We start from the raw sequence: 70,662 nt of genomic DNA on the forward strand, positions 1-70,662 counted from the left end.
TACTTCTCTTCCAGACAGACCACTATGTTCAAGTCAGAATTCTTCAAGCAGAATCAAGCAAAACCCAAAAGATTGGCAAAATCCTGTGTCAACTGTATATCAGAAATTATGGATGCTGAGAAAGGCTAGCAGAGATATTTTTTGAGCTTTTTGCACCCTCTTGTGAAAGTCTCTGTTCTCACGCAAACTAGCTGAGAAACCGTTTGCTATTTTGTAAATTATTTTTGCAGGTGCAGGTTGTTGGGGAATACTGTGGATATTGTTATGGCTCATTGAGAATAGTATTTTGACAATGGGTGTTGTAGCATTCAGCCAATCATTCTAGGAGGTGGATGGTCAAAGGACCAATGACCTCCAGCCACTCTTTTGGACCAAAGTATATGAGCTGGTCTGTAAACAAATAAAGGAAGCTATTCTTCCCTGGAATTATGTCGTGATTCTTGCCGCCGTCCCTGAGGACAACAGCGACAAGAAATTAGCCTTTGCAGAGACACTTTATCTGTCACTTACAATTCAGTATTTCTTGGCTCCAGGAAAAGGAATCTTGGCAGAGGTTCAGACGAAGTATCTGATGAGATGGAGCCGAGCGAGTACTGCTGGCTCTGTTCCCAGTCCTGCAGTGGGGTGAAAATGGAGACAGATTAGGATCTGCTTGAAGCCACTCCGTCCTGCTTCCCTGTTTCAGATCCCTGACTGGATTTGGGCTAGAACCTTTTCTTTCCCTCGTTAGCCCCAAAAAGGGCAACTTCTGCAGTCATAGCCCTAAACACTTCATGTTGGATGAACAGTTCCTGAGGAACGCAAACCACAACTACAGGAATTTGGGGCAAAGAATTGCAGATAGCTGCTCTATTGGCACCAGGCAAACAGAACTTGGAATATGTGCAGTCTGTCAGTCAATGCTAGAACTACAAGGAACACACAGATCTGCCGGTGCCATCCTGACAAGGGCTTCTCCCTCTAGGGATACCACCAAGAAGGGACGTGGAGGGACGTGCAAGTTGGAGCTTCAGAGCAAGGGCTGAGCTTCCAGCCAGCTGCCCACAGCATCCCAGCTGAGACAACTGAGTTGTGCAGCTCCCCTTCTCTCCCCTCCCCTCCCATGAAGCAGAAATGATAAGAACATCTTATAAGAACATGATCCTCACATCCGTGATGTCATCCTGTGAATTCGGAGGACTCTCAAAACGGTCTGGCCATTCACTGGAGTTTAAAGAACTGAAAGAACATGCAGCCGTCAATTTCACAGTGCACAGAGGGTTACCAAGACATAAAATTGCAGAAATCAGAACATCCCCTTAGTCTCAGTTAGCAACATCCCAGCCCAGAAACACAGCCCGTGCAAGAGCTTTTATGTACTGCAAGCATTTCAGTCTGTCGCTATCCATAATGTAAGAAACATTCAAGAATGACTTCCTGAATGGAGAAGGAAGGTTTCTCCTGGATTTTGCTGGGTTTAGGGCTTTCTTTTCCATTAGTTCCCTTCCAGGCCACTATGTTCCAAATCAGAATCCTTCACACAGAATCAAGCAGAATCCAACAGTTTGGCAAAATCCTGTGTCAACTGTATGTAAGAAATTACACTTTGGAGAGACACTTCATGTGTCACATACCCATCGTTGTCTCTTGGCTCCTCTTCATTGTAACCTGCCCACAGCTCAGCTGAATTCTCTGCCTCCCTGGAACCAAGTGGAGACTGCTGGCTCTGCTCCCTGTCCTGCACCTCTGAGTTGTTGTCCTCCCTCGTCACAGGAATAGCAGGACCTGCTGGCCATGCACTAGAGGGAACAGAACCAGAAAGAACGTGCAGCCATTTATTTCACTGGGCACCAAGGGTTACCAACAAAGAAAACGGTGGTACTTAAAACCTATTGCCCTATTCTGATTAAGCAACATCCCAGCCCAGAAACACAACCACTGCAACAATTTCTATGTACTGCCAGCATTTCAGCATGTCGAGCCTTTCTCTTCTATACAATTATGGCTTCACAAACAGAGAAGAAACGCTTCTGCTGGATTTTGCTGGGTTTATTTTAATTCTCTTCCAGGCAGGCCACTCTATTCCGGGTCTGAAGTATTTGCACAGAAGCCAAAAGCTTGGTAAAAACTTATTCCTACCACATATCTGAAGTTGGAGTTTAGATAGTAGATACTTTCTCTCTCACATACCCATCATTTTCTCTTGGTTCCTCTTCATCATCCCTTGCCAGGGCCTCGGCTGAATTCTCTGATGCTCTGGAAGGATGTGGCTGCTGCTGGCTCTGCTCCCTGTCCTGCAGGGCGATAGAAATGGAGGCACTTAGGAACCACCCTGAACACTGTACTCCCTGCTCCCCTGTTTCAGTCCCTACTTGGACTGGGGCTGGAGCTGTTTCTTTCCCTCGTTCTCCCCCAAACTGGCTAATTCGCCTGAACACTGCTTAGTACATGAAGAGCTGCTGAAGACATAAAACCCCATACCCAAAGCTGCTCTTCAGGAGATAGCTCCCATGCTATGTTTGCTGCATGTTTCTGCTTTGCACAGCAGCAGCGGCACCCCAAATTTGAGCAGACACACTGCCCTGTGGGCTGGATCAAAAATATTCTGAAACATGGATTTTAAAAGAAACATTAAGATTTTAGTTAAGGGATAGCTTTGTTGAAATTAGTTAAAGTAGATGGCCCAGCTGGAATTGATAAAGTGTTAATAAGTAGTTAAAGAGAGCCAGACCTGAAAGAAGTTTTTAGATGTAGGTAGCTAGTTGCCTGTCACTTTTCTATTTGTTTAGCTGTGCTTTTAACGAGAAACAGAAACCCTGATAAATAGATTCAAAGAAATGGAGACAATTTCTAATTTCCACCTCTGAGAGCCTATTCAGAAGTCACAAAAGGAGGAACTGGAAGTCCCCTAAGAGTGATTTGTATTGTCAAAAATCAGAAAGGTAGAAAGGTCAAAGTGAGGGAGAGTAGCTTTACTTCATCTTTTAAGACCACTCCCCAAATAAAGAGACAACCAACGCAATTCAAAGAACAAACTACGCATGCTTCATGACTTTCAAACTAAATACCATACGAAGAGGAGAATGGAAGGTGTCAATGTTATAAATATGCATTTGTATTTTGAATATTCAAGACCTCTTTAATTAAACAGACTCTGTGTTTGGCTAGTAATTTTGCAGTGCACATCAGGGAGCTATCCTGCACAGCTGCCTGGCACTGGAATAAACATACACTTTCTGACTCTACTCTGTTAGAGAGTATATGTCCGTCTTAGTTGGGTGTCGATATTAGATCAATACCCATATTTTGGTAAATCAATTCCTTCCAAATAGAAGGGGAAAATTTAAAAAAGCAAACAAACGTGACTCTGTTAAAGGCTTCTTGGAATAAGGAACAGAACTAGTTTGCACCCCAGTAAGGTGCAGTTGTGTTTTACACCTCAGTGGGAGGGGTACCTTAAACTGATGTTGCAGCTAAAACACTTCTCATTTGAGAAGTCAAAGGCTTCCTGTGCTCTCCTTTAAATCACTGAAGCAACAACCTCTCTTAGGTTGTTCATCCCCTCTCTGCAAGCGATTCTCAGGGATGCTGATGTGTTCATGAGTGTGTTTGGGCTCGACTGGGAACTGTGTCTAATGTGGTAAATCAGAGCCATGTTCCAACCTTTGAGGCCAGGGTACTTAGTAAGATGCCAGAAGACAGGCAAGAAAACTAATTTGACTGCAAGATGCAGGGGAGTGTGCCATTCACTACTTACCACATCAGACTCATCGTCACTGATAACGATGACTTCAGGCTCAGAAGATTCGCCCGTGAGATCTATGACGACTTCTTCATCAGCTGAAAAACAGAACGTTAGAATCAAGATCAGAGATTGCAGAGGAATTAAAAGGGCTGCCAGTGCGGAGCAGGCTGAGGTTGGATTCACTGTGCCCTGGGTTTCTTTTTTTCAGGAGCACGTCCAACATTGCACTCAAGCTTTGCCCCAGCAGTCCACAGGGAGCACTACCAGCCCTGTCCTCTGAAGGGGCAGTGCAAGAGGAAGAGCAGCTGAGCCCCTCCCAAGTTCTGTGGGATGTCAACAGCTATGGGAGCTTCACAGCAAGAAATGATTCATCTCACACAGGGGAATGTTTAGCACACAAAAGGAAAAAAGCAACCAACCAACACTAGAGGGGATCCTTTTTTTTTACAGTTTTACCATACTGTAGATTGTTCCCTTGAGGGATGGGGCACAGCTAAAGACAAACTTTTCCTTATCTTCATCCACTTTGGGAGATCCCAAACTCAGCTTGCCACCCTCCCCTGTGGCATCTATGGTGACCACCAGCTCATCAGAGCACACATTCAGGTGTTTGAGCAGCACTTGAGGACCTTTGCTGCAGAGCTCATCTCCCACGAGCAGCCAGTGTATTGAGCTCAGGAACAAACCAAAACAGTTGTCAGAAGGCTTGCTGTTAGGGATGCCATATCAGGTGCTTCCTAAACCCCAAGGTTTCCCTTCCTCCCCAGTAAAGGGCCTAGAAACTGGCAAAAGCACACATTCAAATGAACCCAAACTTTCCAGAAGCAACTGCTGTTCTTACCAGGCTCAAAAGCAAGTGTACCACTTCCTTCAAGGTCTACTATCTCTGCCTGCGACGTTCCACCTGCACTGGAGGGCAGCAGCCTGCTCCGTTTCCGAGCTTGAGTGGAATCAAGCGGTCCTCCAGGGCGCTTTCGCTGATGCTGAGAGAGAACACAGCCTTAGCATTTTCTGTGGTAGCAATATTAGCACGGCCCTCGGGTTCTGCAGCACCAATGACAGCACATGAGGATACCGAAAACATTCCCGCAAAGGCTGGAATATGCATCAAATGGTGCTATGGACCATTTTCACCTTAGCACATCGCATCAGGGAAAAGACATCGCCCCTCATCTCCTACATGTTGCCTCACCAACAAATAGCCTGTCCAATGGCTTGAAAATAAGGAGACCAGTTCCCAATTCCATCATGTTGTTACTCACACTGTAAGCATTTCTGAACTATTGCCAGCACCCACAGAGATTCAGAACCTTCAGTATCCAAAAGCGGGAACTCACAGGAAGTTTGGAAAGATTTCTGTTTCTGTGCATTTGCTCCAAACTCTTGAATTCTTTTCTAGAAGTCCCTTGCAAAATGTTTCAAGAATCAGATTTGCATTGAGTAGTAAAGTACTTACTGAGCTCATGGTGTTTTGTGATCTAAAAGCACCGGCAAAGCAAGTGGGACAAACACCAAAAAAGGAATGTCAGGGAAGAGATCCCTTATGTTCCTCCTGGTAGCCCACTGCAGATTTTTCACAGTTCCGGAAAACTGTTCTTCCAAACCTATCAGAAAAGAAGAGATCAACTATTTGAAATGCCTGTTCTCTTGAATACCCCCATGCCCCAAGACTCCCACTCTTGAGTCTCCAGTTTCTGTCCATAACTGGAGGGGAAGTCCGTGACCCCAGTACTTGAGCCCACCTGCAGCCCATCCTGCAGCCCAGACCAGCCCCTCAGCATCAGAAGCCTTTTCAAGAATTGTCTGCACTCACCTGTAAAGTCAGTCCAGATTTTGGCTCTCAAAAGTCAGCAAATCGTCTTTATTCCCACCTGGGATGGAGAAGACGGATGCTCCACGTCTGCTGCGCAGCAGAGAATCCGTCAACTGGCTCAGCAGACTCTGTGTCAACAGAAGCTTGGGAGCAGGAGTGCCCCTGGCAACCGGTGCCAACATTCCATGCCCCAGTAACGGGTCTCCGTTTCGCACACCCATGGAGCTCCAGAATGCCATGGAGGCACCTCAACGATCACCTGGTTCTGCTGCCACCCCCCCGATCAGGCTGCTCAGGGCCCTGTCCAGCCTGGCCTGGAACATTCCAGGGACAGGACATCCACAGCTTCTCTGGGCAGCCGGTTCCAATGTCTCAGCACCCTCACAGCTCTGCCAAACATCTGATCCCAATCTCCCCAGTCTTCTAGTCTGAAACCCTTGCCCTTCTCCCATCGCTCTCTGCCCGCTTTAGGCACTGGGAGGCCGCAGTGAGGCCTCCCCGGACCCTGCTCCTCTCCAGGCTGGACAGCCCCGGCTCTCCCAGCCTGCCTGCAGAGGACAGGTGCTCCAGGCCTCCACACATCCCCACGGCCTCCTCCGGCCCTGCTCCACAGGCACATCCTGCTGCTGCTGGGCAGAGCTGGACACAGCTCTGCACGTGGGGCCTCACGGGGCCTCGTGGGGCAGACCTGCACCTCCCTCCGCCTTCAGCCTCAGGAACCTGAGGATCACTGGAGCCCTTGGAGGGCAAAAGAAACCCCACCAAACCACACCTGCCCAAAACAAAGAGAAATTTAAACGCTGCCTTAACCCTCCTCCTCCAGGTTTATTAGTCTGTTGCTGTTTTAACCCTTATGAGAGTGTTTTAACTTTAACCCAGGTAAACAGCAATTAAAATAAAATAAAGTTTGTGGGGTTTTTTCCAAACTGTTGGAAGTGTAACCATTCAGATTGTTATTTCAAGTCTCTGAAGTCTTGGTATTTTCAAATGTTCAACTATTCCTCTTCCAGAATTTTGTAATAGGGCTGAGGGGGTTTGCTCTGCTCCCAGGGACCGACCTGCTCTGTCACGAAAGGTAAAACAGCAAAAAAACAGAATTAATATTCAGTTTTCTTCTTGCCATGCTGCTGCTGGACCTGTGTTCAGAGGGATGGGCTGGTGCTCCTGAGAGCAACAGGGAACCCATCTCAGGCCTGCCAGAGGCAGGGCTGCTCCTCAGCCATTGGTCCCATGGGCCCTCTCTGGTGTGGGAAGAGGGGTGGAAATGCATCCAGTGCTGAATAAGGATATTTTAAGCTCATGCTTTACATGAGGAAGATCATTTCTCACAAAAATGTTTCCATTATAACTGTTGGTTTTAGGTAATTGGCAACACATTGAGTGTTTAAGAATGGGTGGGGATGACTTCCCACTTTTCTGAGTCCAGTGTCTGGGACCTGAAGCACAGGCTTGTTCCGGTCATCATATTTGCATCCTTCATTTCTCATACTCAGTGCTTTGAGACCAGTAGGAGCTGCTTAATTATTTATGTATTAAATTCATATTTGGAATTGCTTTAGCATATTAGCATTTTCATGCAAAGTATTAAATCACCTTTAGGATTTTTCTTATCTAATCCTCTGCCCTTTGGACCCAACATTTTTGGAAAGCAAAAGTGTTTAAACAGCTGAGGTTGTCTGAGTGGACTCAGTACCATGTGCATTTTGGGACAGGACTGGATGGCTTTTAGAAGAAATGTGTCCTCATGGGTAAGGGACAGGGGAGCACTGAGGAAGAGGGGCAGCTTTCAGTAAGTCAAACATTTGAAGGCTCTAGGGCTTGATCTCCCTCATCCCCACTGAACAATGGCAGCAGGGGCTGGGAGACCTTTACTGTCAAGCCCAACACTTTTTAATTAAAGATCCTATTGAAAATACTTATCGCTCAATGGTGAGAGGGAGAGAAATTTCCTGCCCCTTCACTGCACATCCCAGGGAAGCTGCAAAGGCCACATTCCTGTTTCATCTCCTCCCATGTGGGTCAGCTTTGAAGCAAGGTGTAAGACCTTTAAACACCCACTGCCTTTCCATTTCAGGAAGGAAGAAGTTTTCATCTATTACCTTCCAAAAATAAAAGATTATTTATAGCCAACAGCCTAAACTAAGCCCAAATTGAGCTGGCTTGGTATACTAATCACCTGGAGGTACAGCATCAGTGTTTTGCACATGATTAGCTACAGTTTGCCAGGAATTTTTGGCAGGAGAAGACACCTCAGGGAGTGAGAAACCCAGAGTTCACTGGACAGGGGTTGTCAGCTCGGTACTCTCCCAAATCAGGGCTATCCTGAGGATCAGAGCAAGGGCCATGAAGTAATTTAAGAAGGGTGAATGTAGTATAGGATATTGTATATCAAAGTAGTCCACTGCAGGGCAATCACTGATGACAAGAAAACCTACAATGGCATGAGAAAACCTACTTTGCACCCCAGCTGGATCAATGCTGCCTCTCTCTCTGACTCACTCTCTTTATTAACCAAAATTATTTTGATCTGAAGGTAGACAAATAACTGGATTCCACAAGGCAGCAGAGGTCCAGCGACGAGCCCAGTCCTTCAGTCCCATGACCATGGTTGTGGTTGCCCACAGGGGTCCTGCCCATGGGCAAGCAGGTTTCACTACCAGGCAACCCAAGTGAAAATGGGATGCATCACCCTCCCAGGCTGCCAGGGACATATGGTGGGTTATTAGTGGGAGGCAGCCAGACACCTGGCTTCCCACACAGGTTGGCACAGGAGCAGGTCTGCACTCTCTAGAGCAACCCTGCAGACCAGTCCCTCTAAATCCACCATAGGGATGCAGGGAAATAGCAAGGATTACCAAAAGAAGCCCCAAAAAGATTATATTCTTGAATAATGATAATTTTTACTAGTCTCACTGAGGATTGCATTTTACTTCACATGTCAAAATGTGCCTTTGCTTGACTCTAGCAATGGTTGTGACTTCAGGGTATGTTTCCTCAAAGTGCTGATGGATGGTCTATTAGAGAAATACATATTAAGACTGTTCAGAGTAAGTAAAAACATTTTTTACCCTCCCTGATGGTAGGCAGTAGGGGATGGCTTGTTCTGCAGAACAAATATGTCTCTGTCTCTGATTTCCTTTGCTCATTTTTTTCTAATACTCCTCAAAGGTTTGAAATTCTTCCACAGAGTCTACATGGTCTTGAAAGCTGAGCAAGATTTGTAGCTTGCTCTGAATCTGAGACAACATCTATGAGTGTGCTTGCAGGGAAATGGGCTTTTCAGGCAGTAACGAAATGGGGAATGTTTTTCCATATATAGCCTATGTTGCTTGTTCATACCCCAGGCCTAACACCAGGAAAACTCATTTTCGTAAATTGCTTTCTTGTGAAGGCAGGTATCATAAAGCGTTTTATACAGCGTTAGGCAAAAATCATCTTTAAGAATTGGGTCACTATGGTAACCACTTCTTATCTCAAAATCAAATAGCCGTTATGGCTGTAATTAAACAATATATGATTTCTACTAAGAATTATTCTGAATTATAATTCATTTTCTGTCACAAGCTGGAATTATTTTTATTGCCCCCAAGGGCATCAGCATTTGATCTAATTCAGCAGTGCAAAACTTCACAGAGAGAGACTATAACCTGCTTTGAATCTACTGTCAGAAATCATGGTCAATGCCTTCAATCTCTTAAATACTTCAACCAACTCCACAAAATATCAGTAATAATTTTTGAGGAAGGCAGAAAGTAAACAAGGTCTCCTGAATCTTGTGTTTCATTGCAGCTAGCCACATGTCCTGAGCCCAGTGGTGCACAAAGGGGCCAGGGCTGCTGCCGTACACAGGTGAGCGGACAGGCCACAAATTCAGATTTTCCCTTGGCTTAAGCAGAAACTTTATTTAAAAACAATAAAAAAATATTTTGAAAATAAGAAAACCTCTCCGTTTTTCTTCCTTGGGCATTTTTACCTGTCACTTCTGTTCTTGGGACCAAGGTCATGCACAGAAACCTTGGCAGACTACTGGGACACAGTAAACATCATTCACAGGTGAATCACTGTGACTGCCTTTAAAACCATAACATAAGTAACAGGAGCACGATGCTCCACGTGGAGCCCAATCAAGCTGTTTTTCAAATAAAGGGGAAAAACCCAGCCTTGTGATTAGGTGAGCTGCACCAGCTGGCTCTGATGGGAGTTGTCCACAGGTGGCTTCAGGGAGGAGCAAAGCCCCCACTGCTAATATGAACCATTTCCAAGGGAGTAGTGGTAGGGTGGTTCTGTTCTTTCCTTCTTGGTCTGGAGCTGTACCAGGTCAGGAGGCTTTTAGCAGGACTTTTTGGTACTCGCACCTGGGAGTCCTTTTTTTTTTTTTTGGGTGGAGGGCTGCAGATGGTTTGTTCTCTAGCTAACACATTATGGAGCAAATATATGCCTATGTTCTATGTAAATATTAATAGACTTGTTTGCCTGAATGTTTGGGTTTTTTTTTTTTTATCTCTCTCTCTCTCTCTTTCTTCAAGAGAGAGGCAAAACAAACATTTATTTTCCTAAAAACCTGTAAATTTTTGAGGCACTTGTTTCCCTATAATGCAGTTGTGAATCCCTGTGGGCTCCTGAGTGTTTTCTCCTGGAAGTGAATTTACTCCTTAGTGGCTGCAGTTATTCCAGAAAAAAACCATGGAAAGCCTTTTGGTGCTTAAAATGAGGATTTTTCTCTTCCTGGTCTGGAGGAGCAGTTTCCTGTGCTCCAGATGAGCAGCAATGTTAGTTTAATGAGCCATGGACTAGTATTTTTTATTCTTTTGGAGCTATTCTGGCCACCCATCTACCCCAATGGCTCTCAGTGGAAAAATATTTACAAATCATCAGGCTGCCTAAAGACTTTCAGGAAAGAACCCTGTAGAAAACCCCAGTCAACCAGAAGAACCCAAATATGTCTATGGGGCCTGAGCATTGCACCCAGGACAGTGGCAACCCTGCCTGCAGTGGCACAGCCACTGCTTGTGTTTTGGGTCTTGCACAGGGATGCTCTCAGCACTGACTACAGCCTCCCCACCACAAGGGTAACGCTGTGGGCTTTCCAGGTGAACCTTTTGAGTGGTGAATGGCTTCATTAAGCCTGGACTAATAAATAGTTTAATTTGCTGAAGCACAGCTCAACAAAGTGCAGTTCAAAGGCGAGTTAGCTCCAGCATGCTGTGCGGAGGGCAGTGGAGGACGCAGGCAGTGGGAGGGCTCTGCAGACTCCTGCTGTGGTGCTTCCGTAGGCATGGAGTGACACTGAATGGAGGGGCAGCATCAGAGGAATGCCCTTCGGGAGAGGGGCATTCCTGACCCTGCAGTTTTCCCTGTCACTGCTCAGGGACAGGACTAAGTGTAAGGCGGCTCCTGTGGCAGAGGGATTAAGCCTTCTGGCCTTGAGGCATGTCTGTGGCTTTGCCCTGGGCATCCATCCCTTAGCTCCACTGCAGAGCATCAGTATTTTGACCTTTCCTCTGTTGGCTTTTCCCAGAGCCTCCCTGTTGGTTTCTCTGTTCTTCTTTGACAACTCAAGCTAATGGTTTTGTCCCCAAACCAGTGTCTGATTTTTTTTTGTCTTCTCTCTTCAATTTTTTTGAAATATCCAGCAATTCTCCTTTTTCTCCTGAGCTGCTGCAAAAGAGTCATAGCTGAGCTGTGGTTCAAGCTATGGGAAAATATCCTGTGCCCACTCCCCACCCCAGCCCCCAGTGCAAGTAGGTTTTAGTGTCAAGCAGTGTCTTCAAGTGGGATATCATTGGCAGGGGCTGGATCTTTGCACTGCCATGAATTGTTAGCCTCCTCTGCCACCCTCATTTCTATGCTTGCTGGCATAGCCCTACCCTTAGATTCAAGAAATGAACTTGTCTGTGTTGACACTCAAGACTACACTTTTAGTTTTCAACAGAGGGTGTCTGCAGTGTGAAATCCTGCTCACTACCAAGGACGTGCTTCATAGTCCCAGCCAGTGGGGACAACAACTCCTCCCTTGTCAAGCTGCTTCATGAACAGTGGAGTTGAGATGTGCTGCAAGCAACACGAAAAAATGGTGTGTTAGTGCTGCACCCTTGAAACTGAAGAAAGGCCTTCTTTCTTTATCCAGCCTTCTTATTTTGAGCTGATCTTCCCTTCCCAACTCTCCCAGCAGCACTTGGGGTCAGAAAGAGTTTTGAGGGAGGGGACTCCTCTGCAGCACTGCAATTTTGGCAGTCCTCGTGCTGAACTCTGAGGAGCCCTTGGCAATGATAATTACTCAAGATTGCAGAGGCTATGTAATCAGAGCCATGCGAAGCTTGGAGGAGCCTACTTCAGTTTGAAGTACATTAGCCTGCTCAGAACTGGAGAGCAGAAACCAGCATGAGGCACCCTCATGCCATGAAGTGAGAAACAAATCCTGTTGTTTGAGCTGGCTACCAGGATGAGGTGGCCCTTCAGCTACCTTCTCACACTGAATTCATTTCCTCATCCTCTGGAGAGGGCAGGACACGATGGCCCTTGCCCATCAGAAAGAAGGAAAGAAGAGAGATTTGCTCACAAGACAGAAACAATACATTGCCAAGGTAGGAACCACCCATCACCTCTCTTTTGGCAAACAGAACATCAAGCAGAGAAAAACTCTCCTGAAATTCCAACATTCACTGCACTCATCCCCTACTCATTGTCCTAAAGATGAGGTAATGTTCTTAAAGGGCTTCCCTGTGCAGGAGCATCTACCCTGCAACCTGCTGGTAGAGCAGTTCAAGAAACTGGGCCTTCACGCTGCTTTTTCTTCTCAAAATGACATCCTGCCATGCTATGGCTTTCGAGACTTCTCTTAGGTATGGCAGTGGGCTGGTTAATGGGATTGGAGGAGGAAAACCAGGCTGAAAGAGGTGACCAGGAGATCCAAGTAATGAAATGTGACATCAGCAGGGTCCCTGCCTCTCAGCAGAGGTCCTTCAGCCAGGTGTACCTGTGAGGGAGAAAGAACCTATGGATGTATCTGTTCCTGGTGCCTCTGATAGCTGTTGTGTGTGAACAGATTACTTGCACTGAAAGATGAGTACCTGAATGGTCAGAACAGCCTTTACAGTTCCCTGAGTTTCAGACTTCAGAGGGGACTTGTTGGGGTACCCTCTCCTGTGTCTCCTTTGTGCCCAAAGTCTGTTTGCAGTTTCAGCCACTGCTGTATCAGTTTTACAGACACATCCCAGATTTCTGGTACCAGAATGCCTGGGCCACAGGCAACCAGGTGCTCTCTCTATAGCTGTGGGCATTAAAGCACCTGTAACTTCCTTATCCATTTACAAAAGAAGAGTTTGCTCCAGGCATCCTGGGTGGATTACTGTTGGTCTCATGGCATTTCTTTAGTTAATAAAATGCCCTCATCTGGGAAAAGCCCATGCTCTGTGACCCTGCAATGTAAACTATACATTCAGGCTGGTTTATTTAGAGAGCAGACACAAGCACAGGCCTCCTCTTGCAGCACCTTTATTCAAAGGTAGATAGTCAAAAGACATTTGCCACTTGCCTTTACTGAGGGAAGAGTCATTGTAACCACATGATGCTTCTGCTGAGAAAATTTGTAGTCTCTTGCTGTCTTCCCCTCTGCCCAAATCTGGTTTTCCCTGCTCTCACCAACATAAGTACCCTGTGCCTCTATGCTGAACAAATGCAAGAGGAAAGGGAACTCTAAAGGGTTTCCTCAGGCCAGTGTTTTCCTGCATCAAGCAAAAAAAAACCCCAACCTGTTGTCTTTTGCCACAGGGATGCAAACGGTGGTCAGAGCAAACCGGAAAATTGGGTGTGTTACTTTTGCAAGGCCTGAGGCAGCCGTGGCTGGTGTCCACGGCTTCTGGAGCAGAGGAGTGTACGCAGCTGGGAATTAGGAAATACAATAATAGTTCCTGCACTATGATGTAGGGTGTGTATCTCATTCACAGGTGCTGCTGCCCCCCCCGCCCCCGATTCATGCTGTGCTTCTGCTACACTGAAAACTGCCCTTGCTGTTATGTAAGAGGTAACAGGATGCCAGTAGATGTATCAGTGAACTCTGAGGTTTATGTGACTGCTGGTTTTAAGATGCTTAAAGCCTATCAGGGCTGTGTTATTTTGTCTGGTTGAATCAGGGCAGTGCCTGAAGTCCCCAGGTTACTGCTCAGACCTGCTACCTGCCAGGACTGGCTCAGTTTAGTGTTGATGTTATGGAGATGGGAGTTGCCTTGGTTGTTTTGTCTCAGCAAGTTAGATCAAGAAAGCTTTAAGAGGAGTTTCCAGCAAGCTTTAGGACAAATGGACGATAGATTTAGCTCTGCTCATCTGCTGCAGTGTGGTCTTGCTATTTGGCCAAGACACCTGGGTGCTACAGCAGTGGTGGTGAGGCAGAGAGAGACATACACAAAATTCCCATCCTCAGGAGCCAAGGTGAATACAGAAGAAATATCTGAAAAGAAATTTTGCACTATCTGAGCTGCCCATTTATAAGGTAGTGATCAGCTGGGATTGCTGGGTAAATGAGTGCTTGCCAACTTCCAGGCAGGTAATTTCTATATGTGAATGAGGATGGCAAAGGCAGGTGCCATCGTTGTATACAGGCAAGAAACCAAGGGATCTTCAGGGTCTTTGAGTGGCAACTTGTCACCGCTCCAGCAAAGTTTGCACGGAAACACATCACAGTGGCTTCGTATTTACTTATCCAACAGGATTCTGGTTTTTGGTTTGAATTTTATTAGCTATTAAATGGGACTTATGGAGCACCAGACTGCATCCTTGACAGGTTGTGAACATGCGTTTTATTCACAAAACTCATTCCCCTCGTACAGCCAGGTGTAAAGGTGCTCAGGAAAGGACCAGCTGGGCTGGCAATGCTGTGCCAGTCCTCAGTGGCACTGGAACCTTTCTTCCATCTCTCTGCTGAGCACTCATCCTTTGGATGATGAGAATTCATTTTAGCCAGCTTTTTCTAAACATTGGAGCATCTACAAAAGGCTTCTCACGCTACAGTTTTTCATCCATTATATACATAGGGGGAAAATTATCCCAAATCTTATCTTTCAATGGGTACAGGAAACTACTTACTGGTCTGGTTCCCACCTCATATAAGAAGGAGGATGTGTGCAACTGGGTTTTCTCCTCATCACTGAAAAGGTGAGTTCTGTTACAGTTGTTACTGCTGTTTTGTCAGTAAGCTTTGGGCAAACAGCCTGGGAACTGCTGAACATGCCAGAGACTCAAGGCCCTGACTCATTTGTTCATCCCACTTTGCAAAATAATTTAATAGAAAATAATTTAAGTGTGGACTTAGCTGTGTTGCTGAATTGAGACTTTGGGGTAAAGTCCCTGCTGGATTCAGTTCATCTTAAGCAGATATTTATCAGAGCTTGGGCAAAGCCACTGACATTTTGCTAAAAGTGCTTCATAAAAATGCTGCTGCTGCTAACTTGGACACAATCACATAGGCATTTTGGGAAACAAATGAGTACCAATCAGTGTTGTGCTGGATGAGTCATATGGGAAAGGGGGAAAATTGGCTGATTTTGCTATTTTTAAGGCAGTCAGCCATACTGATGTGAGTGGCAAATAGGAGAGCCAGGCAAAAGTCATCTATGATGGAGTCTATGATAGCCTGCTATTCATTTTGGAGGAAAACTGGCAGTAAAAAGGATCTGGTCATCAATGAGCTCCAGCAGAGTTTATTCTAATTTTGTCAAGCTGACTCCTTAATTAAATGGCTGTTTTATGGGGAACTGGAGAAGTATTGGATGTGTGGTAGCAACAGGTAGAGGCTGTCATCGCAATTCATCTATTTTTCCTGAACTCTGAGAAAACACTTTCCACCTCTGAGAGGCTCTTCTCCCAAAATCTACCAATCCTTCCCTGAGCAGACAAGATTAAAAGTGTGCATCTGGGGGTCCCCTTGTTTCTATCATAGCCACCTGCTGCTGTACCCCAGCTACAGAGGATAATTTTGCTTTTAGTTTCCAAACAGTGCCCAGACATTTTTCTTTTCCTAAGGGATAATTCAATTCCTTTTGTGAACTCATTTTGGGTCATACTGCGACTATACTTCAATCCTCTTATTAACCCCATATTGAAGGCAAGCATAGTACGATTGGAGAAAAAGAAGTACAGTTTGTTTATCTTTACTGAAGGTCTTGTTTCCTTCTCCCCATGCCCAGGGCTTTCTCTGGGTTTCAACTCAGCAGCCCCTCCATCTTAATGCTCTTCTAGAAGAGCCACAGGACATGCACCAGGGCACTTGGTGGAGCAGAGAAGAATGAACTGGGGGGTCCACAACTGCAGAGGTGCCACCTTCACAGTCGCAGCCAATTAGTATTAGTAACCTGTCACAGGTAGGTGTTTTCCAGACTCCTTGTGTGGCATGCAGTGGGTTTTTATCTGATCCCCCTGCCTAATCATGAGCAAACTGGAAAGTAGATGGCAATTATCCACAACACTAAGGGAGGCTTGGGGGGAAGGTGTTGTGCCTTTCCTTCCCGGTGCCTCAAGTGTGAAAGAAAGGTAGTGAGTCCTTGTTTACTGGGGTGAGGCAAAGCTCACAGCTAGCAGGGGTGCCCTGATCTCCAACTTGTGACTGAGAGAAAACAGCTGCTTGGAAATGGGTTTGAAAACATGGTGGTGCCTGGTTCAAAATGTCTAGCTTGATGACGTTGTGTTTTCAGGAAGTCCCAGTTAAGATGTATAACACTGGAAGATGCTTATTCTGCCTGCACTTAAGTCTTTCCCCAAACAGGTCTTGTTGATTGCTGAAGAGTATGTGTTGACATACCTGGTAGTGATAAATTTCACAGAGCTGGAGAATCACAGATGCTTTACTGCCTTTGGGAATACCCTAAGGATAATTGCATTTAGAGTTAGTATTCTTTATATATTTTACTGTCCAGTGAAAAACTCTGCTCCCTGAGGTGTGGATCCACACCTTTCTTCTGGTGAGGCAGAACTACAGTCTAATTCATTATAAAGATAATTTGGCAGCAGGAAACTCAGAGGCCCCTTGATAATATCAGGGAAACTGAAACAACCTTAAAATATTTAGATTTTATTTTGTGATGGAGGTTTCCATGTAGCCTGGATTTTTACATTGCACTGCTTTTCCCCCCGTACATCCAGGGCAGGGGATGAGGCCAGACACACCTTGGTGTTTGCTTGTAAGGCTGGGCTTGTGCTGTGGACTTGTGATGCAGAGCTGCACTGGGGCTGACGGTGCACTGCCAGCTCTTGAGAGCTGCAGCATCCCCTGAACCACTCAGCCTCATGCCAAGATGTGTTCCCAGGGAGGCCTGAGGGCTCACACCCACCTTTAATTAACACTGCCCCATCCAGGCTTTGGATAACCTTGAGTAGTTTCAGGCCTTTGCAACTTTTACCATAAAAAAGAAAAAAAAAGGAATTTGCCAATGGAGAGGGGATGTTGCCAGGTGCTGTCCCAGCAGTACCCACTATGTGGCAGAGATGGTTTTACAAAAGGTCCTAAATCCTTCTGGGACCAGTTGCCAGGGAGCATCCCATGCAGAACATGAACCAAGTAAAAATGCAAAGCTCATCTTGCATCTGTCTTACCTTAAGAAATTCTTAGGGCACTAAGGACATAGTATTACAGTACTTGTACCTTTTTAATCCATAAGTGAAAGCGATGTGGGTTATCATATGTGGTAATGTTTGAGAGCTGAATGACAGAGCTGTCAGCTGTGGGACACTGAAATGACAGCCCTTTAAAGTGCTGTCAGGTCTTGTCAGACACTTTTACCATAACACTTATTTTAGCCTCTGGAAGACAAATCTATTGTGTCTTCCATTTCTGGGGGTCTCCTTAAAGCACTGCTATTCAGCAGTGGGATGTTTAACAAAATGGCTTTCTTGAAGCTGTCTGCACTGTAGGTAAGATCTCCTCCCTTACCAGATACAGGAACCCCACCAATGCCATAGTCAGGGGCTTTGAGCAGGGTTCCCAAGACACAGAGACATTTTCCAGGCCTTGTGGCTTCCACAAAATGCAGAGATCTGTGTGCGATGCTCTGTGATTGCCTGGTGTTTGCATGTGGCCTGCTTGGGCCTGCATGGGATCCCCCTGTCTGGCAAAGCCCACCACTTCCCAGGCCCCGACCTCTCTGGTGCAGAACAGCTTCATACAGCAGTGAAATCTGCTGGGGCTTGGCAGTGTGTTGGCCTGTGCACTCATTGGAGTGATAAGGAAAGAGGGGACACTCTCCATAATACCACCAGTGCTAAGGTGGGCTGGGCAGAACCTCGCTGCTCCCATCCAAACACGAGTGCCAGTGTTTGGCCTCGCCTTCTGCCCTCCTGTGAAAAACGAGGTTCACACTCCTGTGAGAATTTAAAGGGTTTAATATAAAGGCAATAAGAGACACATAAAGTAAAGCAAAGGGGTAATGGCTGGGTGCCTTGGCGCTCTGCCAAGAGCACACCTGATGCTAGAGGTGAGTCCTTTTTATACCATTTTTACTGTCTGTTCTTCATTCATATTAAAACTTTTCCCGGAGTATTACCGCAGGCCTGGTTCCTACGGTATAGCACCGTGTCCCGCAGCCATAGGGAGGAGGAGGAGGAGAAGATCCAGCAGGCAGGAGTTGTGCAGCAAGATTGATTTATTTAATTATTTTACAAACTCTTTTATAGACTTTTTTCTTCATAGCCTAATTGGACAAAGGGCCAGCCACCCCTTGGGGGTGATTGGCTAAAATCCTAAAACATCCATTGTCAAAATATTTTTCTACTATACCATAAACAAGACTTTTCAAGGTTGCAGGTGTCTGGGTTGTTTACATTCCCTGCTACCTCTTCTGTGAGAGAGAAAAGTCTCTCACGGACTTAGAAAATAACAAGAAAATCCTCGCTAGCAGCATTTTTGTATCTACACCGGAGCTGTTCTGCATGGCCACTCCTTGGTTCCGCCTTTTTAGAGCATGCGTAGTCTTCTGCCTTGTGGTTTTATTTCTCGTGATTCTTGGGGTTGGGCCCGCTAGGCAAGAGTCGATGGTAGGGTGGATCTCTTAATTCTCCAGACAGTCAGGGCTGATTGCAGCTTTGGGCCTCTTCGTCTCTCCGGGCAGAGCGGGGATAGCGGCTCTCGGACTCACCTGGCCGCCCGTTCTCCGGGCAGAGCAGCCTTTGGGCCCTTTTGCTCCCTGGACAAGGTGTTGATTAGCAGCTCCTTGGGCCTCATCCTCTGTTCGCTTGGAGGTTATCTTACTTGTTCACACTTGCTAACATTCTTGCTAAAAAGAGAGAAAACTACATCCACACAGCAAAAAGCATTTCTAACATTATATAATATCGACCTTTATACTTTGCGAGAAGCCAATATAATATATGTTTAGAACACTCCCTTCCTCCATGTGGAAGTTGAGCCGTGGTCTTCATCTCAGTGCCAGTGAAGGGCCTGCTGTGTTTTGTATGGGGGGGCAGCTGGGGTGTCCCATGCCCTTTCAACATCTGATGGATGCAAAAAGTGCAAATGATCTGCCTAATCCCACTGCTGGCTCCTCTCCCACGGGAAGAGCCCGGCTCCTTGCCAGCTGGAGGAGGTTTGGTGCAGTGTGGCAGTGCCACAGCAGAGCTTCCCCTAAAGCTGCCCACGCCCATTAAGTCTCCATTACAGGACCCTGAATTCACTCTGCAAATGAAAGATAATGTCTCCTGAGGAAAATAAACTAAAAGCAGGGAAGGGGATTGACAAAACAAAAACAACCCTTCCTACTGCAGTAGCACTTGCAATTAAGAACAAAACGGAGCAGGAGGCTTTGAAGCTTGACTTTGGGCAGAAAGAAAAGGCCCTCTCCGAGAGCCCTGGGTTTCTGTAGGCACAGCACAGCGGCTGCTGTCTTCATTTTACGTCAGAGCGTTAATGCTGTTGTTTTGCCCCTGGTATCAACAGAGCTTGCCTGGTAGGTGGGTGGGGTATTGGGATTTATATTGTAGACAAATTCAGGAAAGCTTCAGCCCTTTTTTTCTTTTTTTTCCTTTTTTTTTTTTTTTTTCCTAAGAAAGCTTTTGAAAGTCCACTGGGGACCCCTAATGTTCAGCTACTGCTGAAGCAAGCGCTTCAAAGCCAGAGCTGCACAGCTTTTTTAGCCATGTATGGGTTTGATCATTCTAGTGGGCTTTTATTAGAGGCAATAACACTCCCTTCCCTCTGCTAAAAGTCATTTTTCTGGGAAGCTCTGAGAGCTCCTCAAAATGTTTGGTAAAACAGTATTTCTATGGTCAGCAAACATGCCAGCCAAATCAAGCCAGGACAGCCCTGGAGATGCTTTGGGAGGCAGAAACCTCTTAGCCACCTGCATAGCAGGCAGGATCCCTCCCTGCCCTGAGCTGTGGCAGCAGACACACCTTACATGCCCAACAGAAAAGTCCACAGAAGAAAAGTGGATTGAAGAAATGGTTATTGTAAAAGGGGTTGGGAGGAGTAACCCTGTGGAGATTTTTAAGGATGTCAGTGACAGACTGTGTTAGCCCTCCATAAACTCCCATTGCCTAGTCCCTATTCCCACACATCTCCCCATGGCTGCCTCCTTTGCCCCCCAAAAAAATCTCCACTGACCACTTTCTAATGCCCGTAATGAGTTAGGCAGCCTCCACTGATGCCTTTAGTTTTAACTTTTATATTTTTCAAGTTCTGTGCTGCTTGGTGTGTGACTCTGAAGTTTCTTGTAGCCTGTTAATTTCTGCTCTCTCGTGCTAGGTAGACATAACAAAGCCTCTCCGGCCCTTCTTTCCAAGGACACCAAGCCTGTCCTAGGCCCAAAAGTATAAACCAAAGAGCCGCTAAGGGGGGGGCAAGCTGAGGGGAAAACTGAAGCTTTAATTGGAGAATTAACCCTGATATGCAAATGAACCAAACCTATAAAAGAGTGAAGAACTTGTGACCTGTTGTCCATCTTGAGAATAGCTTCAGGCTCCCCAGGGGGTACCTTCGAAGGCCTTTCAAATAAATACCTACTTTTATTCCCTTACTCCTGTCTAGTCTCTGTTTCTGGGAGGCCTCTTAAGGCATCACCATGACCAAAACCTACAGTCCTCCCATTGCCTTCAGCCAGGGCAGACGGGAATTGCTGTTACCACAGGGGTTTTTCTTGGTTTCCTAGTGCCTCCGCTGGTGGGACTAAATAGGACACACGGATACCTCCACAACAGCCTGGTTTAGAATTTTTTCTGCCAGATTCCTGGAGTCAGCTTTTGTCTCTCTTATGACAGGAATGTGTTGTCTTTCCTAGACCAGCATTAATGTAATTCTAATTTTGCCTCTCAGCCAAAGGCAACAGCATGGTCATTTACTGGGAGAGTCACACCAAATGCACTTGGAAGTCTGGGCAGAAAAGTGTTAGAAATGCAGCTGGAGTAAGTTACCTTCCTCTCTTTCATGTCTCCATCCCTGATTCCAAGTAAATCAGAAAAAATCGTGCCTTCTGTGAGGAATGAGACAACTCTTTGTAGAAATTAAAACAATTTATTAAAACAGAAAAATTGAAAAATTGCAAAAACTAACAAAATATAAAAATTTGGGATCCTAGTGGCTCAAGAGGTATGCCCCAGGAGCGCAGGGATTCAGGAACTTTAGGCTTAAGGCAGCTCTGAACCTCAGGTAGAGAAAAAAAACTTGCAGTGCTAGGCTGGTCAAAAAGAAATATATATATTTCTAAAGGCCCCTGAAAAGGAGTAGGTTTCTCCAGCACTGAACTTAGCAAGCTGGAGGGGAAGGGAAAGTGAGAGGGCGTGTCTTTCTTTTGCTCCCTTTTATAGCTTTTGCTCCGCCCACAGTCCGCCCACAGTCCGCCCCTTTGGTTTAAGGTGATTGATGTTTTCCCTTTGACAGATTATCTCTGACCACCAATGGCTCCTCCTTGTCAGAGGGGTGGTATTAGCTGAGATAAGAGTCATGGAGCTTACGGGGGTATGGCTATGGGGGCTGGGCTGTTTGTTGCAACTGGGGTTTTTAAAATCTGCCTTGAAACCAAGGTACAAGTAAAACATAAAAAAATACATCCAACACATCTTAAAACACTTGTAAAAGTATACAGTAAACACAGGAAGACCATAAAAACTTGATCTGTGTACCTGGGCTGATGGGTTAATTTTAACATTCAATTTAAAAATATTAAGCTCAAATTAATTAAAGCACTTAATATGCAAAGACCAAGCACAAATAGGGATTTCATGTATGACACCTTCTAAGTGGTTTCCAACATAATGAAAGTCAATTAGAGTGATGCAAAAGGAGCTGATAACTGCAGGTTTTCATCACTGACTCCGTGCTAAATATCTGCACTGTGGGGTTTGCAAGGAAGTAAGGGTGCATGGAGAGGAAAGGATGGGGTTTTTAAAAGCACTTAAATTACCTCTAATTAGCAACACAACTGTAGTCAAAACATAATGTGAGGATAATAAATTGATATTTGCATAATGGAAATACTACCAAACTGTACTTCAAATAAGATGAATTAGATTGTAATTAGAGCTGTGTTTTGGGAAAGAAAATCCTTCTAATTGCCTGAGTACAGGCAGTGCCAAGGAGGGGAGGGCTGGCAGCTGCCAGGGAGGTTCAGCCAGTGCTGTCTGGGACAAGTGCCCCACAACTGGGGGCCATTCCCTGAAGAGGGGACAGGGTGCCCACACCTACCAGGAGCCAGCACAGCCATGGCAAAGCAGGTCTGGGGAGAAAAAGGGAAAATGCAGGAGGAATGTGTATGTGTGCACTCTCAGTCATCAACTGCAAAACCATGAACTGAAAGAAAATCCAGGGTGAAATTGTATGGACAGCAATTAGGGTGGGAGGCACCTGTGTCTCAAGGGCAGGTGGTGCAAGGGTAAAAATGCAAGCCCTGATCCTGCAAATTGCAGGAAAACAGTGAACATCTTTTTCTGGTAAAATCTTATCTCCACATTGAGTTGCAATGGCTTCTTCCTGCTGCTGTTTTATAACTGACTTTATTAAAGTAAAAGTTGTTTTCTTTATGTTGAATCATATGCAAGGTTGCTTGTGATTTATTGTCCAGCTCTTACTGATCTTTATTACAAAAGAGGCCACCTGGAGAGCACTGGTCACTCTCCCATTGTACAAGACCATGTACACCAATAAGGAAATTACAGCTGATACTTTATATTCCAAAACAGCTTTTTTTTTTTTTGAGAAAGCAAACAAAAGAATTATACCTTGTCACTGAAGCGAAGGCACCTTGAGGCTGGATTGTTGCCTGCTAGCTGCAGAATCTTATGGTTGGTGCTAATGGCCATTTTGATGCTGGGCAATGACATTGTTCAGGTGGAAAAACTGATGAGCATACAAAAGCCTGCTGTCTCATTTCGGCTGGGGGACAGAAAAAGATGATTTCTTAAGTCCTGTGTGTACTGGGTTTGTGTGGCCATATTTTGATAGTGAGGGGGCTATGGGATGGCTTCTGTGAGAAGCTTCCAGAAGCTTCCCCCGTGTCTGACAGAGCCAATGCCATCTGGTTCCAAGACAAATGTGCCACTGCCTAAGGCTGGCCCACTCAGGAATGATAGTAATGCCTTTGTGATAACATATTTAAGAAGGGAAAAAAAAGTTATTGGACAGATGTAATTGTAGCCAGAGAAGGGAACTTTTCATGCACCCCATGAAAAGGGACCACACTGGAGCAGTTCATGGAGAACTGTCTCCTCTGAGAGGGATCCCACACTGGACCAGAAGGACTCCCCTCCCTGAGGTGGAAGCAGTGACAGAAACAGTTGGGCTGAACTGACCATAACCCCCATTCCCCATCGCTCTGCACCACTGGGAGAAGAGGAAGTAGAGCCACGGAAGGAGGGAGGGATGAGGAGGAAGCTGGTTTTAAATTTTACTTTTCATTATTCTGCTCTGATTTTTTTAGTAATAAATTTAATTAATATCCCCAAGTTCAGTCTGTTTTGGTGAGTGATGGCTCCCAGTCCTTATCTCAACTCATGACCCTTTTGTTATATTTTCTCTCCCCAGTCCAGTTGCAGAGGAGAGTGACAGAGTGGCTCTGATGGTGTCTAGCATCCAGCCAGGGGCAATCCAGCACACTGTGAAATGCAATGACCCTGCTCACCAGGCTCTCAGCATATTTGCTCCTCACATACTTAGGTTAGTACACCTTAGCTCACTGAGGTAGTGCCTTATGTCACATCTGGGCCACTAACAGCATCATCCTGGAGCCGGTGGCAACAGGAAAGGTGTGTGGATTTGGCCATTGCTGGTTGACAAAGTGTGCAACAGGATATGACTCTCTGCAACCACGCTTGGATGTCCCCCTGACATTGGCTGCTGTGGTTAGGGAGGATGGAGAAAACAAGGAGGATTATTTTGGGGGTAGAGGAGTGGCAGCACACACTGACTCTGGGTTTCAGTGGGGTTTTTGAGACAGCTCCTCATGTTACTCGCCGGGTGGGTGCTGTTTTGTGGAGACAAAGACAAGGTTTTCCTGCTCCCAGGCATGGAAAAGGATGCTTGATGCACTTAATTGGTGCATCTCTCTGCATATGAGACATAAAGCATAGGTCTAGTTTCCAAATCAGGAGCTACAGCTCATGCATGTTTACTATATGAGAAACAAAAGAGCAGGGTATGAGGCGTGATGCAGCACGAGCCTCACATCAAGGGAAATATTCCCCTGTCTTCAAAGGGTCCTGGCTCAGGGCACCAGTCCACAGCCACTGCAGAGGCCATGGAAATAAGCTCCTTTTTGAGCTGGCAAATGTTGTCTTGTTTTTCTACTTGAGGAGTAGAAAACAGAAACTCACCTAGAGCTCTGCTCTGCTGTGCAATTTGTGGTACCAGATTTAATAAAGGGCTGTGTGGGAAGGAGTGCAGAAGGGAAAGAGAAAGGAGATGAGTGGGGGGAGCAGGCAGCTGCACTGCACCAGAGAGCATTGGTCTGCAGCATGCTGCCAGGGACAAGTGAGAGAGGCAGGACAGCCAGGCCACAGGTCTCCTCTTTGGCTTCTACTGTTGGGAGCAAGATGCGGAGCTGGCCCTGAGGAGCCCAGCCTGGGGACAGCCAGGCAGAGAAGAGGCAAAGCCCGGCCATCCCTTAATGTGTGGCCACCACACAGCCTCCACCGGGCTCCACTGTGCAGGGTGCTGGCATGCTGTGCCTGTGGGATGCCCCTCAGTTGTTGCCAGGATCACCCTAGAAAGATACTGGGCCTGGCACCCAAGAGGGGACAGGAAAATGGGAGCATGGATAAAATCCTTCATCCCTTTGCCTACAAGTCATGGCACAGTAGCAATTCTCAGAAACTGAAGTCTGGACCCCACCCTGGGCTTGCTCAGTGGCAGCCCCTTGCTTTTGGGCTCACCAGTGTGGCCTCAGGCATCCAGGGGGAGTGCAGGACCTTGTATCATGCAACAAGTGAGCTGAATAATCATGGTAGGAAGAAGGGAAACATTGAACACCAACAAAAGCCCTGGGAAACTATTTTATTGCTAGCAAAACTCTGCCGGTCTTTGTTTTGTGAGTGCACTTCCCATGAAATGCAATTGCTCACTGTGGTTTTAAACTGAGACCACCCTGAAAAAGAAGGCAGCTTCCATTAAATTGAATCACTTTTCCCCAGAACTGGAATGACAGTGGTAATGTTGATAAGGAACAATAGCTGTTAAGTGAGAGCATCATTTATATTTCCTATTAAATCACTGTCATTTCCAGCACAAATGGATCACGCATGCATGTCATGCTGATTTACAGTGATAAAGCCTTAGTCGTGATCAGTTATTGTAGTGCCTAAGCAGAGCATGAAAGGTGGCACAAACATGCAACTACACTGCACCAGGCCCAGACCAATATTTGGATCTAACTTAGCATTAGCAGATGAGCTGGTGCAACAGTGATGGGAATTTTTTCAAAAATGTTCATATGCCCATCATCAGTGTAACCTTGAAGGCTATTGATCTTCTCCATCTCCCCTTTCCAGCGGTCTTCAGAAGTGGAAAGGCAGGAAGCAAACGGAGAAGGAGCAGCAGCACATGACTGCCATAGATCTGACCATGGAGAGGCAGCACAAAGCAAATGTAATGTCCAATGAATGATTCAACCTAAAGACTAGACACTCAGCAAGGAGAAAGTGGGGTTGCTGAGTGCAGAAGAAGGCAAGGTTGGACGAGCATCGGTGTTGCAGCAGTCATTCAGGGAAGGTTTCTTCTCTTGAGGATGTTTTCCAAAAGTTGCTGAGCTTCTTGGAGCCCATGGGCTGCTGCCACACTGAGCAGTTTCTCCACTTTCCTGAAGGACATGAAACCTTCATCAAGAAAATCTAGGAGGAAGTCCTAAATTCAGTCCTAGCTAAATTTTAATTACCCTGGCTTTTTTAAGAGGAACAGAGCTACTCAATCTGAAAACATCTGTAAAGTTAACTTTCCCCTATTCAGAAAATGATCTGATTTTCCTTCTGCTTTTTCCTGTGGTCTGAGCTCGTATGTTCTAGGTTTGGTGATTTTCTCTTCTTAGTTGAAGGACAAATAGCTTTGGAGTTCTTGAAATACCACCAATATGTGACTCTGATCATGCAATATGCAGTGGAGACTGAAACAGAATTCACTGGCTTCAAATCACAAGGTTTACCCAAACAATGCTTTCTTAGCTTTGTTTAGCTTACAACTGCTCTTTTCAACCTCATTTTTAATTTTCAGTCTTGGAGCAAATGAAAAGACTCAAAATGAAACAATACACAAAATCACAAAAGGGCTGGGTTTCACTGTGATGGGATCAGTTGTTCCAGCTTCACTTAGCCCCAGAACAAGCCTCCACAGTGACTGTACAAAGCACAAGGCAAGTCTTCTTTGTCTGCAGGCCTTGCTGGGAGCACTGGTGTGTGGTGTGTGCACTTGCACATCATGGAGAGAAACTCATCCCAGGCAGTTTCAACCCACCCCCAGGCAGTCAGCAGGAAACCTCTCATTGACCCCACTGAATGGAAGGAGGGTGAAAAGGGAACTCCCTTAAAAGAGAAAGGCAGGTCTTTATAGCAGAAAATTCACATGTCACTTCAACAGCTCTTTCTACACCAGTACAGATCTTGTTCCTTGCCCTCACTGGGAAATCATCATGGAAAAACATGTGCAATCAGACCACAGGCATTTTAGGGACTGTGACACCTAATTTTAAAAATGTCTTTGGACTAACTGTGGTTTTCCATTTCCCTGCTGCAGGTAGGGCTGCATTACTGACAATACAAAAAGAGGGCATTAGAAATGCTGGAGTAGCTTCATGCATGGAGTACCTAGAGCACCAGGTTTCCCTCCCTCCCAAGGAGGAGCTGGGAATTGAGATGTAATAGGAAGGAAGACGATTATCTCAGGTTACCCTTCTTCAAGTGCCATGGTCATGTTTCTGAGTGTCCCCACTGCCAGGTTGAAGGAGGAGTGGGGATGGCCCTGCCCCGCAGCTTGCCTACAGCCAGGAAGAGACAAGCGCAGAAAATGGTAAGAGAAATACAGAAGAAAAAAACCTGAGTTTGAATGTTTTCAAGCAAGGTAGGAATTGCTTTTGGCTGAGAGAGTTACTTTTCTTCCTAGCAGCTGGTACAGTGCTGTGCTTTGGATTCAGTATGAGAATAATGTTGGTAACACACTGATACTTTGGTTGCTGCTGAGCAGTGCTTACCCTAAATCCAGGATTTTTCAGTTTCCCACGCTCTGGCAGTGAGCAGGTGCACAAGAAGCTGGGAGGGAGCACAGCCAGGACAGCAGACCCGAACTTGCCAAAGGGATATTCCATGCCATGGAGCATCATGGTCAGTGTATACACTGGGGAGGTTGGTCAGGAGCTGCTGACTGCTTGTCAGGGATGGGCTGGGCATTGGTCAGAGCATGATGAGCAATTGTACTGGGTATCACCTCTGTTTCTTGGAGTTTATTCCTCTCTTTTATTAGTATTGTTATTGTTAAATTTTACTTTATTTCAATTATCACACTGCTCTTATTTCAACCCATGGGTTTTACCTTATTCCAATTCTCCTCCCCATCCCACAGGACTGGGAGAGAAGGGGAGAAACCAGTGAGCAGCTGCATAGTACTTAGTTGCTAGTTGAAATTATACCATGACAGAGCAAATAAGGAAAAAGTTATGTATCATTCACTTTTTGAAATATGACTCCTTTGAAATTTCAGGCCCTGATTTGGGAAACATCCTTATTCAGAAACGCATGAAGGCTTCAGCATTTCTCTAGGTATGGATGTCTTTAATGATGCCTTCTTGATTTACACCTCCTGCTGCCACAGGCATAGTTATTTCCACCCTAAAAGTCCTGCAGCTTGATGCTGTTCTATGCCTTGAGCAGGCAGAGATAACATCCAATGTGCCTACTTCTCTCCCTTTGCTTTTTGGGTAGCATAGTAAATCTCCCTCTCCTTAATCCTTCCCATTTCTCACCAAGAATGGGAATATTCTGGGAGATGCAGCCCAGGCTTCCACCGCGAGTGTAACTACTACGGGTACCACAGCAAATGCACACACAGGCATGGCTGCATCACTTACGTGGCAGAAGCCTCTTGGGAGGGTGTGCTGAGAGCAGGAAAATAATACACTGCTGTAACTTGATTTCCTGTTGCCTCAGCAGCTCCTGGCTCACTCCCATCCTGCACCTGTGCATTTTTCCTGCTGCCCACCTGCAGTGCAAACCTTCCCATAAAGCCACACAGCAGCACCAGGATCCCTCTGCACTCTCACAGCCAAGACACTTCCTTTTTTCCCACTGATTAAAAAAAGTAATACTAGCAGGTGGGGAAAGTGGAGCAAAGTGTATAATACAACCCACAGTGAGAAGTCAGGAGCTCCTACTGTCCCTGCTGCCACCTGTGAGCCTCCTTCCCACCAGCACAGGACAGCTCAGTGCAGCTTTCCCCCCAAAACACTGCCAGCTTTTTCCTCCTCCCATACCACAGTAGCCTTTCCCCAGAAGAAGCCAATTTCCCATGGCAGGAATTTCTTGGGGGATTTTTGTGCCTCACCTGAACCAGTGCATGGCCATGTCCTCATTTTTTTCCACTCCAGCTCCTGGGTGTGAGACAAGGCAACAAAGTCACAGACAGGTTATAACATACAGTGTCCAAATCCAGCAGTGTGTTGGTACCACAAAGCCACATTTGTGGTTCTGGCTTATAAGCACTCACACTCTGGCAGCAAGTTAGCCGTGGGTTGGAGAAACATTACCTTGCAAATACCTCTGTCCTAGGATGTGCTGGGCATTGGGGTACCCCAGACGAGCATACACATGAGCCACATGGAAATGGAAATCCTCATAGCACAACGGGATGTAGAGCAGGAGGAGGCCAGCAGTGATTACAGCTGCCAACTGTAAAAGAGAGGAACAGTCACAATGCAAGGAAGAAAATAAGCTGAGGGCTAGCTACAGCAAATACTTTATCTGAGTTCTGAAGCCTCCCAAAGCTATTCCCCACAGAGAAATGGGAGGAAAGGCCCACACAACCACAGAAAATCAAAGTCACCTTTGATAAAGAGCCGGTTCCAGAACTTCCACTGATGCTGGCAGAGAAGGCTCTGCTGAATTCAGTGAGCAGTGTATGAACTCCCGAGTTAATTTCCCCTTTAAGCTCTGCTACAGCAAAGGAAACTACAATCATTTAATTTTCTAGTGGTCCTCTTGAAGAAAATGGGGAAAAAACCCCTAAGGTGCCACCAGGCTTTTAAAAACAATTCATCAAAGACACATACCAGAAGGAGCCTCATTCTCCAGGCACCTGGGGACTTGTGGCCCATCACTGCCCACATAATTGTCATTCAGATGTGAACATTCACAGAATCACAAAATGGGTCAGGCTGGAAGGGACAACAGGGTGTCATCTGGTCCAACCTCCCTGGTCAAGCAGGGTCATCCTAGAGCACATTGCACAGGATTGCATTCAGACAGTTCTTGGATATCTCCAGTGAGGGAGATTCCACAGCCTCTCTGGGCAACCTGTTCCAGTGCTCAGTCACCTGCACAGTCAAGTTCTTCCTCATGTTCAGGTGGAAGTTCCTGTGCATCAGTTTCTGCCCATTGCCCCTGGTCCTACTGCTTGGCACCACTGAGAAGAGCCTGGCTCCATCCTCTTGACATCCTTCCTTCAGATACTTATAAATGTTGATGACTTCCCCTCTCAGTTGTCTCTTCTTGAGGCTGAACAGGCCCAGCTTCCTCAGCCTGTCCTCATCCCTTAATCATCTTCATTGCCCTGCGCCAGACCTGCTCCAGGAGCTCCATGTCTCTCTCCCTTTGTGAACATCTGCAGCTCCTAAATCCTTTCATTCTGTGTTAAAGTGAGGACATGCCTATACCTGACAGGAGAATAACCTTGAGTCTGAAACTCTTCTTGCATCCAAGGTATAAATCAGTGAAAAGTCTGATGAACTGCACCAGCAGGGAAAAAAATATGAGAGACCAGAATTAGACTGTTTGCTTTTTTTTGGTGCCAAGTTGGATTTTCTTTGGTCAGTGAGCTAGCTATTAGATTCCAGTGAGAGGAGCTGGCAACTTATGCATCCGCATCTTGGCAGAGTCAGATATCCCTGGCTGGGGGAAGAAGAACATACTTAGGAAAAGGCTGTAGGAGACCCATGTGGAGCCTCCTGCCCACAGAGGTTACCAGAAGCCCTTTGTCTCCCTGCAGGGGAATGCAGCGTGTCTTGCCAGTGGTGCCAGCCCTGTAGAAGGTAAAACCCTTCCCTAGTACAGGGGAAAATGGAGACCAGGTACAGTCCCAAGTGGAAGACATGGTTCTTTGAAAACATCAAGGAGGCAAGTGCTGATTAGTCTCTCTCTGCGACTCTGTGCTGAAAGAAACCATGTCAGTGGTGTGGGATCTGGAGGAGACCACTCATACCTCATCCTTCAGATCTGTAGCTTTGGTGAAATAGTGATGGACTCTTGGACCTGATGTTTATGGGGACATGCTGAAGTGCCTGCAGGTGCTCTGCATGCCACAGTCCCTCCCTTGTGCATGCAGAAGGAGAGCAGACACAAGTAGCCCTTTTCAACAGCCAAGTCAGAAGTAAGCTCCAGGGCCTGTCCAATTGACCACAGCTGTTGCAGAACAAGGTCACTTTTTCATCTGGGCATAATTTCTTGCTACAGCTACTTGTGCATGGTGGCTACAGCATGTGTGTGGGTTTGTCACCATGTCGTGTTCAGAATGAGCCAAGGGGACAAGAAGCAGCTGCAAAGGATGACGAGATATAAGAGCTTTAATAGTCAGGGGCTCTTCTGGCCACTATGGATGGTTTGATGCAACTGATACAGACAGGTGCAAAAACCAACTCCCCCTCACTTTTTTGGGGGTAGGGGCAGAGGGTATAGTGCTCGAGATATACACAGACCATTGCAAAGTAAATGACACATTTAGATCCTGATCTGCTGCTCAGTTGTCTATATAGCTTGAGCACAGAGGTGATGTGGGTTTACAATTCCTTGCTGTTTCATGGGGGCTCCTGCACTCCCACACACCACGATCAGCTACAGGGATTTCTGGAGGCAGCAGATTGCCAAGAGCTTGTTATCTCCTAATTGGGACCCAGGTCCTGGTTTGGGCCCATCCCTAATTGGGATTAGTGAATGCTGGGGATTAAATTAGCCTAGTTAGCTAATTAGGCTAAGGAGAAAAAATAGGTAAGCAATAATGACATACAAATGCTCCAACATTTGATTTTCTGACTGATAATCTTAGGGATGTAGGAAACTTGGACACACACACCCCCATTCAGCCTGTGTGGTGCTGTTCTGAAAGTGCTGATGGGAATGTAAATCCCTGTAAGCCAATAGCAAGTCCAAGAGGAAATGCAAGTCCTAGATCAAACTGGTTATTGCTGAATGCTTTTGATCATATTTAAAAGGAGGAAATTATACTCCTGGTAAGAAGTGCTTCTTGCTGGAAACATGGCTGATGTTAAAGGTCCAGCTCAGGCAAAGCTGAGTACAGACCTGTGGTGAAGGGTAGGACAGTGTTTCTGAAGCAGCGCAAAAGCTGATGAGTAAGGGTCTGGTTTCACACAGTGGCCGTGGGCTGTTACTGTGATATTTTGTCACTGTTGCAGTGGCTGGGGCTGGAACATGACAGGGAATGTTTCATGCAGCTGCAGGAAATAGGGTGCACCATATTGCAAGAGGCAGTGGCCGTGCTTTTATAGGTGCAGATCTGTGACCTGCAAGATGCCCACAGCTGAGGTGTCTCCCTTGTGCTCCATGATAGGTTGTCTGAAGCCTCAGGAAAGGAGTAGGAAATGTGGCATTTTGGAGGAGCTGTTTCTATTGCAAGTCTGGTACAGCCAATACATGTAACAGCGAACAAATGACCAAGTCAGTGAAAGGGGAAAGGATATGGTGGGACAGGTGCTGCAGGTCACAGGGGAAACCTCTGTGACCATGCTCCACTGCCATGGGGGGACAGCCTGACATATATGCTCTCTGTGGGACACCACCTTTCCACAACGATGTCCATCATGATCAGCCATGCCCTGATGGCAGCCTCTACCCTCACTGCTGCAGAGATGCTGTGTCTGGCTCCTCTGAGGCAGGTGGCCCAGGAACCTCTGGATGTTCACTTTTTGTCCCAACAAAATGGAGCAGAGGGTAGGCTTTCAGCTTTTTGCAGTTGTGTAGGCACTGACATGTAGGGCAAGTTCACATTTTACAAGGGAGTTCCTTTAGAAATCCCCCACTGAGCATCCCTAATCTGATTTGCTTGTTTGTTTGTGTTTGGGGGTTTTTTTCTATTTTCTTTTCCTAAACAGCAAGAAAAACTGAGACCTATGCATGACAAAAGGCAGGTGCACAAAGTACTGGACTGCACTGATCCCAGCTCAGGAAGATGGTACCACAAACAGCTGTTGCTTGGCTGCCCACCAAATCTGAAAAGGCATCTGCAAGCACACAGCTAGTCCCACACAAGCAGAGACATTAGCAAAAATACTCCTTTGTCCTCCACTGTGGTTACATCTGAGTTCAGGTAAACGTTGTGCTATTTTAAGTGTCTCCAAGACCAAGAGAGGAAGGAAACACAGCTGCTGGTGGAGGGGGCACTTTGAAGTAAGGTCTCCCTGCAGAAGGGATGTAAGAAGGAGCTGCAAGTCCCCTGGGCTTCCTCCAGGTTGATTGTCTGCAGCACTTTGCCCTCACAGCCAGCACCAGGGACTAAAGGCACCAACAGTCCCTGATCCAAGAGTTCCTCAGGGACCCCAGCTGGGCAACAAGTATTACTCTACCTCAAATGCAGGAAGGAACATGGGCAACCTGTTGCATTGCCCAGTGCAGAGATGTGAAGCAGATCACTGCCCTGAAACAACCTTTGTAGTCTTGGGTGACAACTCTCAGTTGCTCATCAAACCCTTTTCTTCTGTGGTGACTCATCAGAGACTACTTTGCATGTTTGAACCCTGCATCCTTAGGGCTGCTCTAAAGCACAGGGAAGCCCAGTGGTATTGTTGGGGCTCTGCTGGGGAATCAGGCAGTGAGGGAGATAAATCAGGCCGTGCATGTGTATTTATGCAACCCGGTTCCTATGCAGCAGCTCCAGCACTTTGACTGTACCATCACCCACGTGCCAAAGCCAGGTGAACAGGATCAAAATTATGACCAAGAGGAATGCCTAAAAATCCCACCCATAATCACTGCCCTTGAAGATGCCATATTACTGTGTGCTAGCAAAAGCCTCTGCTCCTCAAACTGAGAAAGGCATCACCAGCCTTGCAATTTTGAGAGGCTGTGGTGCGCAAACAGCTCCTGTGGCTTTGACTCTGGCACCAGTGGCTTTCAGAGGCAGGGTGTGACATAACACCCACTGCCAGCACTCCCACCCTGAGCCCATCCCCACACTTACCTCCCAGCTGCTCCATGCCAAGCTCGGAGGGTGGGGGTTCCCACCCCCCAGAGAAGGATTTGCCCCACAGGTATCAGCTCTGCCCCTTCCCTGCTGTCGCCACCGCACTGCAGGCTTCGTGTCCCCCATCTCTCCCTCCCACAGGAAGTCCGAGCACCTCGTTTTAAGCTGCTCTGCTCTCTCTCACCAGGCACCACTGTAGTTACAAAAATGCTGCTAGCGAGGATTTTCTTGTTATTTTCTAAGTCCGTGAGAGACTTTTCTCTCTCACAGAAGAGGTAGCAGGGAATGTAAACAACCCAGACACCTGCAACCTTGAAAAGTCTTGTTTATGGTATAGTAGAAAAATATTTTGACAATGGATGTTTTAGGATTTTAGCCAATCACCCCCAAGGGGTGGCTGGCCCTTTGTCCAATTAGGCTATGAAGAAAAAAGTCTATAAAAGAGTTTGTAAAATAATTAAATAAATCAATCTTGCTGCACAACTCCTGCCTGCTGGATCTTCTCCTCCTCCTCCTCCCTATGGCTGCGGGACACGGTGCTATACCGTAGGAACCAGGCCTGCGGTAATATTTGGTGCTGCCCGACGTGATCTGCACTCTCTGACGTGTCCTGCTGCTGCGAGCCAAGCCGAATTCCTCTAGAGGTACGCTGCTCCCCTTTGCCCCCCAGGACCGGGAGGTCCGACAGAACTGAGAAATGGCAAACAGCGGCTCACAAACCGAAGCTGCGATGCTGGTCTGGAAAGGTGTGGTTAGCATATTGCGCACCTCCATTCCTGAAAACTCAGTTCGGGAATTATTAGACTGGGCTACTTTAAAAGGGATTTCCATGGACAGAGATACTGCCCTGGACTTTGCCTTATGGCAGGAACTCGGATGCGCTGTCCGACAGGAGCTCCCGACTGGGGACTCAGCAGCGTTAGAATTATACAAAACCTGGCGTTCATTATTTATCCTGCTGATAGACCTTGACTGTGATAGCAGGGCTGGCTCGTCTATCTCGGTGATGAGTGACGGAGGAACGTCCGAAGGGGGCCCCGTTGACTGGGTTTCCAGGGAAAATGATAATGGATTCAGGAAAACCCCCCCGGCTCCACAGGCAGAGCCTGCGACGGCTCACCCTGCACAATCGCAGGACTCCGCAGCCCCCAGGAACCCCGCGCCGCCAGAGGCGGGGGGGTCAGAGCAGCGGGAGGGCGCACAGCCTGCCTTTCCGGTCGGCTGGGCAGCGGCCACGGCTTATCCAGTGCCTCAGATCAGCGGCTTAGCCACTTGGATGCCCAGAGAGGCTCCTAGCTCGGTTCCGTATGGACCTGGATCTAACTTCTTAGCCGGCGTAGCGCCGGGCGTGCCTGCCCCGGGACTCCCTGGGTGTGGTCCGCTGCCCTCCCTGGCGCTGGACTGTTCTGCGCAGTCGCAGAACCGAGCCATCGACCTTTTAGTGCAGCATTTGCCTTTGCTGATGGAGCTGCCAAACTTATCCCGAAGGATGGAGGAACTCCTCACCCTGTTAGAGCGGCGAATGCCCGAACCAGCGCCGCCCGCGCCCCCCCCGCCATCTGCGGGAGACGCGGCTCCGAGCCGAGAAACGGCGCGGCCGGCGGCGAACCCGGCAGCGGCGCAGCCGCGGCAAAACCCGGCAGCGGCTGCGGAGACGCGGCCAGAGACGGCGGCTGCGGAGCAGCGGGCAGGGGGGGAAGCACCCAGAGCGACCCCCGAGAGCGGGCCGGCGGCAGCAGCGCCGGGCGCGGCTGGGGAGCGCGGAACGGCAGCGGCAGCGGCGACCGCGCCGAACGCAGCTGCTGTGCCAGAGGCGGCGGCGCCGAGAGCGGCTGTAGCCTCAGAGACGGCGGCAGCAGTTCCAGTACCAGTTCGGTCGGGGCTGGCCGAGACGGCCTCCCGTATAGAAACTGGTGCAAAAACTGCCGCGCAGCCAGCTGCAGTCTGTCCTGTCTGTTCTGCCTCTAGCGAACTTAGCCAAAGTGCCCCTCCACGTAAATTTCTGTTCACTCCCAGCACCCCAAAGTTGCCTTTGCCTGATGATTCCTCGTCAGGCAGTGAGGCAGATGAGGTGCTGGCCCCAGGTCGTCAGGCGGCTGTAGCCGCGCGGCGAAGAAAAAGGCTGCGCCGGTCTCGCCCCTGGACCTTTCAGGACTGCACAGTAACAGTGCGTCCGACGCATTACAATCGCTTCTTAGAGTCCCTTAAGATGCGAGCATTGGAGGAGGGTGACTGGAGGTCATTAAAAATCCTTGGAATGCCATATAGATCTGAGGATTCTGGGGGTAACCGGGGAGCTGTTACACTCCATCCACAGGCGGTGCCAGAAGTTCAGGATGGTAGTGCTTCCCCTAAAGGGGAGATCCAAGCTTTCCCAGTGTATAAGGCTCTCCCAGATTCAGGGGAGCATGACAAGCATGAGGTAATTGCCTGGAAAGTTGCCCAGGACCTCCAATCCAAGGTGGCACAATATGGACTAGGTTCTGCTGAGGTTATGCAGATAATAAGGGTGATAAATACGGATTTGCTTTCTCCATTTGATATCAGACACTTAGGTCAAATTCTATTTCAACCTGTACAATTTACAGTTTTTGAGAAAACCTGGAGAAAGCTGGCCGGCAAGACTGCATTAGCAAATATGCAGCTCCCTGCTGCTGATCCTAGACAGACAGCAGGAGTGGATGCTTTGATGGGGACTGGTCCCTTCTCTGATCCCAGTCTACAGGGTAATTTGCCCTCTAGCATCCTGCAGCAAGCTCAACAGGTCGGCATGGCTGCCCTGTTGAAAACCATAGAGTTGTCTGCGCCCAGAAAGCGATATACTGAAATAGTTCAAGGCAAATCAGAGTCATTCCTCTCTTTTGTAGAGAAAGTTGCTGCTTCTCTTGAGAAGCAGGTTGAGGATGACGGGTTAAGACAGATGTTATTAAGGCAGTTAGTGAGGGATAACGCAAACGAGGAGTGCAGAAAAATCATAGATGCCTTACCAGGGGACCCTGAGGTAACAGACATGGTCGAGGCCTGTGCTAAGGTGGGATCTGGGAACCAGAAAAGGTCTGCTTTGGCTGCTTTCCTGCAGCCTGTTCACGCATCTTCTGGTCGTGAACCAAAGCCACCAAAACAGGTGAAAAGACGGAAGCGGCCTAAGCCGAGCCAAAAAGAGAACACACCGATCCCCCAGTGCAAGAGGTGTGGCAGGCCAGGCCATTGTACGGGCTACTGTAGATCCCGGACTCATGCCGATGGTCGGCCTTTGTCGGGAAACTTCCACCGGGGTGCAAGGAGGGGGAATTGCTCTCCGATGCAGTCGCTCCCCCAGAGAGTGGCACAGGTACAGGCACAGGCCTACCCAGCCACCCTAGAGACAGCACCCAGGGATCAGACGGCACCCACGGATCAGACGGGTTTGACGTCCACACCGCAGCCACAGTCGTCTTAGACTCTAGCGGTATTTATAAGGTTCCCTTGGATGCATATGGACCCTTAGCCCAGGGATCCAGTGCGATGCTGGTGGGAAAATCTGATGTTGCCCATCAAGGAATCTTAGTGCACTCAGGAGTTATTGATTCTGACTTTAAAGGCCAGATTTGCGCTATGGTCTCCATGCAAAACCCCCCTGTAACTATTCCTGAAAAGACCTGCCTTGCTAAATTAGTGCCTTTTAAGTCTTGTGTCCCCAGGGTAGAACAAATTCAGGAAGATAACGGCAGTGGATCTACGGGACTTCCACAGGCCCTCTGGACTGCAGACATCTCTGACCAAAGGCCACAGATGACATGTACCCTGGTCCTGCCAAGCGCCCAAGCACCCCGGATTCAGCTTCGAGGTTTGATTGATATGGGTGCTGATGTAACTATCATCTCCTTCTCTGCGTGGCCTCCCTCATGGCCTTTAGCCCCAGTGGGATCGGCCATTGCAGGATTAGGAGGAACCACACAGAGCTATTTAAGTGAACGGCCTGTGGTGGTGAAGGATTCAGAGGGACACACAGCTACAATTAGGCCTTATGTTGCTACCACTTCCTGTAACCTTTGGGGACGGGATGTGTTGGCAGCTGTGGGTGTACGGATTGGGACAAATTTTAGCAGGGGTCACTGTGTGTAAGGGCGCACAGTATCCTACACTGCCTTTGTGGTGGTTCATTAACACACCAATCCGAGTCAGACTCTGCTCAGTTAGTTGAACTAAGGGCTGTTACCATGGCTTTTCAGCGATTCTCACAGGAACCTTTGAATTTGGTTACTGACTCTGCTTATGTAGCAGATATCACCCAACGCTTAGATTGTTCCCTTCTGAAGGAGGTGAATAATGCGGCTCTGTTTTCGCTGTTGCAAACCTTGTGGTCTGCAATTCAGGCTCGAGTGCATCCGTATTACATTCTGCACATTCGAAGCCACACCAATTTACCAGGTTTTCTAACGGAAGGCAATGCCAGGGCTGACATGCTGGCAAACCCTGCATGGGTAGGGCCTCAGCCTGACAAAATTGCACAAGCCAAGGCATCGCACGGTTTCTTCCATCAAAGTGCACATACCCTGCAGAAGCAGTTTCATTTAACGCCAACCGAGGCGCGCGACATTGTCAGCGCTTGTGCTGACTGTCATGGACTCGCTGCGCCTTTGCCAGCGGGGGTAAACCCCAGAGGGCTAAAAGCCTTGCAGATTTGGCAGTAAACCCCAGAGGGCTAAAAGCCTTGCAGATTTGGCAAACGGATGTAACTCACGTCCCAGAATTTGGTCGGCTGAAATATGTGCACGTGTCTATTGACACTTTCTCCTCGGCTATGTGGGCTACTGCTCACACTGGAGAGAAGGGCCGTGATGTCATTGCCCATTGGAAATTGGCTTTCTCAGTCCTGGGCGTGCCAGCTTCTGTGAAAACCGATAATGGTCCTGCCTACGCCTCGGAGAAGACACGGCAGTTTTTACACCTATGGGGTGTAGACCATACCTTTGGTATCCCACATTCTCCTACTGGCCAAGCCATTGTTGAACGCACTCATGGTACCTTGAAGCGTGTTTTGGACAAACAGAAAAGGGGAATGCATGGAGAAACCCCACAGAGCCGACTAGCAAAAGCTTTGTATACAATTAATCACCTTACAGTACCACAAAATTCAAATAATCCTGTTATTCTGAATCATTTTTTCTCATTGCAGTCTGCAGGTGACAGACAACTGCCCCGGGCAAAAGTCTGGGTGCGGAATTTACTCACTAACCAGTGGGAAGGCCCACATGAGCTTATCGTCTGGGGTCGTGGGTATGCTTGCGTTTCCACAGATACTGGGATACGGTGGCTACCTTCAAAATGCGTTCGCCCTGCCCTACGGCACCAGAGGCAGAACAGGCAACCTCTGAATGATGACCAGAACGCCAATCATCCAAACGGTGACCAGAATGTAGAGCATCAGCCTAATGACTCTTCTGATGATGACCAGGATGTCAACCATCAGGCAGATGGTCCTTCCACAAGCAGAGACTGAACTTTAAATTTCTTGTTATGGAGTCAGATAGTTAAAGCCTTAAGGACATATTTAGAATTAATAACTGATGTAGATTTCTATTTGGCATTAATAGTAGAGTTGTTCTCTTATAAAACAAAAAGGGGGAATTGTAGTTACAAAAATGCTGCTAGCGAGGATTTTCTTGTTATTTTCTAAGTCCGTGAGAGACTTTTCTCTCTCACAGAAGAGGTAGCAGGGAATGTAAACAACCCAGACACCTGCAACCTTGAAAAGTCTTGTTTATGGTATAGTAGAAAAATATTTTGACAATGGATGTTTTAGGATTTTAGCCAATCACCCCCAAGGGGTGGCTGGCCCTTTGTCCAATTAGGCTATGAAGAAAAAAGTCTATAAAAGAGTTTGTAAAATAATTAAATAAATCAATCTTGCTGCACAACTCCTGCCTGCTGGATCTTCTCCTCCTCCTCCTCCCTATGGCTGCGGGACACGGTGCTATACCGTAGGAACCAGGCCTGCGGTAATACTCCGGGAAAAGTTTTAATATGAATGAAGAACAGACAGTAAAAATGGTATAAAAAGGACTCACCTCTAGCATCAGGTGTGCTCTTGGCAGAGCGCCAAGGCACCCAGCCATTACCCCTTTGCTTTACTTTATGTGTCTCTTATTGCCTTTATATTAAACCCTTTAAATTCTCACAGGAGTGTGAACCTCGTTTTTCACAGGAGGGCAGAAGGCGAGGCCAAACACTGGCACTCGTGTTTGGATGGGAGCAGCGAGGTTCTGCCCAGCCCACCTTAGCACTGGTGGTATTATGGAGAGTGTCCCCTCTTTCCTTATCACTCCAATGAGTGCACAGGCCAACACACTGCCAAGCCCCAGCAGATTTCACTGCTGTATGAAGCTGTTCTGCACCAGAGAGGTCGGGGCCTGGGAAGTGGTGGGCTTTGCCAGACAGGGGGATCCCATGCAGGCCCAAGCAGGCCACATGCAAACACCAGGCAATCACAGAGCATCGCACACAGATCTCTGCATTTTGTGGAAGCCACAAGGCCTGGAAAATGTCTCTGTGTCTTGGGAACCCTGCTCAAAGCCCCTGACTATGGCATTGGTGGGGTTCCTGTATCTGGTAAGGGAGGAGATCTTACCTACAGTGCAGACAGCTTCAAGAAAGCCATTTTGTTAAACATCCCACTGCTGAATAGCAGTGCTTTAAGGAGACCCCCAGAAATGGAAGACACAATAGATTTGTCTTCCAGAGGCTAAAATAAGTGTTATGGTAAAAGTGTCTGACAAGACCTGACAGCACTTTAAAGGGCTGTCATTTCAGTGTCCCACAGCTGACAGCTCTGTCATTCAGCTCTCAAACATTACCACATATGATAACCCACATCGCTTTCACTTATGGATTAAAAAGGTACAAGTACTGTAATACTATGTCCTTAGTGCCCTAAGAATTTCTTAAGGTAAGACAGATGCAAGATGAGCTTTGCATTTTTACTTGGTTCATGTTCTGCATGGGATGCTCCCTGGCAACTGGTCCCAGAAGGATTTAGGACCTTTTGTAAAACCATCTCTGCCACATAGTGGGTACTGCTGGGACAGCACCTGGCAACATCCCCTCTCCATTGGCAAATTCCTTTTTTTTTCTTTTTTATGGTAAAAGTTGCAAAGGCCTGAAACTACTCAAGGTTATCCAAAGCCTGGATGGGGCAGTGTTAATTAAAGGTGGGTGTGAGCCCTCAGGCCTCCCTGGGAACACATCTTGGCATGAGGCTGAGTGGTTCAGGGGATGCTGCAGCTCTCAAGAGCTGGCAGTGCACCGTCAGCCCCAGTGCAGCTCTGCATCACAAGTCCACAGCACAAGCCCAGCCTTACAAGCAAACACCAAGGTGTGTCTGGCCTCATCCCCTGCCCTGGATGTACGGGGGGAAAAGCAGTGCAATGTAAAAATCCAGGCTACATGGAAACCTCCATCACAAAATAAAATCTAAATATTTTAAGGTTGTGTCAGTTTCCCTGATATTATCAAGGGGCCTCTGAGTTTCCTGCTGCCAAATTATCTTTATAATGAATTAGACTGTAGTTCTGCCTCACCAGAAGAAAGGTGTGGATCCACACCTCAGGGAGCAGAGTTTTTCACTGGACAGTAAAATATATAAAGAATACTAACTCTAAATGCAATTATCCTTAGGGTATTCCCAAAGGCAGTAAAGCATCTGTGATTCTCCAGCTCTGTGAAATTTATCACTACCAGGTATGTCAACACATACTCTTCAGCAATCAACAAGACCTGTTTGGGGAAAGACTTAAGTGCAGGCAGAATAAGCATCTTCCAGTGTTATACATCTTAACTGGGACTTCCTGAAAACACAACGTCATCAAGCTAGACATTTTGAACCAGGCACCACCATGTTTTCAAACCCATTTCCAAGCAGCTGTTTTCTCTCAGTCACAAGTTGGAGATCAGGGCACCCCTGCTAGCTGTGAGCTTTGCCTCACCCCAGTAAACAAGGACTCACTACCTTTCTTTCACACTTGAGGCACCGGGAAGGAAAGGCACAACACCTTCCCCCCAAGCCTCCCTTAGTGTTGTGGATAATTGCCATCTACTTTCCAGTTTGCTCATGATTAGGCAGGGGGATCAGATAAAAACCCACTGCATGCCACACAAGGAGTCTGGAAAACACCTACCTGTGACAGGTTACTAATACTAATTGGCTGCGACTGTGAAGGTGGCACCTCTGCAGTTGTGGACCCCCCAGTTCATTCTTCTCTGCTCCACCAAGTGCCCTGGTGCATGTCCTGTGGCTCTTCTAGAAGAGCATTAAGATGGAGGGGCTGCTGAGTTGAAACCCAGAGAAAGCCCTGGGCATGGGGAGAAGGAAACAAGACCTTCAGTAAAGATAAACAAACTGTACTTCTTTTTCTCCAATCGTACTATGCTTGCCTTCAATATGGGGTTAATAAGAGGATTGAAGTATAGTCGCAGTATGACCCAAAATGAGTTCACAAAAGGGATTGAATTATCCCTTAGGAAAAGAAAAATGTCTGGGCACTGTTTGGAAACTAAAAGCAAAATTATCCTCTGTAGCTGGGGTACAGCAGCAGGTGGCTATGATAGAAACAAGGGGACCCCCAGATGCACACTTTTAATCTTGTCTGCTCAGGGAAGGATTGGTAGATTTTGGGAGAAGAGCCTCTCAGAGGTGGAAAGTGTTTTCTCAGAGTTCAGGAAAAATAGATGAATTGCGATGACAGCCTCTACCTGTTGCTACCACACATCCAATACTTCTCCAGTTCCCCATAAAACAGCCATTTAATTAAGGAGTCAGCTTGACAAAATTAGAATAAACTCTGCTGGAGCTCATTGATGACCAGATCCTTTTTACTGCCAGTTTTCCTCCAAAATGAATAGCAGGCTATCATAGACTCCATCATAGATGACTTTTGCCTGGCTCTCCTATTTGCCACTCACATCAGTATGGCTGACTGCCTTAAAAATAGCAAAATCAGCCAATTTTCCCCCTTTCCCATATGACTCATCCAGCACAACACTGATTGGTACTCATTTGTTTCCCAAAATGCCTATGTGATTGTGTCCAAGTTAGCAGCAGCAGCATTTTTATGAAGCACTTTTAGCAAAATGTCAGTGGCTTTGCCCAAGCTCTGATAAATATCTGCTTAAGATGAACTGAATCCAGCAGGGACTTTACCCCAAAGTCTCAATTCAGCAACACAGCTAAGTCCACACTTAAATTATTTTCTATTAAATTATTTTGCAAAGTGGGATGAACAAATGAGTCAGGGCCTTGAGTCTCTGGCATGTTCAGCAGTTCCCAGGCTGTTTGCCCAAAGCTTACTGACAAAACAGCAGTAACAACTGTAACAGAACTCACCTTTTCAGTGATGAGGAGAAAACCCAGTTGCACACATCCTCCTTCTTATATGAGGTGGGAACCAGACCAGTAAGTAGTTTCCTGTACCCATTGAAAGATAAGATTTGGGATAATTTTCCCCCTATGTATATAATGGATGAAAAACTGTAGCGTGAGAAGCCTTTTGTAGATGCTCCAATGTTTAGAAAAAGCTGGCTAAAATGAATTCTCATCATCCAAAGGATGAGTGCTCAGCAGAGAGATGGAAGAAAGGTTCCAGTGCCACTGAGGACTGGCACAGCATTGCCAGCCCAGCTGGTCCTTTCCTGAGCACCTTTACACCTGGCTGTACGAGGGGAATGAGTTTTGTGAATAAAACGCATGTTCACAACCTGTCAAGGATGCAGTCTGGTGCTCCATAAGTCCCATTTAATAGCTAATAAAATTCAAACCAAAAACCAGAATCCTGTTGGATAAGTAAATACGAAGCCACTGTGATGTGTTTCCGTGCAAACTTTGCTGGAGCGGTGACAAGTTGCCACTCAAAGACCCTGAAGATCCCTTGGTTTCTTGCCTGTATACAACGATGGCACCTGCCTTTGCCATCCTCATTCACATATAGAAATTACCTGCCTGGAAGTTGGCAAGCACTCATTTACCCAGCAATCCCAGCTGATCACTACCTTATAAATGGGCAGCTCAGATAGTGCAAAATTTCTTTTCAGATATTTCTTCTGTATTCACCTTGGCTCCTGAGGATGGGAATTTTGTGTATGTCTCTCTCTGCCTCACCACCACTGCTGTAGCACCCAGGTGTCTTGGCCAAATAGCAAGACCACACTGCAGCAGATGAGCAGAGCTAAATCTATCGTCCATTTGTCCTAAAGCTTGCTGGAAACTCCTCTTAAAGCTTTCTTGATCTAACTTGCTGAGACAAAACAACCAAGGCAACTCCCATCTCCATAACATCAACACTAAACTGAGCCAGTCCTGGCAGGTAGCAGGTCTGAGCAGTAACCTGGGGACTTCAGGCACTGCCCTGATTCAACCAGACAAAATAACACAGCCCTGATAGGCTTTAAGCATCTTAAAACCAGCAGTCACATAAACCTCAGAGTTCACTGATACATCTACTGGCATCCTGTTACCTCTTACATAACAGCAAGGGCAGTTTTCAGTGTAGCAGAAGCACAGCATGAATCGGGGGCGGGGGGGGCAGCAGCACCTGTGAATGAGATACACACCCTACATCATAGTGCAGGAACTATTATTGTATTTCCTAATTCCCAGCTGCGTACACTCCTCTGCTCCAGAAGCCGTGGACACCAGCCACGGCTGCCTCAGGCCTTGCAAAAGTAACACACCCAATTTTCCGGTTTGCTCTGACCACCGTTTGCATCCCTGTGGCAAAAGACAACAGGTTGGGGTTTTTTTTTGCTTGATGCAGGAAAACACTGGCCTGAGGAAACCCTTTAGAGTTCCCTTTCCTCTTGCATTTGTTCAGCATAGAGGCACAGGGTACTTATGTTGGTGAGAGCAGGGAAAACCAGATTTGGGCAGAGGGGAAGACAGCAAGAGACTACAAATTTTCTCAGCAGAAGCATCATGTGGTTACAATGACTCTTCCCTCAGTAAAGGCAAGTGGCAAATGTCTTTTGACTATCTACCTTTGAATAAAGGTGCTGCAAGAGGAGGCCTGTGCTTGTGTCTGCTCTCTAAATAAACCAGCCTGAATGTATAGTTTACATTGCAGGGTCACAGAGCATGGGCTTTTCCCAGATGAGGGCATTTTATTAACTAAAGAAATGCCATGAGACCAACAGTAATCCACCCAGGATGCCTGGAGCAAACTCTTCTTTTGTAAATGGATAAGGAAGTTACAGGTGCTTTAATGCCCACAGCTATAGAGAGAGCACCTGGTTGCCTGTGGCCCAGGCATTCTGGTACCAGAAATCTGGGATGTGTCTGTAAAACTGATACAGCAGTGGCTGAAACTGCAAACAGACTTTGGGCACAAAGGAGACACAGGAGAGGGTACCCCAACAAGTCCCCTCTGAAGTCTGAAACTCAGGGAACTGTAAAGGCTGTTCTGACCATTCAGGTACTCATCTTTCAGTGCAAGTAATCTGTTCACACACAACAGCTATCAGAGGCACCAGGAACAGATACATCCATAGGTTCTTTCTCCCTCACAGGTACACCTGGCTGAAGGACCTCTGCTGAGAGGCAGGGACCCTGCTGATGTCACATTTCATTACTTGGATCTCCTGGTCACCTCTTTCAGCCTGGTTTTCCTCCTCCAATCCCATTAACCAGCCCACTGCCATACCTAAGAGAAGTCTCTAAAGCCATAGCATGGCAGGATGTCATTTTGAGAAGAAAAAGCAGCGTGAAGGCCCAGTTTCTTGAACTGCTCTACCAGCAGGTTGCAGGGTAGATGCTCCTGCACAGGGAAGCCCTTTAAGAACATTACCTCATCTTTAGGACAATGAGTAGGGGATGAGTGCAGTGAATGTTGGAATTTCAGGAGAGTTTTTCTCTGCTTGATGTTCTGTTTGCCAAAAGAGAGGTGATGGGTGGTTCCTACCTTGGCAATGTATTGTTTCTGTCTTGTGAGCAAATCTCTCTTCTTTCCTTCTTTCTGATGGGCAAGGGCCATCGTGTCCTGCCCTCTCCAGAGGATGAGGAAATGAATTCAGTGTGAGAAGGTAGCTGAAGGGCCACCTCATCCTGGTAGCCAGCTCAAACAACAGGATTTGTTTCTCACTTCATGGCATGAGGGTGCCTCATGCTGGTTTCTGCTCTCCAGTTCTGAGCAGGCTAATGTACTTCAAACTGAAGTAGGCTCCTCCAAGCTTCGCATGGCTCTGATTACATAGCCTCTGCAATCTTGAGTAATTATCATTGCCAAGGGCTCCTCAGAGTTCAGCACGAGGACTGCCAAAATTGCAGTGCTGCAGAGGAGTCCCCTCCCTCAAAACTCTTTCTGACCCCAAGTGCTGCTGGGAGAGTTGGGAAGGGAAGATCAGCTCAAAATAAGAAGGCTGGATAAAGAAAGAAGGCCTTTCTTCAGTTTCAAGGGTGCAGCACTAACACACCATTTTTTCGTGTTGCTTGCAGCACATCTCAACTCCACTGTTCATGAAGCAGCTTGACAAGGGAGGAGTTGTTGTCCCCACTGGCTGGGACTATGAAGCACGTCCTTGGTAGTGAGCAGGATTTCACACTGCAGACACCCTCTGTTGAAAACTAAAAGTGTAGTCTTGAGTGTCAACACAGACAAGTTCATTTCTTGAATCTAAGGGTAGGGCTATGCCAGCAAGCATAGAAATGAGGGTGGCAGAGGAGGCTAACAATTCATGGCAGTGCAAAGATCCAGCCCCTGCCAATGATATCCCACTTGAAGACACTGCTTGACACTAAAACCTACTTGCACTGGGGGCTGGGGTGGGGAGTGGGCACAGGATATTTTCCCATAGCTTGAACCACAGCTCAGCTATGACTCTTTTGCAGCAGCTCAGGAGAAAAAGGAGAATTGCTGGATATTTCAAAAAAATTGAAGAGAGAAGACAAAAAAAAATCAGACACTGGTTTGGGGACAAAACCATTAGCTTGAGTTGTCAAAGAAGAACAGAGAAACCAACAGGGAGGCTCTGGGAAAAGCCAACAGAGGAAAGGTCAAAATACTGATGCTCTGCAGTGGAGCTAAGGGATGGATGCCCAGGGCAAAGCCACAGACATGCCTCAAGGCCAGAAGGCTTAATCCCTCTGCCACAGGAGCCGCCTTACACTTAGTCCTGTCCCTGAGCAGTGACAGGGAAAACTGCAGGGTCAGGAATGCCCCTCTCCCGAAGGGCATTCCTCTGATGCTGCCCCTCCATTCAGTGTCACTCCATGCCTACGGAAGCACCACAGCAGGAGTCTGCAGAGCCCTCCCACTGCCTGCGTCCTCCACTGCCCTCCGCACAGCATGCTGGAGCTAACTCGCCTTTGAACTGCACTTTGTTGAGCTGTGCTTCAGCAAATTAAACTATTTATTAGTCCAGGCTTAATGAAGCCATTCACCACTCAAAAGGTTCACCTGGAAAGCCCACAGCGTTACCCTTGTGGTGGGGAGGCTGTAGTCAGTGCTGAGAGCATCCCTGTGCAAGACCCAAAACACAAGCAGTGGCTGTGCCACTGCAGGCAGGGTTGCCACTGTCCTGGGTGCAATGCTCAGGCCCCATAGACATATTTGGGTTCTTCTGGTTGACTGGGGTTTTCTACAGGGTTCTTTCCTGAAAGTCTTTAGGCAGCCTGATGATTTGTAAATATTTTTCCACTGAGAGCCATTGGGGTAGATGGGTGGCCAGAATAGCTCCAAAAGAATAAAAAATACTAGTCCATGGCTCATTAAACTAACATTGCTGCTCATCTGGAGCACAGGAAACTGCTCCTCCAGACCAGGAAGAGAAAAATCCTCATTTTAAGCACCAAAAGGCTTTCCATGGTTTTTTTCTGGAATAACTGCAGCCACTAAGGAGTAAATTCACTTCCAGGAGAAAACACTCAGGAGCCCACAGGGATTCACAACTGCATTATAGGGAAACAAGTGCCTCAAAAATTTACAGGTTTTTAGGAAAATAAATGTTTGTTTTGCCTCTCTCTTGAAGAAAGAGAGAGAGAGAGAGATAAAAAAAAAAAAACCCAAACATTCAGGCAAACAAGTCTATTAATATTTACATAGAACATAGGCATATATTTGCTCCATAATGTGTTAGCTAGAGAACAAACCATCTGCAGCCCTCCACCCAAAAAAAAAAAAAAGGACTCCCAGGTGCGAGTACCAAAAAGTCCTGCTAAAAGCCTCCTGACCTGGTACAGCTCCAGACCAAGAAGGAAAGAACAGAACCACCCTACCACTACTCCCTTGGAAATGGTTCATATTAGCAGTGGGGGCTTTGCTCCTCCCTGAAGCCACCTGTGGACAACTCCCATCAGAGCCAGCTGGTGCAGCTCACCTAATCACAAGGCTGGGTTTTTCCCCTTTATTTGAAAAACAGCTTGATTGGGCTCCACGTGGAGCATCGTGCTCCTGTTACTTATGTTATGGTTTTAAAGGCAGTCACAGTGATTCACCTGTGAATGATGTTTACTGTGTCCCAGTAGTCTGCCAAGGTTTCTGTGCATGACCTTGGTCCCAAGAACAGAAGTGACAGGTAAAAATGCCCAAGGAAGAAAAACGGAGAGGTTTTCTTATTTTCAAAATATTTTTTTATTGTTTTTAAATAAAGTTTCTGCTTAAGCCAAGGGAAAATCTGAATTTGTGGCCTGTCCGCTCACCTGTGTACGGCAGCAGCCCTGGCCCCTTTGTGCACCACTGGGCTCAGGACATGTGGCTAGCTGCAATGAAACACAAGATTCAGGAGACCTTGTTTACTTTCTGCCTTCCTCAAAAATTATTACTGATATTTTGTGGAGTTGGTTGAAGTATTTAAGAGATTGAAGGCATTGACCATGATTTCTGACAGTAGATTCAAAGCAGGTTATAGTCTCTCTCTGTGAAGTTTTGCACTGCTGAATTAGATCAAATGCTGATGCCCTTGGGGGCAATAAAAATAATTCCAGCTTGTGACAGAAAATGAATTATAATTCAGAATAATTCTTAGTAGAAATCATATATTGTTTAATTACAGCCATAACGGCTATTTGATTTTGAGATAAGAAGTGGTTACCATAGTGACCCAATTCTTAAAGATGATTTTTGCCTAACGCTGTATAAAACGCTTTATGATACCTGCCTTCACAAGAAAGCAATTTACGAAAATGAGTTTTCCTGGTGTTAGGCCTGGGGTATGAACAAGCAACATAGGCTATATATGGAAAAACATTCCCCATTTCGTTACTGCCTGAAAAGCCCATTTCCCTGCAAGCACACTCATAGATGTTGTCTCAGATTCAGAGCAAGCTACAAATCTTGCTCAGCTTTCAAGACCATGTAGACTCTGTGGAAGAATTTCAAACCTTTGAGGAGTATTAGAAAAAAATGAGCAAAGGAAATCAGAGACAGAGACATATTTGTTCTGCAGAACAAGCCATCCCCTACTGCCTACCATCAGGGAGGGTAAAAAATGTTTTTACTTACTCTGAACAGTCTTAATATGTATTTCTCTAATAGACCATCCATCAGCACTTTGAGGAAACATACCCTGAAGTCACAACCATTGCTAGAGTCAAGCAAAGGCACATTTTGACATGTGAAGTAAAATGCAATCCTCAGTGAGACTAGTAAAAATTATCATTATTCAAGAATATAATCTTTTTGGGGCTTCTTTTGGTAATCCTTGCTATTTCCCTGCATCCCTATGGTGGATTTAGAGGGACTGGTCTGCAGGGTTGCTCTAGAGAGTGCAGACCTGCTCCTGTGCCAACCTGTGTGGGAAGCCAGGTGTCTGGCTGCCTCCCACTAATAACCCACCATATGTCCCTGGCAGCCTGGGAGGGTGATGCATCCCATTTTCACTTGGGTTGCCTGGTAGTGAAACCTGCTTGCCCATGGGCAGGACCCCTGTGGGCAACCACAACCATGGTCATGGGACTGAAGGACTGGGCTCGTCGCTGGACCTCTGCTGCCTTGTGGAATCCAGTTATTTGTCTACCTTCAGATCAAAATAATTTTGGTTAATAAAGAGAGTGAGTCAGAGAGAGAGGCAGCATTGATCCAGCTGGGGTGCAAAGTAGGTTTTCTCATGCCATTGTAGGTTTTCTTGTCATCAGTGATTGCCCTGCAGTGGACTACTTTGATATACAATATCCTATACTACATTCACCCTTCTTAAATTACTTCATGGCCCTTGCTCTGATCCTCAGGATAGCCCTGATTTGGGAGAGTACCGAGCTGACAACCCCTGTCCAGTGAACTCTGGGTTTCTCACTCCCTGAGGTGTCTTCTCCTGCCAAAAATTCCTGGCAAACTGTAGCTAATCATGTGCAAAACACTGATGCTGTACCTCCAGGTGATTAGTATACCAAGCCAGCTCAATTTGGGCTTAGTTTAGGCTGTTGGCTATAAATAATCTTTTATTTTTGGAAGGTAATAGATGAAAACTTCTTCCTTCCTGAAATGGAAAGGCAGTGGGTGTTTAAAGGTCTTACACCTTGCTTCAAAGCTGACCCACATGGGAGGAGATGAAACAGGAATGTGGCCTTTGCAGCTTCCCTGGGATGTGCAGTGAAGGGGCAGGAAATTTCTCTCCCTCTCACCATTGAGCGATAAGTATTTTCAATAGGATCTTTAATTAAAAAGTGTTGGGCTTGACAGTAAAGGTCTCCCAGCCCCTGCTGCCATTGTTCAGTGGGGATGAGGGAGATCAAGCCCTAGAGCCTTCAAATGTTTGACTTACTGAAAGCTGCCCCTCTTCCTCAGTGCTCCCCTGTCCCTTACCCATGAGGACACATTTCTTCTAAAAGCCATCCAGTCCTGTCCCAAAATGCACATGGTACTGAGTCCACTCAGACAACCTCAGCTGTTTAAACACTTTTGCTTTCCAAAAATGTTGGGTCCAAAGGGCAGAGGATTAGATAAGAAAAATCCTAAAGGTGATTTAATACTTTGCATGAAAATGCTAATATGCTAAAGCAATTCCAAATATGAATTTAATACATAAATAATTAAGCAGCTCCTACTGGTCTCAAAGCACTGAGTATGAGAAATGAAGGATGCAAATATGATGACCGGAACAAGCCTGTGCTTCAGGTCCCAGACACTGGACTCAGAAAAGTGGGAAGTCATCCCCACCCATTCTTAAACACTCAATGTGTTGCCAATTACCTAAAACCAACAGTTATAATGGAAACATTTTTGTGAGAAATGATCTTCCTCATGTAAAGCATGAGCTTAAAATATCCTTATTCAGCACTGGATGCATTTCCACCCCTCTTCCCACACCAGAGAGGGCCCATGGGACCAATGGCTGAGGAGCAGCCCTGCCTCTGGCAGGCCTGAGATGGGTTCCCTGTTGCTCTCAGGAGCACCAGCCCATCCCTCTGAACACAGGTCCAGCAGCAGCATGGCAAGAAGAAAACTGAATATTAATTCTGTTTTTTTGCTGTTTTACCTTTCGTGACAGAGCAGGTCGGTCCCTGGGAGCAGAGCAAACCCCCTCAGCCCTATTACAAAATTCTGGCAGAGGAATAGTTGAACATTTGAAAATATCAAGACTTCAGAGACTTGAAATAACAATCTGAATGGCTACACTTCCAACAGTTTGGAAAAAACCCCACAAACTTTATTTTATTTTAATTGCTGTTTACCTGGGTTAAAGTTAAAACACTCTCATAAGGGTTAAAACAGCAACAGACTAATAAACCTGGAGGAGGAGGGTTAAGGCAGCGTTTAAATTTCTCTTTGTTTTGGGCAGGTGTGTTTGGGTGGGCTTTCTTTTGCCACCCAAGGGCTGCAGTGATCCTCAGGTTCCTGAGGCTGAAGGCGGAGGGAGGTGCAGGTCTGCCCCACGAGGCCCCGTGAGGCCCCACGTGCAGAGCTGTGTCCAGCTCTGCCCAGCAGCAGCAGGATGTGCCTGTGGAGCAGGGCCGGAGGAGGCCGTGGGGATGTGTGGAGGCCTGGAGCACCTGTCCTCTGCAGGCAGGCTGGGAGAGCCGGGGCTGTCCAGCCTGGAGAGGAGCAGGGTCCGGGGAGGCCTCACTGCGGCCTCCCAGTGCCTAAAGCGGGCAGAGAGCGATGGGAGAAGGGCAAGGGTTTCAGACTAGAAGATTGGGGAGATTGGGATCAGATGTTTGGCAGAGCTGTGAGGGTGCTGAGACATCGGAACCGGCTGCCCAGAGAAGCTGTGGATGTCCTGTCCCTGGAATGTTCCAGGCCAGGCTGGACAGGGCCCTGAGCAGCCTGATCGGGGGGGTGGCAGCAGAACCAGGTGATCGTTGAGGTGCCTCCATGGCGTTCTGGAGCTCCATGGGTGTGCGAAACGGAGACCCGTTACTGGGGCATGGAATGTTGGCACCGGTTGCCAGGGGCACTCCTGCTCCCAAGCTTCTGTTGACACAGAGTCTGCTGAGCCAGTTGACGGATTCTCTGCTGCGCAGCAGACGTGGAGCATCCGTCTTCTCCATCCCAGGTGGGAATAAAGACGATTTGCTGACTTTTGAGAGCCAAAATCTGGACTGACTTTACAGGTGAGTGCAGACAATTCTTGAAAAGGCTTCTGATGCTGAGGGGCTGGTCTGGGCTGCAGGATGGGCTGCAGGTGGGCTCAAGTACTGGGGTCACGGACTTCCCCTCCAGTTATGGACAGAAACTGGAGACTCAAGAGTGGGAGTCTTGGGGCATGGGGGTATTCAAGAGAACAGGCATTCCAAATAGTTGATCTCTTCTTTTCTGATAGGTTTGGAAGAACAGTTTTCCGGAACTGTGAAAAATCTGCAGTGGGCTACCAGGAGGAACATAAGGGATCTCTTCCCTGACATTCCTTTTTTGGTGTTTGTCCCACTTGCTTTGCTGGTGGTTTTAGATCACAAAACACCATGAGCTCAGTAAGTACTTTACTACTCAATGCAAATCTGATTCTTGAAACATTTTGCAAGGGACTTCTAGAAAAGAATTCAAGAGTTTGGAGCAAATGCACAGAAACAGAAATCTTTCCAAACTTCCTGTGAGTTCCCGCTTTTGGATACTGAAGGTTCTGAATCTCTGTGGGTGCTGGCAATAGTTCAGAAATGCTTACAGTGTGAGTAACAACATGATGGAATTGGGAACTGGTCTCCTCATTTTCAAGCCATTGGACAGGCTATTTGTTGGTGAGGCAACATGTAGGAGATGAGGGGCGATGTCTTTTCCCTGATGCGATGTGCTAAGGTGAAAATGGTCCATAGCACCATTTGATGCATATTCCAGCCTTTGCCGGGAGTGTTTTCGGTATCCTCGTGTGCTGTCATTGGTGCTGCAGAACCCGAGGGCCGTGCTAATATTGCTGCCACAGAAAATGCTAAGGCTTTGTTCTCTCTCAGCATCAGCGAAAGCGCCCTGGAGGACCGCTTGATTCCACTCAAGCTCGGAAACGGAGCAGGCTGCTGCCCTCCAGTGCAGGTGGAACGTCGCAGGCAGAGATAATAGACCTTGAAGGAAGTGGTACACTTGCTTTTGAGCCTGGTAAGAACAGCAGTTGCTTCTGGAAAGTTTGGGTTCATTTGAATGTGTGCTTTTGCCAGTTTCTAGGCCCTTTACTGGGGAGGAAGGGAAACCTTGGGGTTTAGGAAGCACCTGATATGGCATCCCTAACAGCAAGCCTTCTGACAACTGTTTTGGTTTGTTCCTGAGCTCAATACACTGGCTGCTCGTGGGAGATGAGCTCTGCAGCAAAGGTCCTCCAGTGCTGCTCAAACACCTGAATGTGTGCTCTGATGAGCTGGTGGTCACCATAGATGCCACAGGGGAGGGTGGCAAGCTGAGTTTGGGATCTCCCAAAGTGGATGAAGATAAGGAAAAGTTTGTCTTTAGCTGTGCCCCATCCCTCAAGGGAACAATCTACAGTATGGTAAAACTGTAAAAAAAAAGGATCCCCTCTAGTGTTGGTTGGTTGCTTTTTTCCTTTTGTGTGCTAAACATTCCCCTGTGTGAGATGAATCATTTCTTGCTGTGAAGCTCCCATAGCTGTTGACATCCCACAGAACTTGGGAGGGGCTCAGCTGCTCTTCCTCTTGCACTGCCCCTTCAGAGGACAGGGCTGGTAGTGCTCCCCGTGGACTGCTGGGGCAAAGCTTGAGTGCAATGTTGGACGTGCTCCTGAAAAAAAGAAACCCAGGGCACAGTGAATCCAACCTCAGCCTGCTCCGCACTGGCAGCCCTTTTAATTCCTCTGCAATCTCTGATCTTGATTCTAACGTTCTGTTTTTCAGCTGATGAAGAAGTCGTCATAGATCTCACGGGCGAATCTTCTGAGCCTGAAGTCATCGTTATCAGTGACGATGAGTCTGATGTGGTAAGTAGTGAATGGCACACTCCCCTGCATCTTGCAGTCAAATTAGTTTTCTTGCCTGTCTTCTGGCATCTTACTAAGTACCCTGGCCTCAAAGGTTGGAACATGGCTCTGATTTACCACATTAGACACAGTTCCCAGTCGAGCCCAAACACACTCATGAACACATCAGCATCCCTGAGAATCGCTTGCAGAGAGGGGATGAACAACCTAAGAGAGGTTGTTGCTTCAGTGATTTAAAGGAGAGCACAGGAAGCCTTTGACTTCTCAAATGAGAAGTGTTTTAGCTGCAACATCAGTTTAAGGTACCCCTCCCACTGAGGTGTAAAACACAACTGCACCTTACTGGGGTGCAAACTAGTTCTGTTCCTTATTCCAAGAAGCCTTTAACAGAGTCACGTTTGTTTGCTTTTTTAAATTTTCCCCTTCTATTTGGAAGGAATTGATTTACCAAAATATGGGTATTGATCTAATATCGACACCCAACTAAGACGGACATATACTCTCTAACAGAGTAGAGTCAGAAAGTGTATGTTTATTCCAGTGCCAGGCAGCTGTGCAGGATAGCTCCCTGATGTGCACTGCAAAATTACTAGCCAAACACAGAGTCTGTTTAATTAAAGAGGTCTTGAATATTCAAAATACAAATGCATATTTATAACATTGACACCTTCCATTCTCCTCTTCGTATGGTATTTAGTTTGAAAGTCATGAAGCATGCGTAGTTTGTTCTTTGAATTGCGTTGGTTGTCTCTTTATTTGGGGAGTGGTCTTAAAAGATGAAGTAAAGCTACTCTCCCTCACTTTGACCTTTCTACCTTTCTGATTTTTGACAATACAAATCACTCTTAGGGGACTTCCAGTTCCTCCTTTTGTGACTTCTGAATAGGCTCTCAGAGGTGGAAATTAGAAATTTTCTCCATTGCTTTGAATCTATTTATCAGGGTTTCTGTTTCTCGTTAAAAGCACAGCTAAACAAATAGAAAAGTGACAGGCAACTAGCTACCTACATCTAAAAACTTCTTTCAGGTCTGGCTCTCTTTAACTACTTATTAACATTTTATCAATTCCAGCAGGGCCATCTACTTTAACTAATTTCAACAAAGCTATCCCTTAACTAAAATCTTAATGTTTCTTTTAAAATCCATGTTTCAGAATATTTTTGATCCAGCCCACAGGGCAGTGTGTCTGCTCAAATTTGGGGTGCCGCTGCTGCTGTGCAAAGCAGAAACATGCAGCAAACATAGCATGGGAGCTATCTCCTGAAGAGCAGCTTTGGGTATGGGGTTTTATGTCTTCAGCAGCTCTTCATGTACTAAGCAGTGTTCAGGTGAATTAGCCAGTTTAGGGGAGAACGAGGGAAAGAAACAGCTCCAGCCCCAATCCTAGTAGGGACTGAAACAGGGGAGCAGGGAGTACAGTGTTCAGGGTGGTTCCTAAGTGCCTCCATTTCTATCGCCCTGCAGGACAGGGAGCAGAGCCAGCAGCAGCCACATCCTTCCAGAGCATCAGAGAATTCAGCCGAGGCCCTGGCAAGGGATGATGAAGAGGAACCAAGAGAAAATGATGGGTATGTGAGAGAGAAAGTATCTACTATCTAAACTCCAACTTCAGATATGTGGTAGGAATAAGTTTTTACCAAGCTTTTGGCTTCTGTGCAAATACTTCAGACCCGGAATAGAGTGGCCTGCCTGGAAGAGAATTAAAATAAACCCAGCAAAATCCAGCAGAAGCGTTTCTTCTCTGTTTGTGAAGCCATAATTGTATAGAAGAGAAAGGCTTGACATGCTGAAATGCTGGCAGTACATAGAAATTGTTGCAGTGGTTGTGTTTCTGGGCTGGGATGTTGCTTAATCAGAATAGGGCAATAGGTTTTAAGTACCACCGTTTTCTTTGTTGGTAACCCTTGGTGCCCAGTGAAATAAATGGCTGCACATTCTTTCTGGTTCTGTTCCCTCTAGTGCATGGCCAGCAGGTCCTGCTATTCCGGTGACGAGGAAGGACAACAACTCAGAGGTGCAGGACAGGGAGCAGAGCCAGCAGTCTCCACTTGGTTCCAGGGAGGCAGAGAATTCAGCTGAGCTGTGGGCAGGTTACAATGAAGAGGAGCCAAGAGACAACGATGGGTATGTGACACATGAAGTGTCTCTCCAAAGTGTAATTTCTTACATACAGTTGACACAGGATTTTGCCAAACTGTTGGATTCTGCTTGATTCTGTGTGAAGGATTCTGATTTGGAACATAGTGGCCTGGAAGGGAACTAATGGAAAAGAAAGCCCTAAACCCAGCAAAATCCAGGAGAAACCTTCCTTCTCCATTCAGGAAGTCATTCTTGAATGTTTCTTACATTATGGATAGCGACAGACTGAAATGCTTGCAGTACATTAAAGCTCTTGCACGGGCTGTGTTTCTGGGCTGGGATGTTGCTAACTGAGACTAAGGGGATGTTCTGATTTCTGCAATTTTATGTCTTGGTAACCCTCTGTGCACTGTGAAATTGACGGCTGCATGTTCTTTCAGTTCTTTGAACTCCAGTGAATGGCCAGACCGTTTTGAGAGTCCTCCGAATTCACAGGATGACATCACGGATGTGAGGATCATGTTCTTATAAGATGTTCTTATCATTTCTGCTTCATGGGAGGGGAGGGGAGAGAAGGGGAGCTGCACAACTCAGTTGTCTTAGGTGGGATGCTGTGGGCAGCTGGCTGGAAGCTCAGCCCTTGCTCTGAAGCTCCAACTTGCACGTCCCTCCACGTCCCTTCTTGGTGGTATCCCTAGAGGGAGAAGCCCTTGTCAGGATGGCACCGGCAGATCTGTGTGTTCCTTGTAGTTCTAGCATTGACTGACAGACTGCACATATTCCAAGTTCTGTTTGCCTGGTGCCAATAGAGCAGCTATCTGCAATTCTTTGCCCCAAATTCCTGTAGTTGTGGTTTGCGTTCCTCAGGAACTGTTCATCCAACATGAAGTGTTTAGGGCTATGACTGCAGAAGTTGCCCTTTTTGGGGCTAACGAGGGAAAGAAAAGGTTCTAGCCCAAATCCAGTCAGGGATCTGAAACAGGGAAGCAGGACGGAGTGGCTTCAAGCAGATCCTAATCTGTCTCCATTTTCACCCCACTGCAGGACTGGGAACAGAGCCAGCAGTACTCGCTCGGCTCCATCTCATCAGATACTTCGTCTGAACCTCTGCCAAGATTCCTTTTCCTGGAGCCAAGAGATATTGAATTGTAAGTGACAGATAAAGTGTCTCTGCAAAGGCTAATTTCTTGTCGCTGTTGTCCTCAGGGACGGCGGCAAGAATCACGACATAATTCCAGGGAAGAATAGCTTCCTTTATTTGTTTACAGACCAGCTCATATACTTTGGTCCAAAAGAGTGGCTGGAGGTCATTGGTCCTTTGACCATCCACCTCCTAGAATGATTGGCTGAATGCTACAACACCCATTCTCAAAATACTATTCTCAATGAGCCATAACAATATCCACAGTATTCCCCAACAACCTGCACCTGCAAAAATAATTTACAAAATAGCAAACGGTTTCTCAGCTAGTTTGCGTGAGAACAGAGACTTTCACAAGAGGGTGCAAAAAGCTCAAAAAATATCTCTGCTAGCCTTTCTCAGCATCCATAATTTCTGATATACAGTTGACACAGGATTTTGCCAATCTTTTGGGTTTTGCTTGATTCTGCTTGAAGAATTCTGACTTGAACATAGTGGTCTGTCTGGAAGAGAAGTAATGGAAAAGAAAGCCCTAAACCCAGCAAAATCCAGGAGAAACCTTCCTTCTCCATTCAGGAAGTCATTCTTGAATGTTTCTTACATTATGGATAGCGACAGACTGAAATGCTTGCAGTACATTAAAGCTCTTGCACGGGCTGTGTTTCTGGGCTGGGATGTTGCTAACTGAGACTAAGGGGATGTTCTGATTTCTGCAATTTTATGTCTTGGTAACCCTCTGTGCACTGTGAAATTGACGGCTGCATGTTCTTCTGGTTCTGCTCCCTCTAGTGAACCGCCAGGAGGTCTTGTTAGCACTCCAACTAGGGAGGATGACAACGCAGAGGTGAGGATCCACATGTTGTTGTCTTTTCAGATTTGTGGGAAGGGAGGGGAGAGAAGAGGAGCTGCACAACTCAGTTGTCATAGGTGGGATGCTGTGGGCAGCTGGCTGGAAGCACAGCCCTCGCTCTGAAGCTCCAACTTGCACGTCCCTCCACGTCCCTTCTTGGTGGTATCCCTAGAGGGAGAAGCCCTTGTCAGGATGGCACCGGCAGATCTGTGTGTTCCTTGTAGTTCTAGCATTGACTGACAGACTGCACATATTCCAAGTTCTGTTTGCCTGGTGCCAATAGAGCAGCTATCTGCAATTCTTTGCCCCAAATTCCTGTAGTTGTGGTTTGCGTTCCTCAGGAACTGTTCATCTAACATGAAGTGTTTAGGGCTATGACTTCAGAAGTTGCCTTTTTGGGGGCTAACGAGGGAAAGAAAAGGTTCTAGCCCAAATCCAGTCAGGGATCTGAAACAGGGAAGCAGGACGGAGTGGCTTCAAGCAGATCCTAATCTGTCTCCATTTTCACCCCACTACAGGACTGGGAACGGAGCCAGCAGTACTCGCTCGGCTCCATCTCATCAGATACTTCATCCGAACCTCTGCCAAGATTCCTTTTCCTGGAGCCAAGAAATACTGAATTGTAAGTGACAGATAAAGTGTCTCTCCAAAGGCTAATTTCTTGTCGCTGTTGTCCTCAGGGACGGCGGCAAGAATCACGACATAATTCCAGGGAAGAGTAGCTTCCTTTATTTGTTTACAGACCAGCTCATATACTTTGGTCCAAAAGAGTGGCTGGAGGTCATTGGTCCTTTGACCATCCACCTCCTAGAATGATTGGCTGAATGCTACAACACCCATTCTCAAAATACTATTCTCAATGAGCCATAACAATATCCACAGTATTCCCCAACAACCTGCACCTGCAAAAATAATTTACAAAATAGCAAACGGTTTCTCAGCTAGTTTGCGTGAGAACAGAGACTTTCACAAGAGGGTGCAAAAAGCTCAAAAAATATCTCTGCTAGCCTTTCTCAGCATCCATAATTTCTGATATACAGTTGACACAGGATTTTGCCAATCTTTTGGGTTTTGCTTGATTCTGCTTGAAGAATTCTGACTTGAACATATGGTCTGTCTGGAAGAGAAGTAATGGAAAAGAAAGCCCTAAACCCAGCAAAATCCAGGAGAAACCTTCCTTCTCCATTCAGGAAGTCATTCTTGAATGTTTCTTACATTATGGATAGCGACAGACTGAAATGCTTGCAGTACATTAAAGCTCTTGCACGGGCTGTGTTTCTGGGCTGGGATGTTGCTAAATGAGACTAAGGGGATGTTCTGATTTCTGCAATTTTATGTCTTGGTAACCCTCTGTGCACTGTGAAATTGACGGCTGCATGTTCTTCTGGTTCTGCTCCCTCTAGTGAACCGCCAGGAGGTCTTGTTAGCACTCCAACTAGGGAGGATGACAACGCAGAGGTGAGGATCCACATTTTGTTGTCTTTTCAGATTTGTGGGAAGGGAGGGGAGAGAAGGGGAGCTGCACAACTCAGTTGTCATAGGTGGGATGCTGTGGGCAGCTGGCTGGAAGCACAGCCCTTGCTCTGAAGCTCCAACTTGCACGTCCCTCCACGTCCCTTCTTGGTGGTATCCCTAGAGGGAGAAGCCCTTGTCAGGATGGCACCGGCAGATCTGTGTGTTCCTTGTAGTTCTAGCATTGACTGACAGACTGCACATATTCCAAGTTCTGTTTGCCTGGTGCCAATAGAGCAGCTATCTGCAATTCTTTGCCCCAAATTCCTGTAGTTGTGGTTTGCGTTCCTCAGGAACTGTTCATCTAACATGAAGTGTTTAGGGCTATGACTGCAGAAGTTGCCTTTTTGGGGGCTAACGAGGGAAAGAAAAGGTTCTAGCCCAAATCCAGTCAGGGATCTGAAACAGGGAAGCAGGACGGAGTGGCTTCAAGCAGATCCTAATCTGTCTCCATTTTCACCCCACTACAGGACTGGGAACGGAGCCAGCAGTACTCGCTCGGCTCCATCTCATCAGATACTTCATCCGAACCTCTGCCAAGATTCCTTTTTCTGGAGCCAAGAAATACTGAATTGTAAGTGACAGATAAAGTGTCTCTCCAAAGGCTAATTTCTTGTCGCTGTTGTCCTCAGGGACGGCGGCAAGAATCACGACATAATTCCAGGGAAGAATAGCTTCCTTTATTTGTTTACAGACCAGCTCATATACTTTGGTCCAAAAGAGTGGCTGGAGGTCATTGGTCCTTTGACCATCCACCTCCTAGAATGATTGGCTGAATGCTACAACACCCATTGTCAAAATACTATTCTCAATGAGCCATAACAATATCCACAGTATTCCCCAACAACCTGCACCTGCAAAAATAATTTACAAAATAGCAAACGGTTTCTCAGCTAGTTTGCGTGAGAACAGAGACTTTCACAAGAGGGTGCAAAAAGCTCAAAAAATATCTCTGCTAGCCTTTCTCAGCATCCATAATTTCTGATATACAGTTGACACAGGATTTTGCCAATCTTTTGGGTTTTGCTTGATTCTGCTTGAAGAATTCTGACTTGAACATAGTGGTCTGTCTGGAAGAGAAGTAATGGAAAAGAAAGCCCTAAACCCAGCAAAATCCAGGAGAAACCTTCCTTCTCCATTCAGGAAGTCATTCTTGAATGTTTCTTACATTATGGATAGCGACAGACTGAAATGCTTGCAGTACATTAAAGCTCTTGCACGGGCTGTGTTTCTGGGCTGGGATGTTGCTAGCTGAGACTAAGGGGATGTTCTGATTTCTGCAATTTTATGTCTTGGTAACCCTCTGTGCACTGTGAAATTGACGGCTGCATGTTCTTCTGGTTCTGCTCCCTCTAGTGAACCGCCAGGAGGTCTTGTTAGCACTCCAACTAGGGAGGATGACAACGCAGAGGTGAGGATCCACATGTTGTTGTCTTTTCAGATTTGTGGGAAGGGAGGGGAGAGAAGGGGAGCTGCACAACTCAGTTGTCTTAGGTGGGATGCTGTGGGCAGCTGGCTGGAAGCACAGCCCTTGCTCTGAAGCTCCAACTTGCACGTCCCTCCACGTCCCTTCTTGGTGGTATCCCTAGAGGGAGAAGCCCTTGTCAGGATGGCACCGGCAGATCTGTGTGTTCCTTGTAGTTCTAGCATTGACTGACAGACTGCACATATTCCAAGTTCTGTTTGCCTGGTGCCAATAGAGCAGCTATCTGCAATTCTTTGCCCCAAATTCCTGTAGTTGTGGTTTGCGTTCCTCAGGAACTGTTCATCTAACATGAAGTGTTTAGGGCTATGACTGCAGAAGTTGCCTTTTTGGGGGCTAACGAGGGAAAGAAAAGGTTCTAGCCCAAATCCAGTCAGGGATCTGAAACAGGGAAGCAGGACGGAGTGGCTTCAAGCAGATCCTAATCTGTCTCCATTTTCACCCCACTACAGGACTGGGAACGGAGCCAGCAGTACTCGCTCGGCTCCATCTCATCAGATACTTCATCCGAACCTCTGCCAAGATTCCTTTTCCTGGAGCCAAGAAATACTGAATTGTAAGTGACAGATAAAGTGTCTCTCCAAAGGCTAATTTCTTGTCGCTGTTGTCCTCAGGGACGGCGGCAAGAATCACGACATAATTCCAGGGAAGAATAGCTTCCTTTATTTGTTTACAGACCAGCTCATATACTTTGGTCCAAAAGAGTGGCTGGAGGTCATTGGTCCTTTGACCATCCACCTCCTAGAATGATTGGCTGAATGCTACAACACCCATTGTCAAAATACTATTCTCAATGAGCCATAACAATATCCACAGTATTCCCCAACAACCTGCACCTGCAAAAATAATTTACAAAATAGCAAACGGTTTCTCAGCTAGTTTGCGTGAGAACAGAGACTTTCACAAGAGGGTGCAAAAAGCTCAAAAAATATCTCTGCTAGCCTTTCTCAGCATCCATAATTTCTGATATACAGTTGACACAGGATTTTGCCAATCTTTTGGGTTTTGCTTGATTCTGCTTGAAGAATTCTGACTTGAACATAGTGGTCTGTCTGGAAGAGAAGTAATGGAAAAGAAAGCCCTAAACCCAGCAAAATCCAGGAGAAACCTTCCTTCTCCATTCAGGAAGTCATTCTTGAATGTTTCTTACATTATGGATAGCGACAGACTGAAATGCTTGCAGTACATTAAAGCTCTTGCACGGGCTGTGTTTCTGGGCTGGGATGTTGCTGAGACTAAGGGGATGTTCTGATTTCTGCAATTTTATGTCTTGGTAACCCTCTGTGCACTGTGAAATTGACGGCTGCATGTTCTTCTGGTTCTGCTCCCTCTAGTGAACCGCCAGGAGGTCTTGTTAGCACTCCAACTAGGGAGGATGACAACGCAGAGGTGAGGATCCACATGTTGTTGTCTTTTCAGATTTGTGGGAAGGGAGGGGAGAGAAGGGGAGCTGCACAACTCAGTTGTCATAGGTGGGATGCTGTGGGCAGCTGGCTGGAAGCTCAGCCCTTGCTCTGAAGCTCCAACTTGCACGTCCCTCCACGTCCCTTCTTGGTGGTATCCCTAGAGGGAGAAGCCCTTGTCAGGATGGCACCGGCAGATCTGTGTGTTCCTTGTAGTTCTAGCATTGACTGATGGAATTCTTTAGTCCCAAATCCCTTCTGTGGTTTCCATTCTTCAGCTGCTGATAACCCAGTATGAAGTGTTTAGGGTTATCATAGCAGAATTAGCCAGTTTGGGGAGAAAGAGGGAGGGGAACAGCTCCAGCCCCAATCCAAGTAGGGACTGAAACAGGGGAGCAGGGAGTACCGTGTTCAGGGTGGTTCCTAAGGTCCTCCATTTCTACCCCGTTGCAGCAGCGAGAGCAGAATCAGTGGCACCCACTTATTTGTTCTCAGGGCAGCAGCTCTTTGTGCTACTGCTTTGAATGTTCTTAACCAAAGTTAGAGGGCGATACGCCACCCTTCCTCACCTCCTGTGCTATAGCTGCTTGCTGAGCTGAGGTTTGCCTGCAGCACGGGGGTGCGCACCAAAGCCTAATTGTATCTTCTTTTCTCTCCCTTCCCTTATGCATCGATGGAAGCTTCTTCAAGGTGAGTTGAAGTTTTACAGTTGAAAATGGATTTTATCTAAAGTGTTATAGGTATTTTTGTTGTTCTTTTCCAAGCAACTCGAGCAGCAGGGATTGAAACTACTTTTAGCAAACGGCAACGGCCAGGGCTAAAGCCTCTGGCCAGTGTCTTAGAGAATGGATCCAATGTGTGTGTGATGGCCTCTATCAGTCATGGCAGAAAATCCCTGCAGTTAAAGTTGTAGCAGAAGACTTATGCAGAAGGAACTTTAATTTGCTGGCTCTTTCTGCAGTTTTAATTGATTAGTGATTGATGAGTGTTACACGGACACTGGAGTTGCAGAGGTCATTGCTGCCTGTGGTTTCTGAGGGGTAAAAGGCAAACAGCATTTTGTGACCCTTTGGGTGTATCTGACCAGGCCATTAAAAATTGATCTCCCTTTAACTTGGTCAGTACGTTGTCCACAAAAGTTGAATTTGTTACTGGGGTGCAACAGGTCAATAATTATACACTTGAGACAGACAGTGATTGTTTATTCCAGCCTTGCACAAGTCTGGGTGCTCAGTGGTATTTCACAAATCAGGCACACCCACTATCAAAACTTTTCATTATTTATAAATTTTAGCAAACAAAGGAATGAGTATTATTGGTTACAAGTTACATGGTTATCTTATTAGTTAGTATTCTGTCTTCTCCTGGTTAATGATTGTCTCACTTCTCCTGGTAATTAGTCCTCATGCTCAGTCTCTCTCTTCTTTTGGGCTGGGGAGTTTCTTGAGTTGCTGCTCCGTGAGTCGGTGGTCGCAATCTCCCCCTGCCGGAATGAGTTTTCCCGGCCAGAGCTGATTGCAGGACAGCTGGGATTTTTGCTTTCTTCAGTTTCTCCCTTGTCTCGGGAGCTGTGCCAGGTGTCCTTTTGGCGCAGCAATTCTGCATTCTTTGTGTCCACTCTCAGTGGGCATCCTTCTTGGCAAGCTTTGTTAACCTTCCCCTAGGTGTGAGCTCCTTGAAGCATGACAAGCCCTGAACCTTTACAAGGCACCTCTACCAACAAGGAATTTGTTTTTCCAACCCATGGAATCACTTAGAGCTTGCCTCTTAGTTGCTGTCTATTTCATGGATTAAATCTCCCTTCTAGTTGATTTGGCTTGAAAGTATACAAAGATCCAATATATCTATACAAACAGTATCCTTCCTTAAGAAATCTTTTACATATTCTACATTTTGCATGACATATAACTTCCGAAAATTAAATTACAGGGCATGAACAGCAAAGGGTAAATGTCGCACTGAACAGCCACGGGCAGGTGGATGGCCCTGGTGATGGAACAGGAGCTAATGATGCACCTGTGGCTGATGCAGCCCCTGCAGAAGAGGGAGCAGAGGAGGAGGCCACTGCAAGTTCAGAGTACGTATGGCTCATGCCCTACCAAACACGGAATTCTGTGCCTTTTTTCCTTTTCTGTACAGGACTGAGTTATACTGCTGTGCCTGGTTTATCTGTAAAGCCTTCCCTTACTCTAGTTATTTCCCTCCTTCTCCCGTGTTGCATGATGAGTAAATGAGACCTTTTGCATTTTGGGAGAAAAGGGCAGCCCAAGGCAGATGTACAACTTTGCACACAACCTTAGAGACGAGTGCGGGGGTATGGCAAGGAAGGGGGATTGGCCACAGCTCATAATGTATTGCATTTACTTTTTCTGACCAGCTCTAGTAGCGCTGTTAGATATGGAAATAATTCCATTGTTTTCAATGAGGCTTGGCATCATGGGACCGGCAGGCAGCAGCTGGGCAAATTCCAGCAGAAATTCCCTGCTTTTTCACATGTGGCATCAGCTGGCTGCCTCTCTCCTGGAGCTGGAGCCCTTCTTCCCAGGGCAGGCTTGCACACAGGCGGTTGTGGAGGTCATGCTTTTATGGCCAGTCCTGGCTGTCACAAGGCCTGATTTGTTTGCACGTGTGATGGGGATCTTGCAGCCCAAGCTGGGTGCCTGCACAGTAAAAGCCCCATTCTGCAGGGAGAAACAGGAAAGTCCTGCTGTAGGAGCACTCCATTAGGATAAGAAAGGTGCAGTGCATTAGACTGGTGAAATTAAATCAGGTGTCCATGTCACTAGGGGAGACAAAGAAGATGAGAACTCTGGTATAAGGTTTTCTGAAGTGTTTCTTTGGGGTGGGGGGGAAAGACACAGGTTTTAACGAAGCTGGTGTGCTTTGAGCCTTTTGGCAAGGCAACGTAGGAGAGCACTTGAGTATGGAACTTAGGTGTCAGGTGTTAAATATGCCACCTAAAGGGCTTCTTCTATTCTAAACCATAATGCATTTTGCTATTGAATTTGTAGATGTTTAAGTTTTGGTTGTTTAGTCTGTTGGTGAACAAATCCCACCACTTGATTAATATAAAAAAGGAATACTTTGTTCCTTCAGTCTCAAGCTTCTCTGTTACTGAATGAGCCTTCCTGCTCTGTTTAGGTAAGGCTGAAAGAGCTCAGTGCTGCAGCATTTAACATGGACCAAGGGCTCCTTCCTGGGGCTGGAGCTGGCCAGAGCCGTGTTACTCTGTAGTGTTAGACCTGGGTCCTGGAATGAATATTCTGGGGTGAATAGTTCCCAGCAGAAAGCTGGATGCTGTAGTTCCAAAGCTGTTATTGATGACCTGGTGGAAGTCAAAGCTGCCATACATAAACTGCTAGAGACTGCTGTTACTTCAAATCCCAGAGCAGAATGACTGGCTGCACCTTTCTCCTGGTGAAAGACCAGGACACTCTTTCTGTCGGGGCAGGGAGACCCTAACTGCTCATCATGTGCAGCAAAGAGAGTTAAAGGCAGCAGGGTTCTTCAGAGGAAATGTGTCACGGCTGGTCAGTGCAGTTGCAGGATTATGTGAGCTTTTATGTCTCAATAAGCACTGCAGTGTGGTGATATTAACAGCTGCATGTTCTTTCTCGTTCTGTTCCCTCTAGTGCCCAGAGAGGAGTTGTTATAAGGTGTCCAATTTGCATGGATACTTACTCAGAGGTGAGGACCCACACAGTGTCATCCTTTCTGCTTTGTGGGAGGGGGAAGGGGACAGAAGGGGAGCTGCTCAAGTCGGTGGGCTGATGTGGGATGCTGCGGGCAGCTGCTGGAAGCAGAGCCCTTGCTGTGAAGCTCCACAAGTCCCTTCTTGGTGGTGAACGTACAGGGAGAAGCCTTGGCCAAGATGGCACTGGCAGATCTGTGGGTCCCTGGTTATTCTGATTGCAGGTGCTCTAAAGTCTCATTTGCCTGGTGCCAATGGAGCAGCAAACTCAAATTCTTTCCTCCCAATACATGTTGTGGTTTTCTTTCTTCCAGATTGTGCAAAGTGAACGACAGCTTGTGTCAACTCTTTGTGGCCATGTTTTCTGTAGTCGGTGCCTCCCTATTGCCCTGGAGAATGCTGACATGTGCCCAACCTGCAGGGTGGACCTCAGTCCAGGACTGTATCATCCCATTTATCTATGAGTACTTCTGCTGCTCAGAACAGACTCAGATGGATCCTGGAGAAGAGGCGATGTCGAGACTTGTTTCTTCATGTATATAGTTATTCCTGTATATAGTTTCATTTAATTCAATGAGAAATGATTGATTTAAATATAGTCTGTCTCCTCCTCTATGCTGGACTCTGCTGACACAGAGATGTTGTTTAACAGGTGGAAATAAGGCTCTTGGTTTGAGCAGTCAGAAGCTCGTTCTTTTCATCCCACTGTAGTCATTGGTTTGGGGGAAATGTGCTAAAGACATAAGCTTTGTAGTCCTTGTGGCCAGTGTGTGTTGTATGGGGAGAAAGAAACAGGCCCTGCTGGGGTGTGAGGCCTTGTATTTCTAAGGACAGACTCTGGTGGATGTTTTGGTGAAAATGTCATGATTTCGGTGTTCTGAAGATTGAAAGAACAGCAGGTTGTGCACGCATGCAAAGAAAACAGTTTTCTTTGAGAATAGGTATCCAGACAGCTTTTCTATGGTCCAAGCTGCTCCATTATGTTGTGGTTAGCATCCCATTGATAACTGCCAGCTGATGACAGGAGCACTGCCAGCTTCTCTGAAGCTCTTTGCCCTTCTAAAAAGCCTGTAAGCTTCAGGGCAATCACAAGAACATGGATGTGTAGACTGCTGTGTTCCACACTTAGCCTGCAAAACAGAAGACAGAAGTAAGTAGTGAGGTAAAGAAATAAAGCAACCACCATCAGCGTCACCATCACTATCATCATCATCTTCATCCATTACCATTTACCTTTCCCACTGCAAAAGCAAATTGTCTCCAGGGGGGACAAGGAGCCAGTAGCAGCTCCTAGACCCAGGGTGCTGATGTGGGCTGGCAGCAAGTGGCCCCATTCATCACAGGGAGTTACATGGGACATGGCCAGCAAGTGCCAATGGCATGTACCTGTCCATATATTTGGGAGAAAGCATCATGCTGAAGGCACAGCTCTTTAACTATCTGCAGGGCTAAGTGAGACCTACACTTCCCAAGCTCTGGTTTCAGGGCTGGTGAACATCTCCATCTGCCAGCTGGCCATGGTACTTCACAGCTCAGGGGCTGCTGCTGCTGCTGCAATATCCTTCCCTGCATGGCAGCCCTGCACAAGGGCTCCTCTTGCATTTCCCCTTGAAAAATTCTTCAGTTTATAAGCAGACTTTTCACTTCCAGGGGACGGAAACCCCAAGGAAAAATAAACCACCACAGGCTTTGCTACCTACCCACCACCACTGCAAGTGGGGCACCCAGGGTTCATCTAAGGGCATTTGCAATCAGAACACCAAATTTCTTGCTGCTTGAGGAGGAAGAAAAGAAAAAGATGGTTACTTTGTTACACTGACATTTCTAGTCTCTCTGGATTAAAAGAGAGACATGTGCTGCAAGTTGTCCAATACAAAAAGCTCTGCTTCCTTTTGTAAATGAACTTTTTAACAGGTATTTTTAGGATAGAATTCTTTAGTTCTCTATTGCAAGTTTATAGATTTCATAGGTTGTGTATTTGGGAAGCTGAGCATTTACTTCTTCCAACAGATCCAAACCACTGCTTTGATTTTGTTTGCTTGTTTTACACCTGCCCCAGAAGTTTTCAGTATTTCTCTAGCAATTTGCTATGGTGTGCTGGAGATTGCAAGTCAGCTTAGCTAAAACCAATTTTGATTAATGTGGGAGATGAAAGCAAATGGCATGGGAGTGGTGGTTGGGGCATTGATGCTCTGAGGTGGCAAGAGGCAGTTTGGGGGCTGATGTAACAAGTTTGATTGCCAAATATTTCTGGTAAGGCACCTGCTGTCATGTAGCTTCAGGTAAGCCACAAAAACATGGAGGGGTGAACAATTAAAAAGTTAAATTACATTTAAATTAAAAAAAAAACAAAAATAAAACAGGGTGGGTTAACATTATCCCAATATTAGCCTGGATGACTGGCCCTTGCAGCTTCCCTTGGTTTCTATTTCACTTGCAGGACTTCAGGCTTGAAAGGTGTTTCCCTGGACATGAAACCTGCACAGCAAAACAGGAGTCACCTTTGGATGGCAGCTGTCCCTGTCCCCACCACAGGCACCTGTCATGCCTTGGCAACATGATGAACTTTCAGTCTTGTTTTTTCCCTTGGTAATGTGAGAATAAGGTCACTCATTTTCTCTTACAAAACACAGACTCTAAGTACTCATGTGCTCTATTGGAAAGAGTTCTCTGAAAGCCATGAGATTATTTGATCCATAATAGGGTTTCCTCTTCCCTGAACACAACCTTGAATACTTAAAATTCTTCAGTACTTGTGGTCATTAACTTTTCCTTATTTCGCTCTACCAGGTATGTTGTTTAAACTCTACACTAATTCCTGCTGCTTCCAACACACAGGGGCAAAATAACTAATTTAATATGTCAGACACAGCTATGGAAAATAGAAACCATATGTACCTAATGACTGAGGCTCAGCTGAAGTTAGTGCATTGTCTTTGTGCTGCAGCTGAATCCTAATGATTCTGTTCCTAAAACTGGTACAGTAAACCAGCACATTAGGTGTCCTCATTTAATGAGGAGGGAAATAAAAAAAGTCTGGAATATTTTAAACCAAGCATTTCTGGATCTAGAAGTCACCTCCACTCTGCAATCAATGGCAAGGCTCAGAAAGCTGCAGTTTTTTCAGACAAGTTTTTTCCAAGTGCAAGAAAGCAAGGCTCTTTATCTCCCCATCAGACCCACGCATCTGCCTTGCAGTCCCTCAGAGACAGCTACAATCTTATCAGATCACCTGGTGCACTCCAGGAAAATAGAGGGCGACACACTTTAATTTCATTCCCCAAGACGATGCACAGGTACATAAATTCACACCCGCTTGCCCCAGGGATTCAGGACCCCACTGACTTTTTCAGTGTCAGGATTCCTCCTCCTTATATTTTAATTTATGACCTGTGTGGAGGTAGAAAACTGAGTGTGTGCACAAAGCACCATCACAGCTGACCCAGCCCTGCTGTGTTGAAGAGGGCAGTATTTAACAAAGCCACGTGGAGGAAGGCTGGGATGTGTTTTCCAGACTACAGATGGCACAGGGATGACTTCTGTGGAAGTTCCTCCAAGGAGTATGTGGGGCACACCTCACCAAGGGGACAATCCCCAAACAGCTCATTCCATTATTGATCTGTAGGCACAGGAGAATTGGTTTTTTTTGGAGCTTTGAAAGCCCAGAAAGCAGAGATGCAGCATATTGGCATTCTTCATTTATCAAAAGCCACCCCTTACCTTTGCTCTCAAGACATTGCATGAAGCAGCAGGCTGGCCCCTCCCCACCTGCCCAACTCCTGTTTATGCTTCTCATTCCACGTTCTTCCATCACCTTCACTGTGTTGCGGTCCTGTGCATGCTACTGCTTCAGGCCAGCAAAGTTTCAAAGAACCGCTAAAATGCTGTCTAAAAGAAGTCTAAAAATTATGAGCTGTGAGGAACTGTTTGAAGGGGCAAGCATCACTCTGGATTGCATCATGTACAGGTTTTGAAGCTGGGCACTGGGAACAGGGAGTTGGGTACCCACCTTGAACACCAATCTTAAAATGGAGTTTTGAACCGTATGTTTTTAGGTAAAGAGCTTGATGCTGGCCGTGTGGAGGGGGCTCTTCTCAGTGTGCAGACACCTTCATGGCTGTGTGAGGGCAGCAGGCACAGCCTGGAGAGGGGTGGATGTTTTGTCCTTTGTAACACTGTGGTTTTTTAGAAGAGGCCTGCCTGAGGGAGCAGATGAAAGCAGCACCTCTCCAAAGGGAAGGAACGCGGCAACAGGACAGTAACAATTTTCCCCCTCACTGAGACCCATCATCATCCCGTGCCAAGCACTAGGAACTGAAATGTACTGAACTACTGCACAGACCCCCAGCAAACCCCTCCTCCCACTGCTCAGCCTTCCTGCTCCTAAGCTGGCAGCCAAGCTTGGGCAACTGAAGGGGACCCAAATATATCCAGGTTTTTGGAGGATGGGAGATGCCCCAAAGCCTCCATCCTCTGCCAAGAGAAGCATTTAGGAGGGTGCAAAGCAGACCCAACAATAAGAAACCTACCTGGGAGAGAGGGAGGGTGAGATGGGAGGCAAAATCTTCCCAGTTAATACACAGTAGTGGCACCTGAAAGAAATTATTGGGGTGATGGGGAACACAAGTGCCTCAGGGCCAGCTTCCCTGTGGAGTGGGCCCCTGGTGTCTCTCCCAGCCCCTTGGCCATGCACAGTCTGGCACAGGTGTGTGACAGCTTGCCATGGCTCCTAAAAGCACCTGGCTTAAGCAGCATGAAAGTGCAATCTGGTTCATATCCTGGCCCCTTTGATCTCCATCTT

The 70,662-nt window shown here is 46.7% G+C and overlaps 1 protein-coding gene and 1 long non-coding RNA gene across 8 annotated transcripts; one reads left to right on the forward strand and one right to left on the reverse strand.

Moving 5' to 3' along the window:
* The first annotated feature begins 9,722 nt into the window (after window positions 1-9,722).
* LOC138109571 (uncharacterized) lies at window positions 9,723-15,891 on the forward strand. Of its 2 annotated transcripts, XR_011150602.1 has the most exons (3): window positions 9,723-9,854; window positions 14,607-14,687; window positions 15,719-15,891. It is a non-coding gene; the product is annotated as an uncharacterized lncRNA (long non-coding RNA). The 2 variants fall into 2 exon arrangements; XR_011150601.1 differs by lacking the exons at window positions 14,607-14,687; window positions 15,719-15,891 and adding an exon at window positions 11,171-12,271.
* An 8,826-nt stretch (window positions 15,892-24,717) lies between these two features.
* LOC138109570 (sel1-repeat-containing protein YbeT-like) lies at window positions 24,718-47,707 on the reverse strand. 6 transcript variants are annotated; one of them, XR_011150599.1, is made up of 7 exons: window positions 47,585-47,707; window positions 42,752-42,832; window positions 41,547-41,720; window positions 28,730-28,871; window positions 28,528-28,573; window positions 26,882-26,968; window positions 24,718-25,801 (listed from the first exon to the last, which is right to left on the reverse strand). XR_011150599.1 is itself a non-coding variant. In XM_069013224.1 (6 exons), the coding sequence occupies exons 2-6, from the start codon at window positions 29,315-29,317 to the stop codon at window positions 25,705-25,707; spliced, it is 438 nt and encodes a 145-aa protein (XP_068869325.1). In that variant the 5' UTR covers window positions 29,318-29,927; window positions 30,400-30,586; the 3' UTR covers window positions 24,721-25,704. The 6 variants fall into 6 exon arrangements, 3 of the variants coding, with proteins under 3 accessions (XP_068869326.1, XP_068869324.1, XP_068869325.1); XM_069013224.1 differs by lacking the exons at window positions 41,547-41,720; window positions 42,752-42,832; window positions 47,585-47,707 and adding exons at window positions 29,252-29,927; window positions 30,400-30,586 and having other exon boundaries at window positions 24,721-25,801; XM_069013223.1 differs by lacking the exons at window positions 41,547-41,720; window positions 42,752-42,832; window positions 47,585-47,707 and adding an exon at window positions 33,388-33,652 and having other exon boundaries at window positions 24,720-25,801.
* Between the last annotated feature and the right edge of the window lie 22,955 nt (window positions 47,708-70,662).

Source organism: Aphelocoma coerulescens, chromosome 4, assembly GCF_041296385.1.
Source record: "Aphelocoma coerulescens isolate FSJ_1873_10779 chromosome 4, UR_Acoe_1.0, whole genome shotgun sequence".
NCBI classification, from domain to species: Eukaryota; Metazoa; Chordata; class Aves; order Passeriformes; family Corvidae; genus Aphelocoma; species Aphelocoma coerulescens.

Coding starts and splice junctions, on each gene's coding strand:
- LOC138109570 (XM_069013223.1), bottom strand. CDS start 33,516: ATGGGGGACACGAAGCCTGCAGTGCGGTGGCGACAGCAGGGAAGGGGC. Junction 28,872..33,387: donor TGGCATGGAGCAGCTGGGAG/GTAAGTGTGGGG, acceptor TCTCTTTTACAG/TTGGCAGCTGTAATCACTGC. Junction 26,969..28,527: donor ATGGCCATGCACTGGTTCAG/GTGAGGCACAAA, acceptor TCCTGGCTGTAG/GCAAGCTGCGGGGCAGGGCC.